At 40.9% G+C, this 72,089-nt stretch overlaps 2 protein-coding genes across 2 annotated transcripts in view; one reads left to right on the top strand and one right to left on the bottom strand.

Moving 5' to 3' along the window:
* The window catches only part of LOC111957078 (desmoglein-2-like protein), a 22,380-nt gene extending 9,427 nt beyond the window's left edge, over positions 1-12,953 (bottom strand). Inside the window, exons 1-12 of the mRNA XM_023977803.2 lie at positions 12,676-12,953; positions 9,806-9,931; positions 8,831-8,986; positions 8,588-8,729; positions 7,854-8,017; positions 7,565-7,699; positions 7,098-7,283; positions 6,596-6,909; positions 6,314-6,456; positions 5,912-6,133; positions 5,439-5,672; positions 2,941-3,068 (exon numbers count right to left, since the gene is read on the bottom strand). Coding sequence (XP_023833571.1) covers positions 2,941-3,068; positions 5,439-5,672; positions 5,912-6,133; positions 6,314-6,456; positions 6,596-6,909; positions 7,098-7,283; positions 7,565-7,699; positions 7,854-8,017; positions 8,588-8,729; positions 8,831-8,986; positions 9,806-9,931; positions 12,676-12,726 — 2,001 coding nt within the window. The 5' untranslated portion in view covers positions 12,727-12,953. The remainder of the gene's footprint in view (positions 1-2,940; positions 3,069-5,438; positions 5,673-5,911; positions 6,134-6,313; positions 6,457-6,595; positions 6,910-7,097; positions 7,284-7,564; positions 7,700-7,853; positions 8,018-8,587; positions 8,730-8,830; positions 8,987-9,805; positions 9,932-12,675) is intronic.
* A 21,466-nt stretch (positions 12,954-34,419) lies between these two features.
* On the top strand, positions 34,420-49,740 carry LOC111956925 (desmocollin 2-like protein). The gene is made up of 16 exons (XM_023977631.2): positions 34,420-34,579; positions 34,910-35,000; positions 35,210-35,409; positions 35,540-35,644; positions 40,620-40,775; positions 40,866-41,010; positions 41,207-41,361; positions 42,033-42,167; positions 42,349-42,534; positions 42,764-43,011; positions 43,308-43,450; positions 46,827-47,051; positions 47,397-47,618; positions 47,873-47,988; positions 48,108-48,440; positions 48,877-49,740. Exons 1-16 carry the CDS (start codon positions 34,517-34,519, stop codon positions 49,072-49,074), a joined length of 2,721 nt encoding a protein of 906 aa, XP_023833399.1. The 5' UTR covers positions 34,420-34,516; the 3' UTR covers positions 49,075-49,740.
* The last annotated feature ends 22,349 nt before the right edge of the window (positions 49,741-72,089 follow it).

Raw genomic sequence — 72,089 nt, 5'->3', positions numbered from 1 at the left:
TACCCTCTGGAGAGCCTTACGGTTGTGGGCGGAGCAGTTGCCGTACCAGGCGGTGATACAGCCCGACAGGATGCTCTCGATTGTGCATCTGTAGAAGTTTGTGAGTGCTTTTGGTGACAAGCCGAATTTCTTCAGCCTCCTGAGGTTGAAGAGGCGTGCTGCGCCTTCTTCACAACGCTGTCTGTGTGGGTGGACCAATTCAGTTTGTCCGTGATGTGTACACCGAGGAACTTAAAACTTTCCACCTTCTCCACTACTGACCCGTCGATGTGGATAGGGGGGTGCTCCCTCTGCTGTTTCTGAAGTCACAATCATCTCCTTTGTTTTGTTGACGTTGAGTATGAGGTTATTTTCCTGACACCACACTCCGAGGGCCCTCACCTCCTCCCTGTAGGCCGTCTCGTCGTTGTTGGTGATCAAGCCTACCACTGTAGTGTCATCCGCAAACTTGATGATCGAGTTGGAGGCGTGCATGGCCACGCAGTCGTGGTGAACAGGGAGTACAGGAGAGGGCTCAGAACGCACCCTTGAGGGGCCCCAGTGTTGAGGATCAGCGGGGTGGAGATGTTGTTACCTACCCTCACCACCTGGGGGCGGCCCGTCAGGAAGTCCAGGACCCAGTTGCACAGGGCGGGGTCGAGACCCAGGGTCTCGAGCTTGATGACGAGTTTGGAGGGTACTATGGTGTTAAATGCTGAGCTGTAATCGATGAACAGCATTCTCACATGGGTATTCCTCATAATTAGTGCTTGTAAAGTTACTGCCATCAGAGGTATTATGACGGTCAAAATTAGAGCTTTCAAAGGTCTGATATTTAGAGTTCAAGAAATAGGTTCTAGCAATATTTGTTTTATTCCCTTGTCTGTTTGCCTGTGAGCCAATACCAAAGATGTTAGAAATGAGACAAGATATTATGTGTGTAGTAAATCTGAGTAGGTTGATGTGTATATTGGATGTGATTTAGTGAGTGTGTACGATGTCTGTTTAAGAGTAAGACTATAATATGTGATGTCCAGATGAATAATAACTCTGCCAATTTGCATGGTTGAGTGTCTATGTGTGTATGGCTTCACTACAGTACAAATGTATTCCGTACAATATGTTATTATTCCCCAGTGCCCCTATTCTGATATCTTCCCCTTGCTTGTTGTAAACATATATAAACTTGTAGACAAATACATAAAAAAGATAGACAAACAATAAACATATTACATTTTAAAACAGTTCTCGACAATAAAGAGAAAAGAGAGAGAGATAGAGCGAGATCAGGTGTGTGTGTGTATGTATAAGTCTATATGTGTAAGCGAGCATGTAATTGAGTATGTGTGTGTTCAAATCCACTTCATATCCACTTCATTTTTACAGTTCCCATACTTTCTTTATTTCGTAACCTGAAGTCCCTGTAGAATTTAGTACAGCCATGTTGTTATGGCGCTGTCTCGGAACAGCTGTCCATCTACAAAGAAAAGGCACGCTTACCCGTCTCCCTTTGTTGCCTTTTTACCGGATACAGTCTCTTACGACGTTCGTTTATCTCCCTTGGTCACTGAGACAGAATTTGGTCCCTTTAAGCTCCCTTCCTCTGCTTTTGATAAGCTCCTTTTGTTGGCAGTGTTCAAATTTTGCGATGATCGGTCGGGGACCCTTGGTCTTGTCGCTCTGAGCTCCAAGTCTGTGTACTCGGTGGAAAGCCAACTTGTTTACAGTCTCTATACGAAGTTTCAAGGCGGATTTCATGAATTCTCTGATCGCGCCCTCTGGATTATTGGATGCGTCCTCAGGAATACCATTAAAAAAATGATTTTCACGCATGCTACGACTTTGTATGTCTAGTAGCGACTCCATCACCCTGTTTCCCCTGAGTAGACAATCCATGTTGGAATCGTGGATTTTTACCTTGGCTGTGAGTGCCTTGTTTTCTCCTTGGAACGTGAGAATTTCACTCTGGCTAAACTCCCCCTCAGCCCTGCTACCTCCTCACACAACTTTTCCAGTGTTGCATGGATTCCAGGCAGAGCACTTGCCTCTACTTCAATGGTAAGTAAATCGTCCGTGTCTGTAGATTAATCTGTTTTACTTTTTTTTGTCGGGTTAAAGTTATTTTGTGAGGTAGTCAGATCTTTCCATGATGGAGTATGTTGTTCCTCCATAGTGTAAAGCTTTTGGTACTCGTCGATTTCCCTCAGGATCTCCTTAGTATCCAGGTTGGCACTTTACTGAAACCAGTTGATTTACGAAAAGATAACAATGAGTCTTTCCCACGATGACGACAGGTGTCTGTAGTACAGCCAACTAGCACTCGCAGAATCAACGCAAAAAATGGAACATAAACTTGCAGTCCCAGCTGTAAAGGCTAACCGCGTCGTGGAATCCTTAGCAACAAAACTTTAGTTCTGATTAAAATGTATTTCATGAAAATGTTTTAATATAAACAACAAACCGAGTGTAGACAGTACAATGTTCTGTTGCGCTCTCTGATGACGTATCTGATGACGTATCTGTATACCAACCCAGCCAACTGATTGGCTGAAACGCATTAAGGAAAGAAATTTCACAAATTAGCTTTTGACAAGGCACACCTGTTAATTGAAATGCATTCCAGGTGATTACCTCATGAAGCTGGTTGAGAGAATGCCAGAGTGTGCAAAGCTGTCATCAAGGCAAAGGGTTGCTACTTTGAAGAATCTCAAATATAAAATATATTTTGATTTGTTTAACACTTTTTGGTTACTACATGATTCCATATGTGTTATTTAATAGTTGTGATGTCTTCACTATTATTCTACAATGTAGAAATTAGTAAAAAATAAGGAAAAACCCTTGAATGAGTAGGTGTGTCCAAACTTTTGACTGATACTCTATGTCCAAAGATCATTCTTATTTACAACCTCTAGAAAAGTTTGATGTCATCCATTGGCAGTGCCATCATGAATAAAATACCTTGTCTTCTCCTTGTCCCTCGGTGTGATATGGAATCAGGTGTTCTTTAGTGTCAAACGGCATGGCCTTAAAGTCACCTATGGATGCCACTCCTCCACACAGACAGAACAGCAGCAGGAGGGGCACCACTGTAAACACACATTCGAAATTTCAACTAATGTTCACAAAACACAAAGCCCAAGACATGCTGTTAGGTGAGAGGTCTGAATGCCTTGGGACAAAGGGTTGTAGACATAACCCATCAATAGCTATGTTTACATTACCTTGTCGAGTGATTTGTTGTCAACATTTCGAAAGTTTGAACAGAACATTGATGCGACAATTGCATGCTATTGTGTGTTTCCATTTAACTATCTTGAGTCAATAAAAACAGCTAAACGTAATGACGTCACACCTAAAAAATATATACTCTTAGAAAAAAAGGTGCTATCTAGAACCTCAAAGGGTTCTTCAGCTGTATTAGGATAACCCTTTGACGAACCCTTTTTGGTTCCAGGTAGAACACTTTGTTCCAGGTAGAACCCTTTTTGATTCCAGGTCAAACCGTTTTGAGTTCCATGTAGAACCCTTTACACAGAGGGTTCTACAAGGAACCCAAAAGAGTTCTACCTGGAACCAAAAAGGGTTATCGTATGGGGACAGCTGAAGAACCTCTTTTGAACCCTTTTTTGTAAGAGTGTAGTGTTGGAAAAAAAAGTGGTGTTTCCATTTTGGCAAATTGCACATTAGGACTAATAAATTGGTGACAGTAGCTTATGCCCTCTATCTGTTTCATGTCTCAGGTAGCCCGCGAAAGCCAAAATGAACAGAATGCAATCATTTACAAAAATTTGCTATATTCAAACAACTATCCTGTGCATGGTTCGGGGCCATGGTGAAACTTTCACTCCTGTAAATCTGAAATAATTGGATGGTGAAACTTTCTAGCCAATCATAAAAACAACGCGAAGCAATTCAGGCATTCTTGAAAGCCAGGACAATCCTTGTCATGCAAAGAAAACTTCATTTTCATAGTTGAAAAAAATTGATTAAGCAAGAAGTATGCTTTTAGAATGAAATGTGGAGTGGAGTTTTATAGAAGCGTGATGACATAACGTGCATCGCGTACCTTCAAAATGATTCAACAATCATAATTTACTCAAAAAACACTGTTTCCATCATCATTTGTCGCAATAAAGAACGTAGGACAAAATAAAAATCCACCCCTGTAGAACGGATAAAAATGTTGTCGATCTTTAGAAAATGTCTCCTACATGTATATCTGCCATTTCCATTACACATGTCAACATATATTTTTTGCGACATTGCTTTTGTCAAATAAACCTGGGTAACCTTTCTGGACTACCCATCCCGGATCCGGGATATTTGTCATCAGAAACACTGACTAGCATAGCGTAGCCTAGCGCGAACGATATATAATAAAATATAATTTCATGAAATCACAAGTGCAATATTGCAAAACACAGCTTAGCCTTTTGTTAATCCATCTGTCGTCTCAGATTTTGAAATTATGCTTTACAGCGCAAGCAATACTTGCATTTGTGTAAATTTATCGATCGCTCGACAAAACAATAAGAAGACTTAGCGTCAGGTAACTTGGTCACGAAAATCAGAAAAGCAATCAAATTAATCGTTTACCTTTGATGATCTTCGGATGGTTTCACTCACGAGACTCCCAGTTAGACAGCAAATGTTCCTTTTGTTCCATAAAGATATTTTTTATATCCAAATACCTCCGTTTGATTGCTGCGTTATGCCCAGGAATCCACCGGGAAAAGCGTTCGCGACAACGCCGGAAAAAATTCCAAATTATATCCATAATGTCCACAGAAACATGTCAAACGTTGTTTATGATCCAACTTCAGGGTGTTTTTCAAATATCTATTCGATAATATATCAACCGGGACAGTTGGCTTTTCACTAGGACCGAGAGAAACAATGGCTGCGTTTCACTTTTGCGCAAAAATCACTCGAAGAGCCCCCACCTATCCACTTACGCAATGTGCCCTTTCACGCTCATTCTTCAAGATAAAAGCCTGAAACTATGTCTAAAGGCTGTTGACACCTTAGGGAAGACATAGAAAAATAAGTCTTATTGATATCCCTTTATATGGGCAATAGGAATGCATGGGAACAGAGAGGTCTCAAAAACAGGGCCACTTCCTGGTTGGATTTTCCTCAGGTTTTCGCCTGCAATATCAGTTCTGTTTAACTCACAGACAAAACATTTACAGTTTTGGAAACTTCAGAGTGTTTTCTATCCTAATCTGACTATTATATGCATATTCTAGTTTCGGGGGCTGAGAAATAGGCAGTTTCAAATGGGTACGCCTTTTTAGCCAAAAGTGACTTGTCTTGCCCAACTTACTAATCACTCAAAACATGTTGAAATATGTTAGTCAGCAGCATTATGAAGCAGTCTCTCCTTCTTAGATCTTTATCAAGTAGGCAGTTTGAGGAAGCCAACAGAGTATGAAGTTAACAGAGGGCTTACTCACGCAACAACAGCAGGAGGCTCAGAAGGAGCAGCAGGATGGCAGATGCTCCTAATGTGACGTCCTTGCCAGTCTCCCGGGCGAAGCAGACCTTATTGACCTGATCACAGGTGCACACAACCACGTTCAGAATCTGGATGTCGGCACAGGCCTTCCCCTGCTGGTCACTGATCTCCACAACAACCTTGTAGTGACCTGGCCACATGTGGGCATGGTCTCGTAAAATGGCAGTGGTAGCTAAAATAAATATGAGAGAGACAAAACAAACATGAATAATACAAATCTAGAAATCAAATCTATCCACCAATTCCATTCAAACACACCACAATATGTAATTTAAGTTCAGTTTACGACTGCTCTTTCTAAAACACCTTCTATCAGGCTCAACAAAATAAAGCCAAAACAGCCCCTTGATGAAGCTTGCCATACTGTCTATCTGCTTCCTAAACCCCAAAGTCCCAGATTAGTTACGTTACCATTGAGGTGCTCCAGTGTCCACTTCTGTTTGCTGTCCCCCTGAATCACTCTGAACTTGAAGGGAGCTCCGTTGGGGAAGGTGTCCCCATCCACAGCCGTGACATACACAGCGGTGTCCCCCAGACACATGGTCGTAGCCGTAGCTGTCAGTATGGGACAGTGGTCGTTAAAGTCCTCCACCTGGATAGCTATTGTCCCTGTGGCCGTTTTGGATGGCAGATCTGGACACCAAAAGAAAATACAGAATTACATACAGACTTGACTTATTCTCTTTTAGCTCCAAGTGGAGCAAAGGTCCTAGAGTGCATCTTCAGTGACCAATGTTCTGGACAGATTTCTTGACTTCTTGATATCTTACAGAATGGCATGAGGACAAATTGATTTTTAGTATGGGTACTTGCCGGTTGTGATGGCTATTATCTTGGCGTAGTATGTTCCATTGACCAAGTATTTGGACTCCCGATCAGGGACTTTGTTCAGCTTGATCTCTGCTGTCTTTCCATCGATGATCAGCCAGTTGTCTACATCGGATTTTTTGGCATACCTGAGTAAATGATAATGACAAGAGCACACAATTAGGATCAACTAAATTATCCTTTAGTAAGATGGAGATTAACATAACATAAAATCACATCAATATTATTTACTCAGATAAAACTATATGAAAACATCTGGGACCTCACCTAACATTGGTAGCAGTCAGTAGTGTGTCACTGTCGACGGCTGCGTAGGTGGTGATGACCTTGTTAATGGTGACTGTGGTGGAGTCCTCAGAGATGGTCACCACTTTAACCATTGGCTGGAATTTGGGGCCCTCTTTCTGGTTGATCACGTTGATCTTGATGGGGTAGGTCTTACCACCGCCCGTCATACCCCCGCCTGCAACCCCTCCACCTCCTATCCCTCCACTCGTAGAGGAGGCGCCAAAGTTGTACACTGCTTTGTTGGAAACACTTATGGCAAGGTTGAGCACTTTCAGCTCCTCGTAGTCCAGTGCCTTTAGATTCAAACAGCAGGGATAAACAGTAGAATGAGTCAAGTGATACAAACAATGTTGGAATATTATGAGAATTGAGAAGACTAGTAGTTGCAAGACACTGAGGCTGGAATTACAATGAAAAGAAAATGTTCTATATGCTTTTGATTAAATTCAAGCCTGAGTCAATCTTCAATCAGAGCCCACACCTTGGTTATCATAATAATGCCTTCGTTGGTCATGGAGTCGGTAGTGATAGTGAAGTAGCCAGCTTCGTTGCCTGAGATGATGGTGAACACAGCCAGCCAGTTCTCAGTGTACATCAGGTCCAGATCAGTGGCTTTGATCCTCAGCACCTCCACATTGACCGTGTTCTCCAACACACTCCCCTCGTACTGCAAATACACATTCACACATCAAAAGTTCATACATCCCAGCAACATATTGCAGTGAATTTCGGGTGTCCAGCAACTGTCAAGCCAACACGTTAGCCATTGCGCCAAGAGATCTGAACTTCTCGACGAGGCTGCTAGGTGTTGGGTTATGGTTGCTACAATATTATAAATATAAAAACACTATTATACTGATTGGGTTATGTTCGCTACAAAATAATAAATATAAAAACACTATTATACTGAATAGAGAATAGAAAAGTAGTGAGATGTTGAGGTCTTACAGATTCTTTCTCCAGGGTGGGGATGTTGTCGTTGATGTCCAGGATTTTAATCACCACCTGTCCTGTTCCTGAGTTTCCACCCATTGCTCCGTTCATGTCTGAACCTTTTACAGTCAGGATGTAGGTGTCTTGGGTCTAGACAACCAAGAAATATAATAGAGCTTATAGTTAGTTACTTATTGTTGTAGATATCAACATTATTGGCTGTGAAAGTGTCAATGCATACAGTGCTGTGGTCACATAGATGCACAGTACACTGTATAATAGTATACCAAGGTATCTCTCTCACCTCTCTGTCCAGCGTAGTCTGGCGAACCATGATCTCCCCAGTCTGGTAGTTGATGGCGAACATGCTATCTGAAGAACTCTTCTGCACTATGCTATAGTAAATCTGAGAGTGTGGCGTGTTCACTTCATCCGCATCTGTGGCTAAAACTTTCATGACAACGGTTTCTGGAATTGACCAAGGGAAGAGTTACTTGTGCAGTACACCAGTACTACTACTGTACTATTACTATTACCACTACTAATATTACCACTACCACCACCACTACCACTACCACAGATGTAGGATCTTTATATGGGCCAGTTTGCTACAGCAGGAAAATAATCCTGCAGCAAAAGGAAATGTGAATTATTATGTGGATTATAATGAATGCACATTTTTGTAGGGGTTTATACATATTTTATTAGGTCATTAGGTCAAATAGAGTCTGACATTTTAAAGTGGAAATTACAAACTTTAGAAGCCTTTTTAAAACTCAAATACACTAAACATTTGAATTTGCTGCTGTGAAGGTAAAATTCTCAGCAACAAATGTGATCAAATTAAGATCGTACATCTGTACTACTATGACACCGATGACTACTACTACTATTACTGTATCACTACTGTGACTATTTCACTGATTACACTGGCAATAACACTACTAATACAACAGATACAGCTTGAACCATTACCACTACTCTGGCTGCTAATTCTCATCAATTTTGATAGAAACATTTAAAATAATTGGAACATGCCTGCAGCACTGGACTCATTAACGGATCCAGATTGGCCAAAAACGAACACTGGTTGGCAGTCATTCTGGTCCTCAACGGAAATACGCAGGTCAATGTCCTTCTCTGCTTTGCTTCCATTGTTGTATGTCGCTACTCCAAGTAACTAAAAGAGAGACCATGTTAGAACATCAGACATTCATTAATCTCTTACATGTTGAACACAAGCATTCCATTCCTTGGATTAGGTTTTACTGGGTAGCTTACGTGGTAGGAAGGTATCTTCTCTCTGTCCAGAATGCCATTGATTCTGACCAGGCCTGTATTTGGGTTGACAGCGAATAGGCTCCTGGGGTTTTGGTCTGCACCGATCCCAGTCAGTGAGTAGGTCACCTTTGAAGTGTACTGCTCATCAGAGCGAATCTGTCACAAACACACATACTAATCAGTCTTGATAGTAAAATACTATTATTATTGTAATAGTATTGATATGATAATAAGCATCGGTGAATAGCTAGGATAATACCACAAAAGCCTTTTTTCTTTTTACAGAACCTATTTTTGGAGTATAGCCTAAATGTCAAATGTACATCTGGAGATGTAGCTGAACACATGCTTTCATATCAAGGTATACTGTAGGTATGAAACTATTGATAGATGAATGGCATGTTTGAGTTGTAGAAAAGAGATACAGGCAGAATGTGTTGTTGAAAGACTTGTTATTTTACGCTGCTACTCTTGGTTTATTATCTATGAATAGTGATTTAATAATAATTTATTTCATTTTATTTTGATTTGTTTTGTTTTTAGACTAAACCGTTGCTCCGTGACTGTAGGTATGACCGCCCATTGGGCTGTATCTCTGAGCAGCTTGTTCCTAACACAGAAATCAAACATAACGATTACACAGGTATTCCTTCACTTTAGAGTACAACATCTGGCTGACACAGATATATTGTATGCAACCAACCTGATCAGTAGAAAGCAAGACAACATTCAGCACTTCTTTGGTTCAAAGTACGGACATGGACAAACTTTCAAAGTGCTAATTTTGACTAAACGCTAAAGCCCTGTATCTTCATGGATCTTATTATGCATGATTCATTCTAGACAGACAACTGACTTATCTGATGTGTAGCCTAAAGAGCTATGCCATGCTCAGACTTTTTCATGTCTCATAGTTGTCAGAAACATCTGAATCACTCCATGAGTTAGAGTAAGACGTATAGGATCAGATCATACCTTTGCGATGTACTCTTGGCTGGTGTAATCTACATTCTCCTTCAACCTCTTAGGAGGAATGATCCATTCTCTCTTCTGTCTTCTCAGCTTCAGCCCACCGCCTTCTGCTGCCACCACACATAAAAACTGCAGAAAATACAAAAGAAAAAACACAGCATTATAATATTGACTCACCACGAAGGCCTAGGGGTTTTATGCTAATGTGATAATAACACAGCATTGCTTCTAAATAACTCACAACTGCAGACTAAAAGTTGTACAATAGCTTATACATTGAGTGTACTAAACATTAGTAACATATTCTTAATATTGAGTTGCACCCCCCTTTCAGCCTTAATTCGTCACAGCATGGACTCTACAGGTTGTTGAAAGCATTCCACAAGGATGCTGGCCCATATTGACTCCAATGCTTCCGACAGACAGTTGTGTCAAGTTGTCCTTTGTGTGGTGGACCATTATTGATACACACGGGAAACTGTTGAGCGTGTAAAACTGCATTGCAGTTCTTGACACACTCAAACCAGAGTGCCTGGCACCTACTACCATACCCTGTTCAAAGGTACTTAAATATTTTGTCTTGCACATTCATCCTCTGAATGGCACACATACACAATCCATGTCTCAAAAAAACTTCTTTAACCTGTCTCCTCCCCTTCATCTACACTGATTGAAGTGCAGCTTTCAGCTGGATTCACCTGGTCAGTCTATGTCATGGAAAGAGCAGGTGTTCCTAATGTTTTGTGCACTCAGTGTAAGTTCTAGCACAATAGTTATAGCTATGTCTAAATATCATGTCATGATTGTTTCCTCAGTGTCTGTACCACTTTGTACAGATTAATGATTTAGTGCCTTCACACATTGTTATGGCAAGACAAAATAAATTCAGGAGTAAAAATAAGCTTAACAAGTCACATAATAAGTTGAATGGTTTCACTGATAGCAATGATAGTGTTTAACATGATTTTTTAATGACTAGCTCATCTCTGTACCCCACACATACAAGTATGTGTAAGGTCCCTCAATCGAGCAGTGAAATTCAAACACAGATTCAACCACAAAGACCAGGGAGGTTTTCCAATGCCTTGCAAAAAAGCAGACATTGAATATCCCTTTGAGTATGGTGAAGCAATGAATTAACCTTTGGATGGTGTATCAATACACCCAGTCACTACAAAGATACAGGCATCCTTTCTAACTCAGTTGCCAGCCAGGAAGGAAACCACTCAGGGATTTCAATGAGTCCAATGGTGACTTTAAAACATTTTGAGTTTAACAGCTTTGATAGGAGAAAACTGAGGATGGATCAACAACACTGTAGTTACTCCAAAATACTATCCCAATGACAGAATGAAAAAAAGGAAGCCTGTACAGAAAAAAATATTCCAAAACATTCATCCTGTTTGCAATGAGGCACTAAGGTAAAACAACAACAAAAAAATGGTAAAACAATTAACTTTATGTCCTGAATACAAAGCGTTATGTTTGGGGCTAATCCAACACATCACTTAGTACCACTCTTCATATTTTCAAGCATGCTGGTGGCTGCATCATGTTATGGGTATGCTTGCCATCAGCAAGGACTAGGGAGCTTTTTTAGGATTAAAATAAATGGAATAGAGCTAAGCACAGGCAAAGTCCTACAGGAAAACCAAGTTCAGTCTGCTTTCCAACAGACACTGGGAGACAAATTCACCTTTCAGCAGGACAATAACCAAAAACACAAGGCCAAATATACACTAGAGTTGCTTACGAAGACGATATTGAATGTTCCTGAGTGGCCTAGTTACAGTTTTGACTTAAAACAGCTTGAAAATATATGGCAAGACTTGAAAATGGCTGTCTAGCAATGATCAACAAACAACTTGACAGAGCTTGAAGAATTTTATAAAGAATAATGTGCAAATATTGTACAATATTACCCAGAAAGACTCACAGCTGTAATCACAGCCAAAAGTGATTTTAACATGTATTGACTCAGGGTGTAAATACTTGTGTAAATGACATTTCAATAAAATTGCAAAAATGTCTAAAAACATGTTTTCACTTTATTATCATGCGTTATTATGTGTTGATGCGTGAGATTTAATAAATTGATTTGATCCATGTTGAATTCAGGCTGTAACACAACAACATGTGGAATAAGTATGAAGACTTTCTGAAGGCCTAACGTGTAGTTTCTTGCCAAGGCAAACTATAATTGCATGTTTATGCCAATTCATAATCAAAGACATATGACAGGCATACTTAGAACTGAAAAGTATATAGCTTTAAGCTATTAATAGTTTTCGTTCACTGTCACAACGACAGGAAGCTGTATGTATTCAATTTATGATAAATTCGTTATCTTCTGTATGCAGAAGACCCAATGAAAATGTTGAACAAATCATTTTCACAACATTTAAACTAGGAGAAAGTTGTGATAGTGACATCAGTGTCGATTGTTGCTGTTGATAGATATCATATTCAGTGACATTCTCTAAAATCGGAGCTAAGTTTTTTACCAGCTGTTCTTTCCCTGACATTGACCAGATGTGTCCAGACTTTCTCTAGGCAAATGACCACTGGGCACCATTACGCAGCTAAACTGTTTTTGTTCTCAATCTCATGTTGTCCGTAGTCGGTGTTGCACGCGAAATATGAACGGGCGAGTAATAAAATAGCGACATATGAAATAAATGTTCTCTTCAGATAAGTGAAGGTTACAATCCTAAAAAGAAAACTGTTTTTTCGACATTGTCATTGAGATGCTCACATCTAGGCTGGCTGAGAAGTGTCGCACCTAAAAAAAAAACAGAGCCGTTATTGCTCGTGTAGCCTATACCTAATTACCAGCACATGCTACAATATGAAAAATAAGATGTTTTACTTACCGTTAGTATGAACGGCAATAATAAAACAGTGGCTGTGGCTACACGGGCCATTGGAATGATTGTTGACTTAGGTAAAATGTTCCCCTCTTGAAGTGTAGCCTAATCCTTTAAATCTGCTGCTCGGTATTTTCTGTTGTAGCCTACATAAACTTCGGCCTATTTGAAATTGTAAACTCTTTATTCTTTTATTATACAGACTGCAACAGGCGCCGTCTCTCAACTAGTTTCACCACAGCACCGCTCATAGGCTGATTACAGAAAGGGCGAGGCAAAAGATGAAGCTTGGTTCATCGCACATAGATGGAATATTTGTGCACAGCTCACATACAGTAGATGGAGTATTTGTGCACAGCTCACATACAGTAGATGGAGTATTTGTGCACAGCTCACATACAGTAGATGGAGTATTTGTGCACAGCTCACATACAGTAGATGGAGTATTTGTGCACAGCTCACATACAGTAGATGGAGTATTTGTGCACAGCTCTGACCGGGAAATATATTATTATTGTGTGACAATATAGAATGGATATCACCTATGAAAACAAATTGGTTTATTTATCACAATTGGTCACCAATATATTTTGCCTTCCAAAATGGTCCAACAAGTGAAAGTATTGCATTTAATCATTCAAAATCTCTAAAATATTTGGACTTGATCTTGAATCCAGTGCTCTCTCACTCGTGTGTCAAACTTCACCTCAGGACTGTCACATTCCCAAACTGCTTTCAGCTGGGAAGGACAAGGACAACACTCAAAGAATAAGGAAAGTGTGTTGGGTCATTGTCCTGTTGAAAAACAAATGATAGTCCCACTAAGCGCAAACCAGATGGGATGGCAAATCAATGCAGAATGCTGTGGTAGCCATGCTGTTTAAGTGTGCCTTCAATTCTAAATAAATAACCAACAGTGTCACCAGCAAAGCACCCCCACTCCATCACACCTCCTCCTCAATGCTTCATGTTGGGAACCACACATGCAGAGATCATACGCTCAACTACTCTGCGTCTTACAAAGACATGGAGGTTGGAACCAAAAATCTCACATTTGGACTCATCAGACCAAAGGACAGATTTCCACTGGTTTAAATTCCATTTCTCGTGTTTCTTGGCCCAAACATGTCTCTTCTTATTATTGGTGTCCTTTAGTAGTGGTTTCTTTGCAACAATTCGACCATGAAGGCCTGATTCATGAAGTCTCCTCTGAACAGAGATGTGTCTGTTACTTGAACTCTGTGAAGCATTTTTTGGGCTGCAATCTGAGGTGCAGTTAACTCTAATGAACTTATCCTCTACAGCAGAGGTAACTCTGGGTCTTCCTTTCCTGTGGTGGTCCTCATGAGAGCCAGTTTCATCACAGCGCTTGATGGTTTTTGTGACTGCACTTGAAGAAACTTTAAAAGTTCTTTACATTTTCTGCATTGACTGACCTTCATGTCCTAAAGTAATTATAGACTGTCGTTTCTCTCTTTTTTTCTTCTAAGGGGGTGGATCAGCTTTAATACTGCGGATAGATTGTTGCTTCCATCAATGTAATTGTCTGCATCATTTCCATTCCCCCATAGATTTTTTGGTAAATATATATACATGTACAGTTGAAGTGGGACGTTTACATACACTTAGGTTGGAGTCATTAAAACTCGTTTTTCAACCACTCCACAAATTTCTTGTTAACAAACTATAGTTTTGGCAAGTCAGTTATGACATCTACTTTGTGCATGACACAAGTAATTTTTCCAACAATTATTTACAGACAGATTATTTCACTTATAATTCACTGTATCACAATTCCAGTAGGTCAGAAGTTGACATACACTAAGTTGACTGTGCCTTTAAGCAGCTTGGAAAATTCCAGAATATGATGTCATGGCTTTAGAAGCTTCTGATAKACTAATTGACATCATTTAAGTCAATTGGAGGAGTACCTGTAGATGTATTTTAAGGCCTACCTTCAAAGTCAGTGCCTCTTTGCTTGACTTAATGGGAAAATCAAAAGAAATCAGCCAAGACCCCAGAAAAAAAACTGGAGACATCCACAAGTCTGGTTCATCCTTGGGAGCAATTTCCAAGCGCCTGAAGGAAGAAGCCACTGCTCCAAAACCGCCATAAAAAAGACAGACTACGGTTTGCAACTGCACAAGAGGACAAAGATCGTACTTTTTGGAGAAATATTCTCTGGTCTGATGAAACAAAAATAGAACTGTTTGGCCATAATGACCATCGTTATGTTTGGAGGAAAAAGGGAGGCTTGCAAGCCAAAGAATACCATCTCAACCGTGAAGCACGGGGTGGCAGCAACATGTTGTGGGGGTGCTTTGCTGCAGGAGGGCCTGGTGCACTTCACAAAATAGATGGAATCATGAGGCAGAAAAATGATGTGGATATATGGAAGCAACATCTCAAGACATCAGTCAAGAAGTTAAAACTTGGTCACAAATGAGTCTTCCAAATGGAGAATGACCCCAAGCATACTTCCAAAGTTGTGGCAAAATGGCTTAAGGACAACAAAGTCAAGGTATTGGAGTACCCATCAGAAAGCCCTGACCTCAATCCTATAGAACATTTGTGGGCAGAACTGAAAAAGCTTGTGCGAGCAAGGAGACCTACAAACCTGACTCAGTTACACCAGCTCTGTCAGGAGGAATGGGCCAAAATTCACTCAATTTATTGTGGGAAGCTTGTGGAAGTCTACCCGAAACATTTGACCCAAGTTAAACAATTTAAAGGCAATGCTACCAAATACTAATTGAGTGTATGTAAACATCTGACCAAATGGGAATGTGATGAAAGAAATAAAAGCTGAAATAAATCATTCTCTCCACTATTATTCTGAGATTTAACATTCTTAAAATAAAGTGGTGATCCTAACTGACCTAACACAGGGAATTTTTACTAGGATTAAATGTCAGGGATTGTGAAAAACTGAGTTTAAATGTATTTGGCTAAGGTGTAGGTAAACTTCCGACTTCAACTGTACATACATACATACATACATAACCCCCCCCCCCCACACACACATATATATATATATATAAACATTCATACATACGTGTAACGGGTTTCGCCCTCGTCTGAAGAGGAGTATGAAATTTCAGACCAATGTGCAGCGTGGTAAGTGTCCATTTGAATTATTATAGAACTGAACACTAAACAATACAAAATAACAAAGTGCAAAATACAGAAAAAACCCGAAACAGCCCCGTATGGTGAAAACACTAACACAGGAAACAACCACCCACAAAACAAAAAAGTAAAACAGGCTACCTTAATTAATATGGCTCCCAATCAGAGACAACGACTGACACCTGCCTCTGATTGAGAGCCATACTAGGCCAAACACATAGAAACAGACAACCTAGACATACAACATAGAATGCCCACCCACATCACACCCTGACCAAACAAAACATAGAAACATACAAAACAATCTATGGTCAGGGCGTGACATACTGTATATACACATACACTAGTGTAGTGTAGTGATTAGTGTAGTGTTAGCTAGCTACATAGTTGTCTTTGCTGTCTTTGTATCTAAGATAACTGTGGAGTCTAGAGTAATTTCGGTTAGCTAGCCAGCTATTTTCGTCCGCCGCGCTGCCGTTCTCCTACCTAGTCAACACTGCTAGTCAACACTGCTAACACTGCTAGCTAGCCAACTTCTACCGAATAGCAGCACTGTAGAAACTATTACATTACAACGGAACGATTTGATTAGTGTAGTGTTAGCTAGCTACATAGTTGTCTTTGCTGTCCTTGTTCTAAGACAATTGTGTAGTTTAGACTAATTATCTAGCCAGTTACCTGGCCAGCTACACTTTCAAACAAAGTCAACAACGCAGCCACTGCTAGTTAGCCTACTTCAGCAGTACTGTATCATTTTAATCATTTTAGTCAATAAGATTTTTGCAACATAAGCTTAACTTTCCGAACATTCGAGACGTGTAGTCCACTTGTCATTCCAATCTCCTTTGCATTAGCGAAGGACTCTTCTGTAGTCTGTCAACTATTTGTCTGTCTATCCCTGTTCTCTCCTCTCTGCACAGACCATACAAACGCTTCACACCGCGTGGCCGCGGCCACCCTAACCTGGTGGTCCCAGCGCGCACGACCCACGTGGAGTTCCAGGTCTCCGGTAGCCTCTGGAACTGCCGATCTGCGGCCAACAAGGCAGAGTTCATCTCAGCCTATGCTTCCCTCCAGTCCCTCGACTTCTTGGCACTGACGGAAACATGGATCACCACAGATAACACTGCTACTCCTACTGCTCTCTCTTCGTCCACCCACGTGTTCTCGCACACCCCGAGAGCTTCTGGTCAGCGGGGTGGTGGCACCGGGATCCTCATCTCTCCCAAGTGGTCATTCTCTCTTTCTCCCCTTACCCATCTGTCTATCGCCTCCTTTGAATTCCATGCTGTCACAGTTACCAGCCCTTTCAAGCTTAACATCCTTATCATTTATCGCCCTCCAGGTTCCCTYGGAGAGTTCATCAATGAGCTTGATGCCTTGATAAGCTCCTTTCCTGAGGACGGCTCACCTCTCACAGTTCTGGGCGACTTTAACCTCCCCACTTCTACCTTTGACTCATTCCTCTCTGCCTCCTTCTTTCCACTCCTCTCCTCTTTTGACCTCACCCTCTAACCTTCCCCCCCTACTCACAAGGCAGGCAATACGCTTGACCTCATCTTTACTAGATGCTGTTCTTCCACTAACCTCATTGCAACTCCCCTCCAAGTCTCCGACCACTACCTTGTATCCTTTTCCCTCTCGCTCTCATCCAACACTTCCCACCTGCCCTACTCGGATGGTATCGCGCCGTCCCAACCTTCGCTCTCTCTCCCCCGCTACTCTCTCCTCTTCCATCCTATCATCTCTTCCCTCTGCTCAAACCTTCTCCAACCTATCTCCTGATTCTGCCTCCTCAACCCTCCTCTCCTCCCTTTCTGCATCCTTTGACTCTCTATGTCCCCTATCCTCCAGGCCGGCTCGGTCCTCCCCTCCGCTCCGTGGCTCGACGACTCATTGCGAGCTCACAAAACAGGGCTCCGGGCAGCCGAGCGGAAATGGAGGAAAACTCGCCTCCCTGCGGACCTGGCATCCTTCACTCCCTCCTCTCTACATTTTCCTCTTCTGTCTCTGCTGCTAAAGCCACTTTCTACCACTCTAAATTCCAAGCATCTGCCTCTAACCCTAGGAAGCTCTTTGCCACCTTCTCCTCCCTCCTGAATCCTCCTCCCCCCCCCCCTCCTCCCTCTCTGCAGATGACTTCGTCAACCATTTTGAAAAGAGGTCGACGACATCCGATCCTCGTTTGCTAAGTCAAACGACACCGCTGGTTCTGCTCACACTGCCCTACCCTGTGCTCTGACCTCTTTCTTTCCAGATGAAACTCGCGTCTTGTGACGGCCGGCCGCCCAACAACCTGCCCGCTTGACCCTATCCCCTCCTCTCTTCTCCAGACCATTTCCGGAGACCTTCTCCCTTACCTCACCTCGCTCATCAACTCATCCCTGACCGCTGGCTACGTCCCTTCCGTCTTCAAGAGAGCGAGAGTTGCACCCCTTCTGAAAAAACTACACTCGATCCTCCGATGTCAACAACTACAGACCAGTATCCCTTTTCTTTTCTCTCCAAAACTCTTGAACGTGCCGTCCTTGGCCAGCTCTCCTGCTATCTCTCTCAGAATGACCTTCTTGATCCAAATCAGTCAGGTTTCAAGACTAGTCATTCAACTGAGACTGCTCTTCTCTGTATCACGGAGGCGCTCCGCACTGCTAAAGCAACTCTCTCTCCTCTGCTCTCATCCTTCTAGACCTATCGGCTGCCTTCGATACTGTGAACCATCAGATCCTCCTCTCCACCCTCTCCGAGTTGGCATCTCCGGCGCGGCCCACGCTTGGATTGCGTCCTACCTGACAGTCGCTCCTACCAGGTGGCGTGGCGAGAATCTGTCTCCTCACCACGTGCTCTCACCACTGGTTCCCCAGGGCTCTGTTCTAGGCCCTCTCCTATTCTCGCTATACACCAAGTCACTTGGCTCTGTCATAACCTCACATGGTCTCTCCTATCATTGCTAGCAGACGACACACAAATTAATCTTCTCCTTTCCCCCTTCTGATGACCAGGTGGCGAATCGCATCTCTGCATGTCTGGCAGACATATCAGTGTGGATGACGGATCACCACCTCAAGCTGAACCTCGGCAAGACGGAGCTGCTCTTCCTCCCGGGAAGGACTGCCCGTTCCATGATCTCGCCATCACGGTTGACAACTCCATTGTGTCCTCCTCCCAGAGGCTAAGAACCTGGCGTGATCCTGGACAACACCCTGTCGTTCTCAACTAACATCAAGGCGGTGGCCCGTTCCTGTAGGTTCATGCTCTACAACATCCGCAGAGTACGACCCTGCCTCACACAGGAAGCGGCGCAGGCCTAATCCAGGCACTTGTCATCTCCCGTCTGGATTACTGCAACTCGCTGTTGGCTGGGCTCCCTGCCTGTGCATTAACCCCTACAACTCATCCAGAACGCCGCAGCCCGTCTGGTGTTCAACCTTCCCAAGTTCTCTCACGTCACCCGCTCCTCCGCTCTCTCCACTGGCTTCCAGTTGAAGCTCGCATCCGCTACAAAGCCATGGTGCTTGCCTACGGAGCTGTGAGGGAACGGCACCTCAGTACCTTCAGGCTCTGATCAGGCCCTACACCCAAACAAGGGCACTGCGTTCATCCACCTCTGGCCTGCTCGCCTCCCTACCHCTGAGGAAGTACAGTTCCCGCTCAGCCTAGTCAAAACTGTTCGCTGCTCTGGCCCCCCAATGGTGGAACAAACTCCCTCACGACGCCAGGWCAGCGGAGTCAATCACCACCTTCCGGAGACACCCCCCCCCCTTAAAAGATTTAGATGCACTATTGTAAAGTGGCTGTTCCACTGGATGTCATAAGGTGAATGCACCAATTTGTAAGTCGCTCTGGATAAGAGCGTCTGCTAAATGACTTAAATGTAAATGTAAATGTACACACTTTTTTTAGAATATACCTTCCTTTATTATTCCCCGCAGACCCTATCACCCCTCCCCCAATTGGAGTAAACGAATAAACAGTAACACTTAGGCTTCTACTTCCAGTTTATACATAGTATACACATTTTACAAACACAATCTATTTAACAATAGTTATATATTTTTTGTTTTTAGTACTGGCCTTCCTCTATTTCTGATGTCCATCCAGTTTGCAACAGTGCTGTTTCACAAAGGTTCGGAACCTATATATATTTTACAGACCCTGTATGTTTTACATTTGTTATCTTGTTGTTATTAGTCCTACCCTTCAGCTCCATTCAACCCCTCCCATCTATCTCTTAAAACACCATCCATTTTCAATTTTTATTTGCCATATATTTTTCATCTGTGCTGTGATGCTTCACAAAAGTACTGAACCTTTCTATTCTCAGAGTTTCTACTGATTGTAAATTAAATATAAAAAAATGTTGGTAAAAAAATTATTATATTATTGATAGATTGGCTATGACAGCACCAAAATAAATGATCTGATGACTCTGTCTTGAGTGTGACCTGGAAGAGGGGATGCATCTGGTTTTGCACTAGGGGAGGTGAATGTAAAGGGTATGAGAGGGACTGTTGAAGTAACAGAAATACTAGAAGTTTGAACAGTCAGGATAAATAAAAAATATATGAACATTATATGAACATTATAGTCCATCTACGTAACATTGCAAAAATCAGAAACTTTCTGTCCAAAAATTATGCAGAAAAATTTATCCATGCTTTTGTTACTTCTACGTTAGACTACTGCAATGCTCTACTTTCCGGCTACCCGGATAAAGCACTAAAAAAACTTCATTTAGTGTAAAGTACGGCTGCTAGAATCCTGACTAGAACCAAAAAATGTGATCATATTACTACTCCAGTGCTAGCCTCCCTACACTGGCTTCCTGTTAAGGCAAGGGCTGATTTCAAGGTTTTACTGCTAACCTACAAAGCACTACATGGGCTTGCTCCTACCTATCTTTCCGATTTGGTCCTGCTGTACATACCTACACATACGCTACGGTCACAAGACGCAGGCTTCCTAAATGTCCCTAGAATTTCTAAGCAAACAGCTGGAGGCAGGGCTTTCTCCTATAGATCTCAATTTTTATGGAATGGTCTGCCTACCCATGTGAGAGACGCAGACTCGGTCTCAACTTTTAAGTCTTTACTGAAGACTCATCTCTTCAGTGGGTCATATAATTGAGTGTAGTCTGGTCCAGGAGTGTGAAGGTGAATAGAAAGGCTCTGGAGCAACGAACCGCCCTTGCTGTCTCTGCCTGGCCGGTTCCCCTCTCTCCACTGGGATTCTCTGCCTCTAACCCTATTACAGGGGCTGAGTCACTGGCTTACTGGTGCTCTTTCATGCCGTCCCTAGGAGGGGTGCATCMCTTGAGTGGGTTGAGTCACTGACGTGATCTTCCTGTCTGGGTTGGCGCCCCCCCCTTGGTTTGTGCTGTGGTGGAGACCTTTGTGGGCTATACTCGGCCTTGTCTCAGGATGGTAAGTTGGTGGTTGAAGATATCCCTCTAGTGGTGTGGGGGCTGTGCTTTGGGAAAGTGGGTGGGGTTATATCCTTCCTGTTTGGCCCTGTCCGGGGGCTGTCTCTTATACACATCTAGATGTGTATAAGAGACAGGTTTTACTCTGTCCGGGGGTATCATCGGATGGGGCCACAGTGTCTCCTGACCCCTCCTGTCTCAGCCTCCAGTATTTATGCTGCAGTAGTTTGTGTCGGGGGGCTAGGGTCAGTTTGTTATATCTGGAGTACTTCTCCTGTCTTATCCGGTGTCCTGTGTGAATTTAAGTATGCTCTCTCTAATTCTCTCTTTCTCTCTTTCTTTCTCTCTCTCGGAGGACCTGAGCCCTAGGACCATGCCTCAGGACCACCTGGCATGATGACTCCTTGCTGTCCCCAGTCCACCTGGCCGTGCTGCTGCTCCAGTTTCAACTGTTCTGCCTGCGGTTATGGAACCCCTACCTGTCCCAGACCTGCTGTTTTCAACTCTTAATGATCGGCTATGAAAAGCCAATGAACATTTCTGTGTTTTTTTTTTTTTGACCATGCTGGTCATTTATGAACATTTGAACATCTTGGCCATGTTCTGTTATAATCTCCACCCGGCACAGCCAGAAGAGGACTGGCCACCCCTCATAGCCTGGTTCCTCTCTAGGTTTCTTCCTAGGTTTTGGCCTTTCTAGGGAGTTTTTCCTAGCCACCGTGCTTCTACACCTGCATTGCTTGCTGTTTGGGGTTTTAGGCTGGTTTTCTGTACAGCACTTTGAGACATCAGCTGATGTAAGAAGGGCTATATAAATAAATTTGTTTTGATTTGATTTGAGATTATAATAAATGTCAAGACAACATCAGCGATTTCCCGGTGAGGCCATTAATCTTCCGCGTAGGTCATCTATTTTATTGTCCAAAGATTGCACGTTTGCTAGCAGAATGGAAGGAAGTGGGGGTTTATTCGATTGCCTACGAAGTCTCAGAAGGCAGCCCACCCTCTAGCCCCTTTTTCCCTGCGTCCTCTTCGCGCAAGTCGCTGGGATCTGTGCCTGTTCTGAGAAAGCAATATATCGTCCGTGGTGAGTAATCACAGTCCTGATGTCCAGAAGTTATTTTCGGTCATAAGAGACGGTAGTGGCAACATTATGTACAAAATAAGTTTTAAAGAAAAGTTACAAACAACGAGTACTTATGTAAATAACGTATTTCTGTTTATATTATTAATATATTTCTTAAAACCTTTTTTTGCTTTCTCATTATGGGGTGTTGTGTGTAGATTGACGCCCAACATTTTTTACATACATGTTTTAATAATARTGCACTGTACATGGTAAAATCTCCACTGTGCGTGATACCTATCGATGAGTGTTCGAACTGTGCCAACTGCTTGAAGCTACTCGAATCTGGCTTATTGTGAGATCAATAACTCTGATAAATACATCATCGGCAAGAAACATATTGTTCTGAATCAAATCTATTATAGGAGTAGCAAGCTATCAAAGTTGACCTTCGGGTCTTCCTTCTCATCTTTGCGCTCTTCTTCTCGAATAGAACAGCATATAGGCTATAGGCTAATCCGCACACAAGATAGTGGCCTAATCAAAAAGTATTAGGCCTAATCAAAAAACTAGGCTTAATTGAAAAATATTTTCAGAAGAAACCTGAAACTCTCCTCCTGAACTGAAACCATAGCCCTACACAGCACAACCATTGGTTAAGCAGCACGAAAAAAAGTGTTTTATCAGCAAGAGCAGAGCAGGCCGTGGCTCAGGGTTGGAATATCCATTGCAGTGTGTATTGCAGCCTAGTTTTATTTACACCATCCCAGCAGCTATCTTAGAAATATAACTTTGCTATGTGCTTCTCTGAGAATGCACTTCGAAACCTATAGCCTATAGGCTATGGATCATTTGTTTGAGACCACACTAAATAACGCATAGACGCAATTTATATTGCGCGGCCAGCGGAGAATCAGAGATGAGGGGCGGCATCGGGCGCACATCGATATATAGCCTAATAAGCAACTAATTCTGAAAGACTGAGAAATAAAGACATTTTATGACCCTCCCCTGGACTAGATTTATAAACACTAAACCCTCCCCTTGACTGAAATTGAAAAAGCATGACCCTCCCCCATTCCCTCCAGGTAACCATTCTGTACATTTTGATCCATCCCTAATACTGAAAATATAAATAAAATATATATATATTAACCCTGTAACAATGGTAAATGTCAATTTGGGTGAGGGCAGGGTAAATGGGTGGGAGAGGACAGGGGGAGCAAGTAGCTAACTAGTGGTAGCTATTCAGCAGCTTGAAGAAGCTCTCGGCCAGTCTTCCAGTTTTTGCCATGACGCTCCTGTACTGCCCGTGTCGGAGTGATGGAAGAGGGGAGAACAGGCCATGGCTCAGGTGGCTGGAGTCCCTGATTGTCTTCTTCTTCAACACCTGGTGTTGTAGGTGTTCTGGAAGGCAGGCAGTGTGCACCGAATGGTGTGTTCGGCTGAGCGTACCTGGAGGCGAAAGAAACACACACCTGTTTAGGCGAGGTTCTGGCCAACGGAGTAGAACACTTGAAAAAAAAAAATGAGTCTGTGTAATTAAGGGAACAGTTTTATGTGAATGAGAGAGTTAGAGAGGTAACATCAGAGCATCTCATCAAATTSTTCTGGAAAGTCTCCAGAATTGTCCAGTATGAAGGATAACCCTACCTTAACTTTCTCACGCTATGTTCTTCATGCACATGTTCATCTTCCAGATCTGGTTAAGGATGGGTGTTTTCTACTTAAAAAGAACACTCCCACAGGAAATTATTATCACAGGTAAAACATATTAATTTTGAATTTTGGCTGGGCCTACATGTGTGTTGACAATAACTGACATCACTATAACCCCTTTTGAATTTCAAAGTAAAATGATTCACCATCACTACAGGCCTGTGCAGTCCCAGAGGGCGGTGTATTGATGCTGTGTTAACTCTTGCAGGTGTCAACTAGCATGTACAGTACCAGTCAAAAGTTTGGACACACCTACTCCTTCAAGGGTTTTTCTTTATTTTTTACTATTTTCTACACTGTAGAATAATAGTGAAGACATCAAAACTATGAAATAACACATATGGAATCATGTAGTAACCAAAAAAGTGTTAAACAAATCAAAATATATTTTATATTTGAGATTCTTCAAAGAAGCCACCCTTTTCCTTGATGACAACTTTACACACTCTTGGCATTCTCCCAATCAGCTTCAGCTGGAATGCTTTTCCAACAGTCTTGAAAGAGTTCCTGTAATGTGGTGTGGTTGGATYCAGGTGCAGAGAATAGACCAGACGAGAAATCAGTGGTTAAGGATAAAGTTAATACTTTACTACGAAACGGTAGCCACAGGATCACAGTAACACTTGAAAAAACAGCAAACACTAAGTCTCGAAAACTCACTCAGGAAACGACCGCACACGGTAAACAATTAATTCAAGCTTCTGCAAAGGACAACAAAAAACACACCTCTTTGAACAGGGAAATCCCAATGAATAAATAGGACACACCTGAGTGTCGTTAATGTCTCTAGGACGGTCTCTGCCACCCTCTGGTGACAGCTGGAACCATGACAGTACCCCCCCTTCTAGGAGCGGCTCCAGCCCACGGAGCCAGGGCGACCACCACGGAGTTGATTGAAGTCCCGAACAAGTCTCAGATCCAGGATGTCCCGGGCAGGGACCCACGCCTTCTCCTCAGGGACGTAGCCCTCCTAGTCCACCAGGTACTGCAGGGTGCAGTAACTTGAAGTTTTTGACCATCTCCACGTCGGCCCCGTTGATGAGGATGGGGGCGTTCCCAGCCTGGTCCCTCCTGAAGTCCACAATCAGCTCTTTTGTTTTGCTGATGATGATGGAGAGGTTGTTTACCTGGCACAACGCCGTCAAGGTGCCTACCTCCTCCCTGTAGACTGTCGCATTGTTGTTTTGCTCAGAGGGCACAATGGTATTGAAGGCTGAGCTGTAGTCGATGAACAGTATCCTCACATACGCATTTCATTTGTCCAGATGGGTGAGGGCAGTGTGCAGTACAAATGTGATTGTGTCCTTAGTGGATCTGTCAGGGCGGTAGGCGATTTGGAGAGGGTCGAGTGTGTCTGGGAGGGAGGAGGTGATGTGGTTTTTGACTAGCCTCTCGAAGCACTTCATGATGAAGGAGGTGAGTGCTACGGGACGGTAGTCATAAAGTTCAGTTACTTTCCCTTTCTTGGGCACGGGGATGATAGTGGCGTCTGAGCTGGCAGCCTTGCAAGAGTTAACATGTTTGAATGACTCCGTGGAGACCATATGGGCCTCTCCTCTCCAGCTTAGAGTTTTCGTTGTGCTCGATTATATGAAAAAGGTGTTTAACTCATCCGGTAGGGCGGCGTTGGTGTCCGCAATGTGGCTGGCTTTCTTTTTGTAATCTGTGATCATTAGGAGCCCCTTGCTTCTCCACTTTGTTCCTATACTTGTGTTTTGCCATCTTGATCGATCTGCGTAGGTCATATTTGTACTGTTTAACCACACTATTTTCCCCATTCACCTTGCCATGTTTAGAAACAGCATCTCTCACCTTCAGTGTCCCTAGAAGGCTGCCATCAATCCGTGGTTTTTGATTCAGGTACATTTTGAAAGACACTATTGGTATTACATCATCTATGAATTTTCTGAAGAATCGAGTGACAGAGTCGACGTATTTATTGATGTTATCCCCAGAGGCGACTCGGAACATATTCCAGTCCACGTGATCAAAACAGTCTTGGAGCATGGACTCTGATTGAATCTGTACAGCGTTGGTCCGACCGATGTTCAGAAATGACGATTCAATGTTTTTCCTTAATGTGCCCCTGGTAGAGTTCTGAGCTGTCAGTCAAATAGCTTCTCCGAGAGCCTTTGTATTAGTTCCACGGCTCTCCGACACCAATGGGTGCTAACAATGTTTCATGTTCAAAGTGCTTCTGTAGCCAGTTGGTTAGTTGTGGTGTCTGCCCTGCTGTGTATGATAAAGGAGGTACTGTGTGTTAAGGGTATTCGGGCAGATTGTAGGTAACCATTAACTAGCTAGTAGCTCTGTATCAGAGGACAAGAGTTATACAACATGGCTCGGCCTAAAATACACAATACAATCAGACACATCTTTGCAATTTAATTTGTAAAATTTCTAAATGACTAAAATGATTGGGCTCTATTTTTTAAAATTAATAATGTCATGACTGTGGGATCGGTTTGTGGTAAGGGGGGGCGAGGAGGGAAATAAGGCGCTTAGAAGACAGTAATCCAATGGAAAAACTGGTTAAACCTAGGAGACCAGAAAAGAGTAAAACACCCTTCGAAAAAAAGAAGAGTTTCTTTATAGAGAGGCGGAGAGTTTATTCCTTCTGCACGTGTTGTAGTAGTTTGTAAGTGGCGAAAGGGAGTTTTCATGCCTTGGGGTTAGGGGGAGGGTTGTTTTTTTTGCCGTTTGTGTTGGGATTTAATTCTAAAGGGGTTGTTCGGCTATATCTGTTGATAAGCGGGTATTCTTGAGTTGTGAAATCGTCCGTGTATGTGGTATCTCACCGTTTCCAAGAAGGTTGACCTGGAACATGTTTAAGCGTCAGTTATAGGAATGGTCTTGACGTTTTTTTATCTTATTTTCTGATCGTCGAACCGTGTGCGGGCAGGGAGGTTAGTGAAAGATAATACGAAATTTATCGATGCTTCCGTGTAACTGATATATGAGTGAAAGAAAAATTGCGGGCGAGAGGTAGTGCGCGTGAGCGGCGGATTGCGGGTATTAGGGAGCGTGAGTCCAAAAAATTAATTAATGAAGCAGGATGAGGTTTTCAGGTTTGTGTGTGTGCGCGCATGTGGTGGGTTGTGTGTGTGTGCGCGTTGTGTGTGTGTGTGTGTGTGTGTGTGTGTGTGTGTGTGTGTGTGTGGTGTGTGTGTGTGTGTGTGTGTGTGTGTGTGTGTGTGTGTGTGTGTGTGCTGTGTGTGTGTGTGTGTGTGTGTGACACACCAGGTGTGTCCAGTGATATGGTTCTCACTTGCTCTCTCTCTCTAACTTAATAAACCCCCTGGACTGCCTCACCACACCTTGTTTGGCACAGAACAGGTTTCAGCAGCATTTCTCTCTGGAGAGAGAAGAGCAGATAACATCACTATGGAAACGGCCATAAGTGAGACATGTAATGACTGCAATTAGCCAATCAGATAGCACTGGGGGAGATTGTGTTTTGTTTGTTGATGTGTCTAAGGACTAGAATTAATGCCTTTATGTGACAAAGTCAACTATGTAGTGATATTGCACATAACCTGGGGGTTTGTCAAAATTAAAGTGTAATTGATTGTACAACAATACAGACTGAGATGAGTTGTAGATAGGCCTCAGACCAAATCCCAATACTGACAGTGCAGTAGTTTGTTAGCTCTCCTGTCAAAGACGTAATCATCATTATGAATAGTGTCTACGTTGACAATAACTGACATCACTATAATCCCTTATGAACTTTAAAGTAAAATGATTCACTAGCTACAGGCCTGTGCAGTGCTAGAGGGTGGTGTATTGTGGTTGTATTAACTCATGCAGGTGTCAACAAGCATGTAGTGGACACACCTATGTACAGTAAGCTCTAAATTACGTTATCAGTAAATGGATGACTAGTATGGGAGAAAGAAGAGATAGTGTTTGTGTAGCAACACAGAAATTCAACAACAGACTTAATTGTTCACCACTAGGGCCGAGCTCCCTGCCATCCAGGACCTCTATATCAGGCTTTAATTTATTGTACAACAATAAAGACTGAAATGAGTTGTATATAGGCCACAGACCAAAGTCCTTCGACTTAAAAATCCTGATGCTGACAGTGTAGTAGTTTGTTAGCTCTTCTGTCTAAGACGTAATCATCATTATGAATAGTCTCTATGTTTTCTAGGCTTCTAATGCAACTTCTCTCACCCAGACAATGAATCATCCTCACACATAATGGCAGTGCCCCTCCCTCTCACTCACTGGCTTCAACCCAGCTTGGGCTGGGAAGGGGAGAGGGTGGTTGGGTGGGTGAGGGAGGGAGCGCGGTGAGTGGGTGAGGTGAGGGATAATGGTGGTTTAGGAAAGGAGTGGGAGAGGTGGGGGGGGGGGGGGGGGTAGAAGGGGGGGGGGATGTGGGTGGCTGAGGGAGGCAACGGGTGAAGGGTGCAGTGTTGTGGTGAAGAAAATTTATTTCTCTTGGATTCACAGAGCCACACCCTCATCTGTCAACAACAGTTCTACTGAAGTTGCAAAGACCTGAGGTATTGTTTTGTGTTTACATTCAACTCAGAGCATCAATAGACAGTAGAAAGAATTCCCAACAGGTGATAAGATATACAGGTACATAGAAATTATGTGGCTTGATGTTGTAAGAACACATAAATCATAAATCTAGGCGATACACAACTAAATATTTGAAATATTCAGGGCAAATAAAACTAAGACTTGTAAATCATTAGGAGAAAAAGTATGCCCCAATTTGTGATTTGTCCATGCCCATAAATGTAACTGCTTTAAATGATAAGACCTGTTCTTCTATTGAGTCATGTGTGTAAAATTGACTGTGTAATTAAGGGAACAGTTTTATGTGATGAGAGAGTTAGAGAGGTAACATCAGAGCATCTCATCAAATTCTTCTGGAAGTCTCCAGAATTGTCCAGTATGAAAGGATAACCCTACCTTAACTTTCTCACGCTATGTTCTTCATGCACATGTTCGTCTTCCAGATCTGGTTAAGGATGGGTGTTTTCTACTTAAAAAGAACACTCCCACAGGAAATTATTTATCACAGGTAAGGATTTATTATATATATTGTGATATATTGTGTTGGACAATAACTGACATCACTATAACCCTTTGTGAATTTCAAGGTAAAATGATTCACCATCACTACAGGCCTGTGCAGTCCTAGAGGGCGGTGTATTGATGCTGTGTTAACTCTTGCAGGTGTCAACTAGCATGTACAGTACCAGTCAAAAGTTTGGACACACCTACTCATTCAAGATTTTTCTTAATTTTTTACTATTTTCTACATTGTAGAATAATAGTCCAAGACCTCAAAAACTATGAAATATCACATATGGAATCATGTAGTAACCAAAAAAGTGTTAAACAAATCAAAATATATTTTATATTTGAGATTCTTCAAAGAAGCCACCCTTTTCCTTGATGACAACTTTACACACTCTTGGCATTCTCCCAATCAGCTTCAGCTGGAATACATTTCCAACAGTCTTGAAGGAGTTCCTGTGATGTGGTGTGGTTGGACCCAGGTACAGAGAATAGACCAGATGAGGAATCAGTGCTTAAGGATAAACATAATACTTTACTAAGAAACGGTGGCCACAGGATCACAGTAACACTTGAAAAAAAACAGTAAGCTGTAAATGACTTCATCAGTAAATAGTTGACTAGTGTGGGAGAATGAAGAGATTGCTATTGTTAATCACTGGGGCCAAGCTCCCTGCCATCCAGGACCTCTATATAAGGCGGTATCAGAGGAAGGCCTGAAAAACTGCCAAAGACTCCAGCCACCCAAGTCATAGACTGTTCACTCTGCTACCGTCCAGCAAACGGTACCATCGGCTCTTGGACAAACAGGCTCTGAGAAAGCTTCTACCCCCAAGCCATAGGACTGCTAAATAGTTCATTCAGGAGCATTTCATTTTATGCTCTTTACTTGTCAGTGTTCCAAACATAACATTATTTGTCTTTTTACCTTATCATGCAAACGCCATCCGATATAATTCATAGCAAGCAGTGCTTTGGGTTAGTCAGATGTTATTAAATATAACAGAATAGATGAACTGGAATGATATTCCATCTCACAAGATGGTTGGCCAATAAGAAATAACTGAAAGCCACACCCCCAATAAGCCAACAATATGACTGCATTGAAGCATAATGTCACTGTGCTTCTATGGCTATATGCACCATGCCACTGCCTATTTTATTTGTTCATTTAGCGAACAAGACAGCTCATAATCTAGTGCCCTTATCACAGTCAACACACTTATATTTAGCTAAATTGTCTGTCAGCCTCATGGCAAAATGTGTATAATAGCATGAGATTCGCTACAAAACTGCACATTTTTCTCTTTGCCCCATGGCACATTTCTGCAGGCCCACCCACCAACAAAATTCTGGCTATGCCACTGAGCTAATTATTGGTTACCTGGACTATAAACAGTACATGTATATATATATCCACTGTTTATTTCCGTTTGCGGAATATTTAGATAAAGCCTGGAATAAAAGACTACCTATAATTAAATTGTAAAAATATTTAGCTTCTATGTGGTAAATGGCACGTGTGTATATAGATTGTGTATAGGCTTGTCTCCCATATGAAATCTTCTCTTCGTGACAGACTGGGTTCAAATGCCTTTGGTTTCTTTTTTTCTGTATTTATTTATCTGTATATGTTATGTTATGTTATATTATGTATGTATACAGTCTGTACGTTTGTTTGTATGTATATTATTTTACTGCTCTAGGGATATAATTATTGTTTGGATAACCTTAAATACTATTATGTATTGATTTTTACCTTATATATATATGAATGATTTTTTTAAAAATTGTGTCAAATCGCCAATTGGCAACCCATCACTTATGGGATTAATTGACACATAAACAAACATTACAATAATTCACTATGGTAATTATATGTTAATTCTTCTTCCGGTGTTCTCTGCATTGCACATTGCATAAAGAGTGAGAAAATATAAGGTAAAAATCAATACATAATAGTAATTAAGGTTATCCAAACAATAATTACATCCCTAGAGCAGTAAAATAATATACATACAAACAAACATACAGACTGTATACATATATACATAATATACTACATACTACACTGACACTGACACTGACACTCTCACACAAAACCCCCACACATTCACATACACTATCTACACATACCGACAACACAAACACACACGCATACTGACACAACACAAACACACAATTTTACACTCATCATATGCTGCTGCTATTCTGTTCTTTATTTTACTCTTGTTATTATCTATCCTGATGCCTAGTCACTTTACCCTGCCTTCATGTACATATCTACCTCAAATACCTCGTACCCCTGCACATTGATCTGGTACTGGTACGCCCTGTATATAGCTCCACATTGATCTGGTACTGGTACGCCCTGTATATAGCTCCACATTGATCTGGTACTGGTATGCCCTGTATATAGCTCCACATTGATCTGGTACTGGTATGCCCTGTATATAGCTCCCACATTGATCTGGTATGGTTGCCCTGTATAATAGCCTTCTCAATTATTGATCTGGTACTGGTATGCCCTGTATATAGCTCCACATTGATCTGGTACTGGTATGCCCTGTATATAGCTCCACATTGATCTGGTACTGGTACTCCCTGTATAGCTCCATTCTTGTGTACTTTATTCCTCTTGTGTTACTATTTTTATTTTTATGCACATTTTTTAATTGCATCGTTGGGAAGGGCTCATAAGCAACCATTTCACGGTTAAGTGTACACCAGTTGTGACAAATAAAATTTGATTTGATTTGTGAGGATGAGGTTGCTTTGTTTTTGTCTTTACTGATATTAACGTCTGCACATAGTGAATAATCCTTTATGCTTTGCACAAACAGCATTGCTGGACTAGCCCCTATAAAAGTGCATCACTTTCACTTGGAGACTGACAGAAGAGAGAGAGTGGAGATGACATTGTTTTAGGGGCATTTGCAGTGTGTGTGTGTGTATCTGGTTTGCATTATGGTGTTATATTCTCCCTGAAGGCCTCTTATTATGTCTACACCCATGTCCCGGACCCACAGAGAAAATAAATATTTCACTGCAAGTGTGCTCGTTGTCTGTTCTTCTCCTGTTCTGATTCTTTGTGTGGATTCTGAATGCAGTCTAATTTTAAACAAACCAAGAACAACAATGCTCAATGGAGTGTGATAGTCTAATGTTGGCCCATCACTGGGAAATTCAAACATCTGATATCTGCTCTAAAATGTTAGTGAAAATGTAATAGAGGCAATTAGGTTTACCATAATCTCTCTCTCGCTCTCTGTACTGAACTCACTCCTTACTCAGAATGCTCCAGTCTTATCAGCAGTTTATAGTGATAGCATGAGCTCAACGGTCTGAACACAGAACCCAGCCTCCCCCACTGCAGGCCCTATCCAAGACACATTCCTGTGGGGTTAGGGAGGAGCCCATAATGCTCTCTTAATCACCATGCTTGAATAAACTGCATGCAGAAAGAGGGGCAGAGAAACTTGATGTACTTTCCAGTACATGATCAGGAAAAGTTTTAAATGGGCCTAACAGAATATTTGAAAGGCCTTGCCGGTCCGTCCGAGTGCACTCAAATTTCCTACTATTCATAATAATGACACAGAATACAGTGCATTCGGAAAGTATTCAGACTCCTTGACTTTTTCCACATTTTGTTACGTTACAGACTTATTCTAAAATTGATCAAATCTTTTTTCCCCCCTCATCAATCTACACACATAGCAACAAAGCAAAAACGTTTTTTTTTTTGAAAATGTTTCAAATTTATTCAAAAGATTGCTTCATCATAAGGATGGTGCCAGGTTTCCTCCAGATGTGACGCTTGGCATTCAGGCTTGGTTTCATCAGACCAGATAATCTTGTTTCTCATGGTCTGAGAGTCTTTAGGTGCCTTTTGGCAAACTCCAAGCGGGCTGTTATGTGCCTTTTACTGAGGAGTGGCTTCCGTCTGGCAGCTCTACCATAAAGGCCTGCAGAAATGTTTTGGTACCCTTCCCCAGATCTGTGACTTGACACAATCCTGTTTCAGAGCTCTATGGCCAATTCCTTAGACCTCATGGCTTGGTTTTTGCTCTGACATGCACTGTCAACTGTGGGACCTTATATAGACTGTGTGTGTGTCACGTATACTCCCTCTCCGGCCTCTAGGTTATCAGGATGCTGATTATCCTGCACACCTGTCACCATCGTCAAGCGCACCAGCGCCTCATGACACTCACCTGCTCCATCACCTTCTTGATTATCTTCCCATATCTGTCACTCCCCTTGGTTYTTTCCTCAGGTGTTATTGACTCTGTTTTCATGTCAGTGTGTTGTTTGTTTGTTGTTTGGTTTATTTATTAATTAAAACACTCACTCCCTGTACTTGCTTCCCGACTCTCAGTGCACTCATTACACTGTGCCTTTCCAAATCAGGTCCAATCAATTGAATTTACCACAGGTGGACTCCAATCAAGTTGCAGAAGCATCTCAAGGATGATCAATGAAAACAGGAAGCACCTGAGCTCAATTTCGAGTCTCATAGCAAAGGGTCTGAATAATTACGTAAATAAAATATTTCTGTTTTATATTTTTTAAATGTGTAAAAAATTCAAAAAACCTGTTTTCGCTTTGTCATTATTGGGTATTGTGTGTAGATTGCTGAGGATTATTTTATTTAATACATAACGTCAAAGGGCCTGAATATTTGCCAAAGGCACTGTATTCCCTGAACACGGATCAAGTTTATTTATTGTGGCTTTCAGCAGTTCAATTCATCATCATTGAGATTATGCAATGATAGAAAGAGAGAGTTTACTCTTGAAATACATGACATGTTCCTATCTTAATTTCCCTGGAACAGAATGGAGTTATAAAATACTTCCATTGATAACTGCACTAACGATTAAAATATCATTACAAATTACTGTCTACTTGCTTACATTTTTTTAGATATAGAAAAAGCAGAAAAAAATCATTTCAATTTTAAATCCATTGCATGGGACAGTTGATAGTTGAGAAAAAAAATCCAAGGGGAATTCCATTGTTTTCAGACAACAACCCATTACCGATACAATGTTTCCCCCTATTGGTAACATTTGTTCACTGTGCTTTCTTTCGAAGTAACCCATTTGCTTAGCGTGCATGCCTCACACCAAACCACAAGCTCTGATCACATGATCACATCACGCAGCTGATCACATGTTAATAAAGCATAAATCACAAGTCTGTACTGTTATTTTCACAGACGACTAGACGAGGAATGCGTCCCGGCGTCGAGGTAGACAATTGAGTAATCGCGGGCGGGGTACTTACTATGGGCATAGCTCATAAATGAAACCGTCATTCCGATACCTGCAATGGAAGACGCATACGGACACAATTAGGTTACTGTATTTTGATTGGTGTAAGGATATTCCACCCTCTATTCCGCGCCCTTGACTGAAACACTTATACTTCTTGTTCCTGGGTGTGGTGTCGTCACTATAGTCTTGATGTTTGGAATGGTAGTAACAAAAATGGCACGGTACTTAAATGTCAATTTATGCATCTTTTTGGTAAGTACATATGAAATGAAAGTTTTTCTGTAATTGTCACATTTGATTTCGATATGTCAACTACCTTCGAGTCTATGAATGTAATTGAATTGGCAAACGTAACTTTTATTTTGTGCAGTTTTGTAATATTAGACTGTATATCACTGGCAAGGTGCGGCTTGTTGATACATCTACCTATGCAGACTATGTTCTTGAAAATGTAAATGTCTCATTATTTTGGTTCCAATAATAGACAATACAAATAATTACATTACGATATTTGTAACACAGCTATTGTATGATATGCACGTTGTTAGAATGAACAATATCACTCTCATGTGTTAACTCCAGATTATCTCATGTGTGGACTCCTGCTTTATCCCCGGCTCCATACGAGCAGCAGTACCTCAGACAGTACCAGTTGGGCATGTTATTTCAAAAGGTAGCTACACATTCACAAATACTCCAGTCCTGTCAAACGTTGTATGTAATTGATACTGAATGAAACAATCAATATAGTCATAAACTTTTTATAACCAGTTGACATCCTTTATCATTCTTAATCATAATCACGTTATCTTGCTTTGGATAAATCATGTTGTTTTTAGTAATTTTATAGTTCATAACATTTCTTTCTCTCTCATTGTTCAGTTGATGTCGACAACTGTGACACCAAGACCTTGCACTTTACCTCTTGTGACCCGGACTTCACAGTACAGGCAGATGGAACTATAGTAACAGTCCACATCACTATGGTACCAGCCAACGGCAGGACATTCTCAGTGCAGTTTCAGGACCCCAATGGTCAGAAGAAAAACATGGATGTTTACCTTGTCCAGAACTCTAGAAAAGTAAGGTGGATTCCACATTGGCTTAGAGTAAAATATGTTGAAGATGCTAGTCCCATACTTTTTAAATAGGTACTGTATTATGTTTGTAGTGTCATGACTTTTTTTGTGATTTTCCCCCTGCATGTTTCAGGTATTGAAAGATGGTCTACTAAAGCGCTCCAAAAGACGTTGGAGCCCTCTGCCCTTCAACATCATAGAAAACGACGTCCCTCCATTTCCAAAGGAAGTTGATCTGGTAATGTCCTTAAAATAAGTTACAACTTGCATCACATTCTGTCTATTTGAATATGGACAATTAACCTAAGCCTTGTCCATATTTCATGTAATGTAGTCATAACACACTCCTACATGGGCAACAGCCAAATTATCCTCTACCTGTGCTTTCAATTCTCCTTACCCATGTTCCACTTTATTTCAACAATCTTTCTCACTTGTGGCTAAGGCACATTCTGTACCTGTATGCTCCACGCCCTCACCAGATGGTACACACCCATACACACCCAACCACATACATGTATACACAGGATTAGTGGGCACGGTTAATCTATTAATCTAATATCCCAATGGATTTTGGTATTGGATTAATTGTGTGAGTATTCACTTTTTAGAAGAAAATAATATAGGCCTTTTAAAACAATAAAAAGTATGAATTAATTAAAATGAGCCATGTGACATTGCTACACACAAGTATATAACATGACATTTGATATTCTTCATTAAATAAAACAACACACTTTTGAATGTAGTTTTTATGACTTGCGCCCCATAACAAAGACATACCGGTAGTCTACACACGCTTCACACATGTAGCTTGCTGTTATTGTCCCGCAATTAAAGGGGCAGAGGCTCCATGTAAGCCTAGCAGGTGAAGTGGGATATTTCTAATCAATGCAAAATGGAATTAAAATGTCTGAATGAAGTAACCTTAATGAGAAGAAGTAGACTACAATGAGCAACCAACAGCTAGACAGTTTAATCAGAAGGGAGTTGTTGTAGACAAGAAACTGTGCAGAAGGGAGTTGTGCTTCAAATATAGCAGTTCTGAAACATCTTTAATTGAGCCTCTCATTCTACTTAATTGCCGGCCTCAACACGTTACGGAGATAGATTCAATTACTGTATAGGATGCTCTGGGACAGGTTGTCTGGATACTGGAAAGACAATACATAGGCAGATGCAAACAGATTATCACCATTAGCAGACAACAGTTCTTGAGGGCTTGAACAAAAAAATCTGTTTGTGATTTCGTTCATACTGGTGAACTGGCGATTGAATTATGTGGTTGCAATATCAAAATATATTATGACACCAGGGGAGTCTCTCAAGTTGCATTTATTTTTATTTAGTTTAATTTGTTAATTGCAGCCCATTTGTGTAGGCTGTTAGCCAGACAAACCCACTAAATTCAACATTAAATAGTGGCTGAATTTATCCTCAAGTCGACTACTTTTTTCCTCATTGTTTGGCTATTTGATGTGTATTTTTTTAAAGTTCTAAATAGCAGCTAAATACAGTATATAGCTATAGATAGTACACTGCATAATGAAAATATAGTAAGCTAGTGTTCTGAGGGTGGAATGACTGTATGTAAGCCTATTATTTGGCATTAATAGACGCACAACTTCCTATCAAAGCTGGGATTGAGGGTGGCTCATGTCATGCAGGTTCAGGTAGCCTATACAGGACAGTTGTATATTCTAAAAATCCATTGGTATCTGATTAGTACTGTAAGGGAATTCTGCACTATGTTATACAAGAGACCACAGGAAACTTCTTTGATCAGAGGTTAGTTTGTTTAATAAGGATTGCAAGCCGGATTGCAACCCGGAGTATAATCACAGGTAGAATTGTAATGTATAGATATAATAACATTTCTTACAGTATGCTGTTACATCAAACATTTATTAAGTCCGACCTTGCGGGGTTCCAGAGAAACTGTTACACTAGTCCAAGGACAAAGCGCACAGCAAAATTATAGCCTCAATTAGCCTTGCTAGTTGGCTAACTCATGGGTACCGTTGCTAGCGACTAGCTTCTTTACATCGCTTTGATGCAGTCAAGACGGGCACTACCAGATGGTATAATCGATAACCTTTGTCAACCCAGTATCACAGGTTATTGTGAAATAGACACAAATTGTTTATTGGAAATTCGTGACAGACACTTTTCGTGTGCCTGTTATGAATTTCAAATAAGTAATTTGTGTCTATTTCACAATAAGATGTGATAGTGTGTTGAGTTAGTTTAACTAGCACAAATATGTCTACTTTCTCTCAATTCAATTTAAGTGCTTTATTGGCATGGGAAACATATGTTAACATTTCCAAAGCAAGTGAAGAAGATAATAAACAAAAGTGAAATAAACAATAAAAATGAACAGTTAACATTACACTCACAGAAGTTCCAAAATAATAAAGACATTTCAAATGTCAAATTATGTCTATATACAGTTTTGTAACAATGTGCAAATAGTTAAATTACAAAATGGAAAATAAATAAACATAAATATGGGTTGTATTTTCAATGGTGTTTGTTCTTCACTGGTTGCCCTTTTCTTGTGGCAACAGGTCACAAATATTGCTGCTGTGATGAGTCACTGTGGTATTTCACCCAGTAGATATGGGAGTGCATCAATATTGGGTTTGTTTTCAAATTCTGTGTGGATCTGTGTAATCTGAGGGAAACATGGGTCTCTAATATTGTCATACATTTGGCAGGTGCTTAGGAAGTGCAGCTCAGTTTCCACCTCATTTTGTGGGCAGTGTGCAAATAGCCTGTCTTCTCTTGAGAGCCAGGTCTGCCTATGGCGGCCTTTCTCAATAGCAAGGCTATGCTCACTGAGTCTGTACATAATCAAAGCTTTCCTTAAATTTGGGTCAGTCACAGTGGTCAAGTATTCTGCCACTATGTACTCTCTGTTTAGGGCCAAATAGAATTCTAGTTTGCTTAGTTTTTTGTTAATTCTTTCCAATGTGTCAAGTAATTATCTTTTTGTTTTCTCATGATATGGTTGGATGAAAATGTGTTGCTGTCCTGGGGCTCTGTGGGGTCTGTTTGTGTTTGTGAAAATAGCCCCAGGACCAGCTTGCTTAAGGGACTCCTCTCCAGGTTCATCTCTCTGTAGGTGATGGATTATTTATGGAAGGTTTGGGAATCGCTTCCTTTTAGGTGGTTGTAGAATTTAACGTCTCTTTTCTGGATTTTGATAATTAGCGGGTATCGGCCTAATTCTGCTCTGCATGCATTATTTGGTGTTTTATGTTGTACACAGAGGATATTTTTGCAGAATTCTGCATGCAGAGTCTCAATTTAGTGTTTATCTCATTTTGTGAATTCTTGGTTGGTGAGCGGACCCCAGACCTCACAACCATAAAGGGCAATGTGTTCTATAACTGGATTCAAGTATTTTTAACCAGATCCTAATTGGTATGTCGAATTTTATGTTAGTTTTGATGGCAAGGCCCTTCTTGCCTTGTCCCTCAGCTCGTTCACAGCTTTGTTGAAGTTACCTGTGGCGCTGATGTTTAGGCCAAGGTATGTCTTTTTTTTGTGTGCTCTAGGGCAACGGTGTCTAGATGGAATCAGACCCTTATGCCAAATTGACATTTTTTAAATCAACAAAGCATGAGAAGACTTTGCCTTTGTTTTGGTTTGTTTGTTTGTCAATTAACGTGTCTGTCGTACAGTCATTTGGTAAAAAGCCAATTTGACATTTGCTCAGTACATTGTTTTCACTGAGGAAATGTACGAGTCTGCCATTAATGATAATGCAGAGGATTTTGCTCAGTACATTGTTTTCACTGAGGAAATGTACGAGTCTGCCATTAATGATAATGCAGAGGATTTTCCCAAAGTTCCCGTTGACGCATATCCCACGGTGGTTATTGGGGTCAAATTTGTCTCCACTTTTGTGGATTGGGGTGATCAGTCCTTGGTTCCAAATATTGGGGAAGATGCCAAAGCTAAAAATGATGTTAAAGAGTTTAAGTATAGCCAATTAGGCTGTCATTGTAAGTAAGAATTTGTTTTTAACTGACTTGCCTAGTTAAATAAAATAAAACATTTGTTGTCTGGATATTTTATCATTTCATTGAGGATATCATCAACACCACAGGCCTTTTGGATTGGAGGGTTTGTATTTAGTCCTGTAGTTAATTTAATGTAATTGGAGAATTCAATGGGTTCTGGTAGTCTTTAATAGTTGATTCTAAGATTTGTATTTATCATGTAAATATTTTTGCTGTTATTTGTTATAGGGACAAAAAGATTGGAGATGTGGTTTACCCATACATCTCCGTTTTGGATAGATAACTCTTCGTGTTGTTGTTTGTTTAGTGTTTTCCTTTTTTTCCAGAAGTGGTTAGAGTCTATGGATTCTTCAATTACATTGAGCTGATTTCTGACGTGCTGTTCCTTCTTTTCCTGTAGTGTATTTCTGTATTGTTTTAGTGATTCACCATAGTGAAGGTGTAGAATCAGGTTTTCTCTACATTTTGCAAAACAGAAATGGTCATACACGCCTAGCAAGTAAAAGGTCTAAAGCATTATAATTGTTGACTAAGTGTTACTAAGGCTGTGTCAAAAGACCAATTACTGGCAAAATATCAGAATTGGGCTGCCTGTGTAAACACTAGGGATGGGTATTAGAAATATTTTCACTATTCAAATAATATCATGATTTTTGGAGAGGATATCGAAATACATGTGTGCTTTCTGTGAAACCTTTGAGTAAAGTTATTCTAAACAGCACTTGTTTGCTGCGCGATTCGGGAGAGCTGCAGCAGGGCGTGGGAAGGGCTTCGGTCAATGTGTGTGAGATGGGAGGTAGGAAGATCAGACCTATGCCCCTCCTGCCCACCCCATACCCCCCACTCCCGCCAAAAGGGCCTCAACATGGAAGTCACACATATGCCCAGGCTGTGATCAGGCAAACAGGCCCAACCCCCCACTCTTACACTAGCCCAAGCCAATGACATGTACCAGATGCTCAGCAGGCTCTGCTCACACTTACTGGTCTGAGGCCAAACAATACGACTAACAATAATGGCAAATGGTTTGATAAAGATTGCAAAAACCAAAGAAAGAAATTGGGAAACATATCCAACCAAGAACATATCATTACTGTACAATTTTCTAACCCGAATGATATGATTATCCCACTGGTTGTTGAAGCTTGACCCCAGATAATATTTGATTGTTTTCTGGTCTAGGTTGCATCTGATTCTTCTGCCGCATACAATGTGTACTACACCCTCAGTGGGCCTGGTGTGACAGAGAACCCTGTGGGTGTGTTTAGTGTGGTAAGGGAAACTGGGATGCTGAAGGTCCACAAAGCTGTCGACCGTGAGATTACCCCTCAGTTTATAGTGAGTAGTAGACAACAATTATTGCTTTATTATTTAATAATTGATGAATTGATTATCTATGATGATAAAACATGACATCTCTTTTTTCAGTTTCAAGCCAGAGTGTTTGACAGATACACCAACCAGGAGACAGACTTACCATTACCCATCACAGTGAATGTAGAAGATGTGAATGACAATGCACCAACTTTCACTGGCCAACTGCAGTTTACTGTGCTTGAACACAGCAGCAGAGGTGAGAAACATACAGCTGAAGTAATACATACCAGAGTGCCTTTAGCCTCTGTAATACAGTACATAGAAAAAGTGCCATATGTTTCACAAATTAGTACATTTACAGATACATTTGTCACACATCCAGACATTCATTTGAAACAGGAACTTGTGGATATGAACTAATAGCCTGTGTGTTGTGACGTATTCCATTGCAGGTACCATTGTGGGGAAGGTGAATGCCACAGACAAAGACGAGCCTGGTACAGACCACACTAAGATCAGGTACTCCCTCCTCTCTGGGACCAACCTGTTCTTCATCAACCCAGAGACAGGAGTCATCAGCACCAAAACAGACACTCTTGACAGAGAGGTGAGAGTTAGTCACCTCTTCGAACTTTCAAATTATCTCACTTAGTTTTCCAGGGTTCCACACTGCTATCATTGTTTGAATTATTCATGTTTTAATATACACTGAGTGCACAGAACATTAGGAACATTTGCTCTTTCCCTGACATAGACTGACCAGGTGAATCCAGGTGAAAGCTACGATCCCTTGTTGATGTCACCTGTTAAATCTACTTCAATCAGTGTAGATGAAGGGGAAGAGACAGGTTAAAGAATAATTGTTAAGCCTTGAGACAATTGAGACATGGATTGCGTGTGTGTGCCATTCAAAGGGTGAATGAGCAAGACAAAAGATTTCAGTGCCTTTGAACAGGGTATGGTAGTAGGTGCCAGGTGCACCCGTTTGAGTGTGTCAAGAACAGCAACGAGGTTGGATTTTTCAACAGTTTCCCGTGTGTATCAAGAATGTTCCACCACCAAAGGACATCCAGCCGACTTGACACAAATGTGGGAAGCTTTGGAGTCAACATGGGCCAGAATCCCTGTGGAACGCTTTCAACACCTTGTAGAGTCCATGCCCCAACAAATTGAGGCTGTTCTGAAGGCAAAATAGGTGCAACTCAATATTGGGAAGGTGTGTTGTGCACTCAATGTAATATTTGAACTAAATGTATATTTTGGTATTTTGTTTTTCAGGTGAAAGACAAGCATTTAGTGACAGTGGAGATCAGAGACATGAATGGCGCCATGAATGGTCTATCCAACACGGCTACAGCCACAATAGTGTTGGGAGATATCAACGACAACCCTCCCACTTTTACAAAGACATCTGTAAGTAAAAAATTATAATCTTGAACATTTTTTTTCTTCAGTAATGACATTTTTGTATCACAGTTTATTTGGCAGCAAAACAATAGTAATGGTGAAAATGTGCTATATTTTGTTTGCTATAGAGTATGGATATTCAATATACCTCAGTCAGATAATTGAACATGCTGCTTTCCTCTTGCAGTATAATGTGAGTGTTATGGAGAACCAAGAGAAAGGCCTCATCCTCAGAATCCCTATTGAAGACAAGGACTTAATAAACACACCAAACTGGAACTCTGAGTTCATCATCACCAAGGGGAACGAAAATGGGAACTTCAGGATTGAAAGAGACCCCAAAACAAATGAAGGACTAATTTACCTAACAAAGGTGAGTTGGTACTCACAATGAAACTATATTTTTGATCTGATCTTGACTTTCATATTTATTTTTAAAATAAGGCAAACATAATTTCGGCAAACTATCCCATAACATAAAGACAGTCAAAATATTGAACCAAAATACTTATTTACTCTTGTACAATGACATCGTCATTGATGGCAGATAGTACAATAATAATGCAATAAAATGACACTCCTTCTCTTCGCTGTGTCACCAGCCTCTAGACTACGAGAAGACCAAGAACCTAAAGCTGGAGGTGTTGGCCCGTAACCAGGCTGAGCTGAGTGGGACCAATGCCAAGTGGGTGTCCATCCCTGTGGATGTCACAGTGGGGGACGTGGACGAGGGACCAGAGTTCACTGCCCCCACCGTACGATTTACTGTCCAGGAAAATACTCCAAACGACACCCTGATCGGAACATACACTGCCGTAGACCCAGAGACCAAGAGCAGCGCTGGCATCAAGTAAGATCTTAGTTTACCTCAATGTCATACTTTATTAGCCTGGTCCCAGATCTGTTTGTGCAGTCTTGCCATATGACCATAGGAGATGGCATATTGTCTGACCATATTGATAATGGTCATAGTAATAATATGATGTTATAGCAAGTAAGGTCAGAATGTGTTTCAATAGAAAATAGAGGTACTGTGAAATATGGTATGCCATGTTTTTTTTCTCTCTCCAGCACTTGATGGCAGAATTGCACCATGCTGCTCATGAATGCTTTAATGCCGTCTTCTCTCTCTCTGTTCCCTCTCAGGTATTACAAGGTCTCAGACCCGGCTTCATGGATCAATGTCGATGAAAGCACTGGACAGCTGAAGATCGCCAACACAATCGACAGGGAATCCCACTTTGTAGTGGATGGTGTTTACAACGTCACTATGAAAGCTGTGGATGCCAGTAAGTAGATGTTGTTACACATTGTCTCGCATGTGTCTTTATTACATTTCTGTGTAGTCAGATATGCACCACTATTTGGATAATCTTAACTCATCTATTGCTTTGAAAAACTTTGGGCCTGGTAGCATAAAACATCTTAAGTGTTTCCTTTAAGGATTTACCCTTACCTGAGGGAATTGTTTAAAGGCGTTGCATAGAGCCCCTCAAATGTTTTCCTTTAGTAAGGGCATACTTAAGGGATTTTACCCCAGAGTTTCTAAACCCAGAGGCGCAACATCACGAGACTTCCGGGAACGCTTGCAAAACAGACTAAACAGACCAGGCTGGAGATTGGGCTTTGAGATGTCAATGAGTGAAATGAAAAATTCTTCCTTAGTTGTTAGTTTTCTCTATCTAAAGGCACAATCTAGATTTGAGCCAATGTCGTAAGTAGTTGAACATGTTATTACTCCAACCTCATGAGGGGAAAACTGACACGCTTTCATTTGAGTCAAAAACAACTTTATATCGAAGGAGTGCCTTTGCTTTGACTGCCTGCACATGCGCAGTTCGGTGCGGGACGACCGTTAGACCCGAAGATTTGTTTCTGGGCATGAGGTAAAATAGCCAACATCACCATTACATCGCCTACATGTGTGATCGGGGATTTCTAGTTTTACAGTAGTTTGAAAGCATGTATGGCAGAATAAGTATATGGTTACCATGGAGACGACCATCACTGGCTGACTGTCTTGTCAAAGAGATCACGTTTATTTTACGAGATCGCAAAATAGAACTACATTCAAGACAGGAGAAACAAATTGATTCAGAAGATAATAAAACATGTTTCTTGTAGATTTTTTCTCAAGTTGTTTCTATTACTTTCTAGCATGTCAAGCTAACTTACAGAGTACGTAGCTGGCTACAGTGCCTTCAGAAATTATTCATACCCCTTGACTTATTCCACATTTTGTTGTGTTAGACTGATTTAAAAAATGTATTTAAAAAAAATGCTCACCCATCTACACACAATACCGCATAATGACAAAGTGAAAACATGTTTTGGAAATATTTGCTAATTTATAGAAAATGAAATCTCTAATTTACATCATAAGTATTCACACCCATGAGTCAATACAGGTTAGAATCACCTTTGGCAGCGATTACAGCTGTGAGTCTTTCTGGGTAAGTCTCTAAGAGCTTTGCACACCTGGATTGTACAATATTTGCACATTATTATTTTTTTAATTCTTCAAGTTCTGTCAAGTTGGTTATTGTTAGACAGACATGTTCAAGTCTTGCCATAGATTTTCATGCTGATTTAAGTCAGGATGTAAGTTTGGAATATTTTTTTATTCTGTACAGGCTGTCTTTTCACTCTGCAATTTAGGTTAGTATTGTGGAGTAAATACATTGTTGTTGATCCATCCTAAGTTTTCTCCTATCACAGCCATTAAACTCTGTAACAGTTTTAAAGTCACCATTGGCCTCGTTGTGAAATCCCTGAGCGGTTTCCTTCCTCTTCGGCAACTGAGTTAGGAAGGACACCTGTATCTTTGTAGTGACTGGGTGTATTGATACACCATCCAAAGTGTAATTAATAACTTCGCCATGCTCAAAGGGATATTCAATGTCTGCTTGTTTCATGTTTACCCATCTATCAATCGGTGCCCTTCTTTGCAAGGCAGCTTTGTGGTTGAATCTGTGTTTAAAATGCACTGCTCGACTGAGGGACCTTACAGATAATTGTATGTGTGGGGTACAGAGATGAGGTAATCATTTAAAAAATCATGTTAAACACTCTTATTGCACGCAGAGTAAGTCCATGCAACTTATTATGACTTGTTAAGCAAATGTTTACTCCTGAATTTATGTAGGCTTGCCATAACAAAGGGGTTGAATACTAACTGACTCAGGACATTTCAGCTTCTCATTTTTAATTAATTTGTACAAATTTCTAAAAACATAATTCCACTTTGACCTTATGGGGTATTGTGTGTAGGCCAGTAACACACAATCTCAATTTCAGGCTGTAACACAACAACATCTGGAAAAAGTCAAGGGGTGTGAATACTTTCTGAAGGCAATGTAATTAGCTAGCTAGATGTATACCTAGCTAGCTGGTTGATGTTTTTTCTGCTTCCAGGGCAGAGGAAAGCAGGAGTTGGAACTGAAATTATTTTCCAATAGTATTGTTCTGGTTCTAACCCCCCAAAAAGTAATGGTTTATATCGTTCCTTTTAAAACCACTGAAATATATATATTTTTTTACATTTAGCTCAACATTAAATTACTTAACCAATCAAATTTTATTGGTCACATACACATGGTTAGCAGATGTTAATGGGAGTTTAGCGAAATGCTTGTGCTTCTAGTTCCGATTATGCAGTAATATCTAACAAATTCACAACAACTACCTTATACACAAATGTAAAGGAATTAATATGTACATACAAATATATGGATGAGCGATGGCGTGCGGCATAGGCAAGATGCAGTAGATGGTGTAGAATACAGTATGTACATATGAGATGAGTAATGTAGGATATGTAGACATTATTAAAGTGGCGTTATTTAAAGTGACTAGTGATACCTTTTAAGTCCATTTATTTAAGTGGCCAGAGATTTGAGTATGTATGTTGACAGCAGCCTCTCTATGTTAGTGATGGCTGTTTAACAGTCTGATGGCCTTGAGATAGAATAGTGCATGCAGAGCAGCTAGCTGACAAGCTGTAGCCTAGTTGTTTACATACATTGGACAGACACGTGTAGGGTGTGAGATGTGACTGAAGATCGAGAGAGGGTGGAGGAGGCTTGGCTTGAAGCGCTGGGCATCTTATGACATGCATTATCTGAATTAGGCCCACAGAATGGAACTTTGAATGTCTTTCATCTTCCGAGAGTTGGCTTTACGTTGGTCAAAGCGTGTGTGTGTGTGGAGAGCAGCACCAGAATTCAAATTAAAACACGTCTTACCTTTTTGTAGTTAATAAATTCAATGTTAAACGTGATCACTATAGTATCCTCAACTAGCATTGAAAAAGTTAATCCATTCTTCTCTAATTAAACATCTCTCCCTAATTTCTGAAAAACGCTTGTAACGTCAGTAGCCTATGGTTCGGAGGGAAAGGGGAGATAGAATGCAACTGAATGCATTCAACTGAAATATGTCTTCTGCATTTAACACAACCCCTCTGAATCAGAGGTGTGGGGAGCTGCCTTAATCCACATCATCAGCGCCCGGGGAACAGTGGAGTTAACTGCCTTGCTCAGGGGCAGAACGACAGAGTTTTACCTTGTCGGCTCGGGGATTTGATCCAGAAACCTTTCTCACAATAAAAATCAGCAAGAAGGCATTGTGTTATCTTGTTTCTTACATATGTCTCCTTTCTCCTAGGTCGGAAGACAGGAACAGGGACGGTGATTATTCAAGTGGAAGACATGAACGACCACGTCCCAGACATCCTCTCTAAAGACCTGGTGTTGTGTGAGAAGGATAGGGGAGAGATGGGCTCTGTGCTGGTGGTAGCAGAAGACAAGGACCAAGCTCCCTTCTCCGCCCCCTTCAGCTTCAAACTGGGAGAGAAGCATGATGACAATTGGGCTGTGAAGCCACTTAACAGTATGAAAATGATTCCTACCTCCTGACTCCATTGCATCTCTATATTAATTGATGTCTTGCAAATGTGATTGAAAAAGGGATGCAGTTATTTAATGGGAAGAAGTCCATAAATGTACAACTTGTATCTTATAATTATAAGTGTCATACATTCTTGAATACAACTTTAAAGCCGAAATGCTCTCTAGAGATGCAACCTCAACAGAGCCAACTTGCACAGCACCTGTTAACTGACATTCTTTAGTGACATTTTTTTAGAGCCAGGAGTTTTAGTCCTTATAGTGTCATCTCACCTGGAAATCTAGTACAAAAACTCCTGTTCCTAACAACAGTGTATTTCCTCCACAGGCACTGCAGTGATGTTGGAGCAAACTAAGGAGCTCCCTACCGGCCTATATACTGTCCCCCTGATGGTGGAGGACCTGCAGGGCTTTGGAAGTACCCAGACTGTGACGGTCCGGATCTGCAGCTGCAGGAACGGAGCGTGTCTGGCCCAACAGAACTCCACATCTTTGGGGGTGTGGGCCATCCTGGCCATGTTGCTCGGTCTGGCTTTGCTACTTCTACTCTGTGAGTCTCCACTGGGCTATTATGGACATTCATATTACTTATGTAGGCCTGACAGGTTGGTGTCAAAGCAAATAATAAGATAGGACAACATATAAAACTGATGAGATATTAGAAATTGAATGGTGAAGTCTTAAATAGCTGACATCAGCTAGTATAGCTGTATTCCTTAACAAATTACTTGTGCGTCTTGTCCATCTGACAGCCTTGTTGTTGCAGTGCCACTCACACACTTTCTTGTTGGTTCTTTATCGCAGGTATCCTTTGTGCACTCGTGTGTGTGACGAAGAATGAGAAAATGGAGCTGGAGGATGTGGGAGACAGTGGTGGTATCCTGCTGACGTCTAACATTGAGGCCTTAGGGGATGCAGTGGTAAGGCTGTCATAATGAAAGTATTACGAACACATTTCTCATGGTCATGAAATCAGAGCAGATTTCAGTGTTACATCCTCATTTGTATTCATCTGTTTTTTTATATGTCTCCTCTTTAGGATTCAAATCTCATCATTGTTCCAAAGTCTGGGATTGACCGTTCCGTGAAGGGATCAATGATTGACATGGGGTGGGCTGGAGCAAAGAACTTGGGTAAGATGGGAGGAGGCCTGGGCACTCAACAGCAGTCCGGCAGCAGCGTCATTGTGACCGATATGCAGAATGGCTTCTCCGACCAATACAACGGCAGTCAATACGGTGCACAAAATGGCGGTGGACAATATGGTGTAGATCAATATGGTGGCGGACAATATGCCAGTGGCAATATGACTTTTGACAACACACGTTTCATGAAGTTCAACTGGCAAACCAACGGGCTGTTTCTACAAAAGGTAAAACAACTCAAACCATGTCAATGTGTTTTACTTTAGTCTGAGTAAACACCGTAAATGGATAATATTGTCAGGATCACATTTTCTGCCTTTTCTCTAAGGTTTAATATAATTCTTACTATTGGTGAAAGCCTAGACAATTCCGATGTGTAATGTTGGCTTACTTATTGGCTAAACCCTTGGCTAAACCCTTTGTCAGCTTTCATGTATGGTCTGGTTGGTGAAAGGTTTGTCTGTTCTCAGTGTAATATCCTGTGGAAGGATGTAATATCACCTACTGTAATATCTTCCTCCCCCCTTCGGGCTAGTCCTTGTCTGCTCCCTATGGACTAATAACAACATGCATTCTCCTCTCTCCACCTCGTCTTTTACCTTGTCTGCTACCATGTCCATCCTGTCTCGTATCATGTTTACCTGGTCTACCTTTTCTTTGCAGAAGTTGGCTTACCTAGGGACGGAAGAGGAGGGACGGTACGCCGATGACATCATCCACGCGTACGGCTTCGAGGGGGTGGGGTCTCCAGCTGGCTCGGTGGGCTGCTGCAGTGACCAAGTCAACCAGGAAGACCTGGACTTCCTGAACACACTGGGGCCAAAGTTCAAGGTGTTAGCTGAGGTCTGCAATAACAAATGAACCAGGAAGATCTATTGCAATATTGTTTTTACTACAGAAAGTGTTCTCTCATGTATGTTTTTTGTTAATTATTATGAATTATCAGAGGGTTGGCATGCTTTTATTATCAAGGGTGATACAAAACATTGAGTCAGTCATCACACTGAATTGCTCAAACTGTTTGTTGGTTGGAGCCTTTTTGCACTGGAAAGTACTATGTTTTGTAAATAGTGTACATTTAGTGATTTAAGTGCCAAAGATAAGATTTTTTCAAATTTGTAAATTGTGGTAAAAGTTTCAGTGTTGTAGAATCAAATGTTTTTTTTATGAGATGCTGTAAAAACAGTACTTGAATGTTAGATTAGATGAGATTTTTCTAATTACCTATGAACTGAATGGGGTACAAACATGACTAAATAAATTCAATATTTGTCTTTCAATGTTGGATGACCTGAATAATTACGCCTTGCACTTATTGTCCTAGCTATATTTTGTACCATTGTACATTATGTACAAATCAACACATGATAATGAAATAAGTAGAGTGAATGTGACCATCTAAAGCAGACTGTATGTAATCCAATCATTTTTTAAAGACTGTTTGTGTGAGATTCTAAATGGCATTTCTCATCACTTTTTAGCCATCAGAGTAAAACTGCCTTGTCGATTAGGCTACATTGGGGCTTCCACGTTGAATTTGTCACACAATTCTATTGTCTGTCCAATTCATTTTATTCTTATGGTTGATTGGTGGCAGAAAAAGCCTTGTGTTTAGACTAGAATAGAATGTTCTGGGTACTTCTGTTTACAATAGAAGGTGCTTCTGTTTAGAATAGACAGTTCTGGGTGCTTCCATTTAGAATAGGAGGTTATTGGTGCTTCTGTTTAGAATAGAAGGTTAAAATATAATTATTTTTAGGATACATGTGAAATATTTAAAATTGGCCAAATATAACAGTACCAGTCAAAAGTTTGGACACACCTACTCATTCAAGGTAATTTTTTTTCTTTATTTTTACTATTTTCTACATTGTAGATTAATAGTGAAGACATCAAAACTATGAAATATCACATATGTAATCATGTAGTAACCAATAAAGTGTTAAACAAATTCTTCAAAGTAGCCACCCTTTTGCCTTGACAGCTTTGCACACTCTTAGCATTCTCTCAACCAGCTTCATGAGGATTGCTTTTCCAACAGTTTTGATTGAGTTCCCACATATGCTGAGCACTTGTTGACTGCTTTTCCTTCACTCTGCGGTCCAACTCATCCCAAACCATCTCAATTGGTCTGAGGTCAGGTGATTGTGGAGGCCAAGTCAACTGATGCAGCACTCCATCACTCTCCTTGGTCAAATAGCCCTTAAACAGCCTGGAGGTGTGTTTTGGGTCATTTTCCTGTTGAAAAACAAATGATAGTCCCACTAAGCGCAAACCAGATGGGATGCCGTATTACTGCAGAATGCTGTGGTAGCCATGCAAGACAATGACCCAAAACTGTGCCTTGAATTCTAAATAGATTACTGACAGTGTCACCAGAAAAGCACCCCCACACCATCACACCTCCTCCTCCATGCCCTCACAGTGGGAATCACACATGTGGAGATCATCCGTTCAGCTACTCTGTGTCTCACAAAGAAAAGATATTCCCCAAATTAACTTTTAACAAGGCACACCTGTTAATTGAAATGCATTCCAGGTGACTACCTCATGAAGCTGAAGGCAAAGGGTGGTTATTTTTAAGAATCTCAAATATGAAATATTTTTGGATTTGAGATTTGTTTAACATATTTTTGGTTACTACATGATTCCATATGTGTTACTTCATAGTTTTGATGTTCTTATACAATGTAAGAAATAGTAAAAATAAAGAAAAACCCTTGAATCAGTAGGTGTGTCCAAATTTTTGACTGGTATATATATATTTTCTTAACTTCTCTGGGATATGTGGGACGGTAGCGTCCCACTTGGCCAAAAGCTAGAAGAAATGTAGCGCGCCAAATTCAAATATATTACTATAAAAATCTATCTTTCATGAAATCACACATGAAAGACACCAAATTAAAGCTACACATGTTGTGAATCCAGCCAACATGTTTGATTTAAAAAATGATTTACGGCGAAAGCACACCAAACGATTATGTTAGCTTAGTACATAGCCACAGAAAAACACAGCCATTTTCCCAGCGAAAGATAGTAGTCACAAAAAGCAGAAATAGAGATAAAATGAATCACTAACCTTTGATGATCTTCATCAGATGACACTCTCTCCCAATATTCCCTTACCTTTGCATTCTGATGAAGATCATCTCTCCCAGTAATCCTAGTTGCACAATAAATCGTTGTTTTGTTCGATAATGTCCATTACTTATGTCTAAGTAGCTACTTTTGCTAGCATGTTTAGTGCACATGTCCAAACGCTCGCGCAAATGCAGGCGAACTCGGACGAAAACTTCAAAAAGTTATATAACAGAATAAACTGGTCAAACTAAGTAGAGAATCAATCTTCAGGATGTTGTTATCATATATATCCAATAACGTTCCAACCGGAGCATTCCTTCATGTCTGTAGAAGTTATGGAACGCAAGGCGATATCATGAGGAAAGCGCCTGACCAGGAACTGGCAATCTGCCAGACCACTGACTCATTCCCCTCCCATCCGGCCCCACAACACAGCATAAGCTTCATTCCACGTTCTACAGACTGTTGACATCTAGTGGAAGGCGTAGGAAGTACAAACAGATCCATATTACAGGGATTTGAATCGGCGATGAGTTGAACATTGACTAGTCTCAGAATTGTCACTTCCTGTTTGGATTTTCTCTCAGGTTTTTGCCTGCCATATGAGTTATGTTATACTCACAGGCATCATTCAAACAGTTTTAGAAACTTCAGAGTGTTTTGTATCCAATAGTAATAATAATATGCATACATTAGCATCTGGGACAGAGTAGGAGGCAGTTCACTATGGGCACGCAATTCATCCAAAAGTGAAAATGCTGCCCCCTATCACAAAGAAGTTGTTAAATACGTTTCAACATATATTACGGAATGTATTTAAAATGTACACTGGGTGTACAAAACATTAGGAACGTCTGCTATTTCTATGACATACTGTAGACTGACCAGGTGATCCTTTATTGGTGTCACTTATTAAATCCACTTCAATCAGTGTAGACAAACGGGAGGAGACAGGATGAACCAGACTTGTGGAGGTCTACACATTTTTTCTGAGCTCTTGGCTGATTTCTTTTGATTTTCCCATGATGTCAGGCAAAGAGGTACTGAGTTTGAAGGTAGGCCTTGAAATACATCCAAAGGTACTCCTCCAATAGGCTAATTTACATCATTTGAGTCAATCAGAAGCTTCTAAAGCCATGACGTCATTTTCGGGAATTTTCCAGTCTGTTAAAGGCACAGTCAACTTAGTGTATGTAAACTTCTAACCCACTGGAATTGTGATACAGTGAATTATAAGTGAAATAATCTGTACGTAAACAACTGTTGGGAAAATTACTTGTGTCATGCACAAAGTAGATGTCCTAACCGACTTGCCAAAACTCTAGTTTGTTAACAAGAAATTTGTGGAGTGGTTGAAAAATGAGTTTTAATGACTCCAACCTAAGTGTATGTAAATTTCCGACTTCAACTGTATGTATCAAGAATGGTCATCCAGTCAACTTGAAACAGCTGTGGGAACATTGGAGTCAACATGGGCCAGCATCCCTGTGGAATGCTTTTGACACCTTGTAGAGTCCATGCCTCGACAAATTGAGGCTATTCTGATTGTAAAAAGGGTTGCAATAAATGTACTGTAGTGACTCCTTGTATAATACCACCCATATTGAATTTAAAAGCGTTATATGAAATGAAGTGCCCTTTATGTCACGATCGTCGTAAGGAATGGACCATGGTGCAGAGTGGTAGGCGTACATTATTCTTTAATAAATGAATGCCGAACAAAAACAACAAAACGAACAACCAAACGAAACGTGAAGCTATACAACTAGCGCTGACAGACAAGATCCCACAAACACAAATGAGTAAATGGCTACCTAAATATGATCCCCAATCAGAGACAACGATAAACAGCGGCCTCTGATTGGGAACCATATCAGGCCACCATAGAAATACAAAATCACCTAGATGACCCACCCAAGTCACTATCACGCCCCAACCAACACAGAGAAAAAACAGCTTACTATGGTCAGGGCGTGACACTTTAATATGTCTATTAATTCTCGATTTAATATGGTGAAACTATTCCTTTTTAAATTTACATGTTACAACATTTAATGGGTTAAGAATAAAACGTCAACCCTGTTACCCATAGGCAGACATGCTAGACATGTTTTAACAATTTAAAACATTTTGTGAATCTTGCATTCAATTGCCCCTCCTTGTTGCACACAACAAACTTCCATCCCCCTGTCACAAGGGGATTGATGACGCATTCACATTTTAGTCGGAACAAGGAAACTCTGACATTTCCGGCTTGCTAATTGGTTGTAGCTATACACTCGTCACTTTCAACCAGTTAGAGTTTTCTGGTTTCGACTAGCACGTGAACATGGTATAGTTCATGGCTGATTTAACTAGTAATTACCAGTTGGAAGACCGTTCAAGTGGATTTTTCCCAGATGTGATAAATTCCCACTTCCCACTTGGTTGTGAACACACCATAACACCTTTAACCATCCGCTGTAGAGCTGTGTAATACCACTCATTGGAATTGGAAGCACAAGAACAAGACCTACAATTGACATATTTTGGAGTGTTGTATGATGTATAGTTTTTGTTTAAATCGATAAAAACGAGAGTTAAAAATAATAAAAATAGCCTAGTGCCACCCGATCATTATTATTTTTCATTATTTAATTAAGCTGAAGAGAGGCACTTACAATAGTCTTTTTTTCCCTCTTGAGATGGGAAACGTGTTTTGTATGAAGTTGAACATGTGCTCTTTACCACAGAATGGTAAAATGAGGTGAAATCAAAAGGTTTTCTTTTACTCACAATCACAATTTCAATGATATCACTGCCAAGTTTTGGCTTGATGGCCCCCCCCCCCCAAAAATATCTCCATTGATCAATATGTAAAGAGTACTTTAAGAAGCCAAATTAGGAACCATTTTGGCCACCCTGTAGAATGTCATAGCCATGCATTTCTGGAATATTGTCAGGCATTACATGCATTTGAGCAAAGATGCAACAGGGAGGGGTTGGAACTTAGAAACATACATGATACATCTCTGTATGTTCCTAGGTTAACCCCTCCCTGTTCATACACTCAGCCTCAGGCTTAATTCCACAGTATGACTGACTCACTGTCAGACACATATCATCAACAACCTCTATAATTCCATGTCTATCAGCATCTGTCTCATCAGAAACATATATTCTAAACAGAAGCACCCAGAACCTTATCTTCCTAGGATAGAACCAGACGGACAGCCTGTGAGTGTATGTGTAGTCATAACGACGTGTGATTGATTGATTCAACAGAAGTGTCATAATAAACTTTGATCTTATTTTAAATATAGTGTGTTTACCAGAGACAATGTGAAGAACAACCCGTTAGGATATATGCCAAGGACTAGATAAAGTGCATTTTTACCTGGAGGTTTTCCTTATTGTAGGCTACTTCTTTCACTACCTGTCTACTACACTACCTTAAATCACTCATTAAATCATTCTTTCACTCAGGCACATGGCCTCATATGACTACTTAAGTAGATGGGTGGGGCTTAGGCTTAAGAGGGTGTGAACAATGCTGAATGGGCACAGAAAAAAAAGAGCTCTTGAGCAAGTGTGAAATACTTTCATGGGGATTTTCTGGTACTTGTCTACAAGGTGGAATAACACGTTTATCATGTTTCAAATAAGCATAACTTTCCCATGTTTCCCACAACTGCAGTGTATGAAATACAATTTTAAAGTTATGAGTCTGTACTTTTATATAATGTACTAAAAAACAATTTTGGAATAGGTACATGAGACTCAAATGGGAAATGTATGCACATGTGTTCTTATTAATTTGGAATTGGGTTTCCAAACTGACCCATTTTTTAACTAATCGTGTTGCCTATTTTGTCAATTTTTGCTAATATGACTTTTAACGTAAATAATATAAAATACACCTGTTGTGTCATGCACTTTGGTCATGCTGTTTTACTGTAAACCCTTCATTTTTTGTAGAGAGAGAAAGATGATTAGCTTGTAACTATTGTTTATCATGCCTGGATACGCCTAGTAAATTATTAAAAGGGTTTGGTACATTGTACAGTAGAGTACAAATAAGCCAAGTCTTGCACAATAACTGTGACATCATGAGGTAACTAAGGATTCTTTATTCACCCTTGAACAAATATTGAGCTCCACCATCTGGCAACAGAGTGATATTGCATATCTGACAATGATTAGTATGTGTCTGTCAAAGGTTACCGTCTCAATCATTGACGACTGCATTCTTTCTATTCTATTTCTATTCTGGTTCGAATCAGTTTGCGTGCGCTGTTCAGTGAAGGGAGTAGTACACAGCGTTGTACAAGCTTTGTTAGAAGAAAGTATTTTGTTTCTGGCCATTTTAAGCCTGTAATCGAACCCACAAACGCTGATGCTCCAGATACTCAACTAGTTTAAAGAAGGACAGTTTTATTGCTTCTTTAATCAGAACAACAGTTTTCAGCTATGCTAACATAATTGCAAAGGGGTTTTCTAATGATCAATTAGCCTTTTAAAATTATAAACTTGGATTAGCTAACACAACGTGCCATTGGAACACAGGAATGATGGCTGCTGATAATGGGCCTCTGTATGCCTATGTAGATATTCCATAAAAAATCAGCCGTTTCCAGCTGCAATAGTCATTTACAACATTAACAATATCTACACTGTATTTCTGATCAATTTTATGTTATTTTAATGTACAAAAATGTGCTTTTCTTTCAAAAACAAGGACATTTCTCAGTGACCCCAAACTTTTGAACGATAGTGTACATAAGATGATCTGAAAGTGTAACACAAATATAGTCAACCCTACTAATAGAAAGTGGTTCCCTTACCATAACTGTTTTGACAAAGGCCCATTTTTAATGGGAAGTTTCAATTTAACAGTGATTCAAATCATTATACAACCTAGGCATATTTGAAGAAAGTAGTACTATGTTTGAATGATGTGTTTCAGCATAGGAAATATTAAGTTATCAATTCTCAATTTGATTCGAATTACTCTGAGGATGTCTTTGAGATATATAATTAGAAGGTCCAGATTGGAACATCTGTCAAGTCATATTGGGGGATGAATATCAAAGATGGCAGTGGACAGTAAAAAGGGAATGGAAATTAATGGAAAAACTATGAACAAGTTCCTTACAATGATCAAACAGTGAAATGTGTTAAAAATACAACTGTGTTATCTGGTAAGATTACAATTACTGTCATAATTATGAGAGGATTATGAAATAAAAAGGAGTCTTTCTTTCATGTGAAAGAGCCTTGCTAGAGAGTTGTGAGAAGAGCAGTCACATCAATGATTTCTGCTTAAATTCCCACAGGAGCCAATTAGTTGTATCTTGAAAAGTTACTTGACTCTTTTTCTTTTTTTTATCCACAAAAATGACTTCACAAGTTCTTCTGCGTTTAGAAATAATATAAATGAGCAGTTGACCCAAATGTAATAAGAAAGCATTCTAAGTACAGACTTACAAATAACTTGAAGCCAAATATCCACAGCAGAATGTTTTTATGCTCCCTAGTTATATTAAAACTGTGCTTAGATAAGACAATGATTGACCTAAAACATTTTATTATTAAATACCATAATCAATTCTTATTGTATTTATTTTAAATACGTGTTTTCTTCTTCAAATTACGTGCTTGGCAAGCATTGTCCAAGTAAGCATTCCCTTCCTATTTGTACACAGAACCACTTCGTACACCACTTTGTTGCTCACTGAAACTGAGGGGACAAATTGAAGGGCCATTGCACACTGAAACTGAGGGGCCAAACTGAAGGGCCACTGCACACTGAAACTGAGGGGCCAAACTGAAGGGCCATTGCACACTGAAACGGAGGGGCCATATGTGCCTCCTCAAAACTTTTTTTGTGCATGACAACTGTCAAAATGTGCGTTGTTTTTGTTTTTGTCCGCTTTGCATAACTGACACCAGTGACTGAAGTGGATACATTAATTTCCAATGACCCCAACATCATGTGTACCTCTGGAAGCCTTATTGTCAGGGTTACCTGGTAACAACAGTTATATACACCCGGCTTGTGTAAAATGTACCACCTCAGGTCAAAATGGCTGCCTCATAGGTGAGAGGTTGAAGCGAGGCAAGCAGACTCTGTCAGGATGATTAAGAGATGCTTCAGTTGATCTTTCCCTGCAGCGTTTTATTAGACTACAACCTTTAGAACACAGTGGGTGGCAAACTTTCCTTATGGCTGAGGCAATCTAAACATTTAAGAACACATATGGCTATTTATAGGCTATAGAGAGGCCACATAAGATGTATGACTGAAATACTTAAGCAGCAATTAAAATAGGTTTAGGGCGTTCCTTTAAGGAGCATGAAGTGCAACCTTCAGCGAAGGCAATGCCATTGATGCATAAATTAATATAACACGTTGTCCACTCTTATCACTGCATGAACCATCGCTTCCAGTCAGTTCTTTAAAGACGCAATTAACTCTAAAGTGACAGCGTGAAATTAATTTATTGCTTGTAATTAGTTTTCTGCATACTCTGAAAACAATCTAGGGTGTTCGTTGTCGTCCTCCAAGAGAGACTCTGAGGGCACTTGGCTGCTGCATCTCAGCAGCAGTGGTGCGTGGGTAAAATCACTGGGGAAGCCAGGAAAAAAAGCCATATTACAACCTATGTGTTGTGATAATTGCGTTGTTTGCTTTATAACCTGTTAGTTCATATGCCTTGCAACCGTGATATATAGGCCTAAGGCCGAGACAATAAGAAGACAATGTGGCAGAATAAATTCAACCTCACCTTTGTTTCATCACAAAATAGGAGAGCAACCTCTATCCGGTGAAGTCCACAAAGCATATTGCATGTATCAAACAGTTACATGACCTACAGCATGGTCAAGCAAGTCAATGTTTCTGTCATTTTTGAACTACTAAGCAACTATTGATTTAGAACCACGGAGAGTTACCGCAAGTCGCAAAGAAAACAGTAGCTGCCTCCACTATTCCAGCACTATTTCAAATCATCTATGGTTAGTCTAACACAGTGACAACTAAAATATACCTAAAACAATTTATTACAGTCAACGTGAGATAAATAGGATGTGGCTGACAATGGTTGCGATTTGTGTTGGTGTGTGTGTGTGTGTGTGTGTGTGTGTGTGTGTGTGTGTGTGTGTGTGTGTGTGTGTGTGTGTGTGTGTGTGTGTGTTTGTTCAAGTAGAAAAAACATGACTCATCCTACTTGTAGAGAAATGCCAATGCCATCCTCCTCTCTTTCATGTTGACGAAACGGTCTATGAGTCTGTCATATAGTACACACTTATATTTTTTGTTGTCCTAGGCTACCTGGCTAAAATGCTTGCTCTCTAGCCTAATTTCCTTTCATGGGCAACGTTAGCAAGTTAACATTAGCCTTCCACATCTAGCTACATATTGAACTTCCATCCTTTCAGTCTAGGGGCACAATGTATAAATGTATGATTGGATCAGAATCACCGTTATAATCATTGGCCAGTATGGAGAATGAAGTTAAACCAAATCCCTATCTCCATCCATGGCTAATTTAGGAAAGGGACAATTTTAGCCCGTTAACTAGCCACCAAAGGACAACAACACAACGAGATGCAACAATTCAAGTTGTTTCTGTCAATTACGTATTTCTCTTTATGCGATGTGATGGTAGTGAAGCCAAATCCAAACTGGCTTGACATGTGCCAGGACCATTCACAGTTGAGCTCACTCAGTTTAGCTGATTGGATATACCATATTTTTTTTTATTATCAAGGGAGGCCAAATTCTCACTGGCTTCCCTTGCATTCAATGCTATGGGCGGCAACAATGTCATACTCTTTATGACCTTTATGACCAGACAGTAGATACAGTAGATGGCCTACACAGACAGAGACAGAGAGGCGCTGTTTTGTTCTCTCGGATGCTTTCTCCGGTGAGATACAATCAGCCTCTTGCGAATTGAAGGAATATTATGAAAACACAGAGAAGAAAGATGTATTTTTTATGTTTTGGTCAATTGTTTGTGGAGCCTGGCTTCCCTTGGCATCCATGAATACACGCCACTGCATCTCAGTCCACCATGGAGTGACTGCTTTCAACTTACAGGAGGAGAATCTCAATTGCATTCCTTCTCAAAAAACATTAGATGAGAAAGCCAGAGGCCTCTCCCCTTTGACCTTCTCCTCCCATGAATTTTGAAAAGGAGGCGAGGAACGAGGAGTATGCAATTGAGAATCTCCCACAATGCACTGCAGGAGCTCTCTCTGTGACCTCTTAAACATCTGGTGGCTTTGACCTAGCCTGACGACTCACACTAAATTATTCCGCTGCTCTGTCGTTCCCTACCAGAGAGGGAGAGGTGAGAGGTTTCACTCTGGCCAAAATCTGTCCAAAATAAACCCAATGCGTTTCTATGGGCTTATTTTGGACCTAAACCTGTGGCCTGCCTTCCCACCTTTGGGACAATAACTCCCATTGTTAGGGTGGAGACATTTCGTCATTGTGTACAGATCTCTGTTGCTACGTACTTTAGTCTGAGACTACCATCATTGAAGTGATTTGTGGTGAAGTCAAAATGAGGTGTGTTGTATAAAACAAAGTCATCAGCGATTGGATCGTCTCTAACCAATCAGAGTGTCAAAGCCAATGACACATTTTCAAACCGCCGCATTACTCATGTGTGTTCTTGCTCTGGCCCAACTCATCGGTTTCTGAACTAATCAGACGGCCCTGAATGTATTGAAAGATAGGCCTACAGTACCATACGCTTCAGTATTGCTGTTTTTGTTGTCTGTGAAGTAGGGTTTTTTGAAATACAGCATTACTTGTACAAGTTGTGGCCAAATCAATGTATCAAATCTAAAGTATCCAAATATCAAAGTGAATTAGACACTATTGACATTTTATTCATGATTCATGAGCATAACTTTTTACTCAGTATCCACATTAGTATATGCTTTGACTTGAGAGGATTTCAGAAGAAAAGTCCCATGTTGCAACTTGCCTGACCTGAATGATGCACTTAAAAATTATTTTTTGTTCACCGTAAGGACATAATATGAAGGACCTGGGGCCTCATTTATAATCTTTGTGTACATTTTACACTAAATATCTACATGCACTATTTCTGAAAAGACTGTACACAAAGAAATATTGGGATTCATAAACTTGGCGCACGCCATACATTTGCATGTTTCCCGTTATGAATCAGACCTGTTGTACATGTTTCCCGTTATAAATCAGACCTGTTGTACATGTTTCCCGTTATAAATCAGACCTGTTGTACATGTTTCCCGTTATAAATCAGACCTGTTGTGCATGTTTCCCGTTATAAATCAGACCTGTTGTGCATGTTTCCCGTTATAAATCAGACCTGTCGTGCACACGTGAACGAGCATTATAACTCCGCCTGAAAAACGCCCATCATTCACCTTTTATGGTGACAATATTTGCTGAATACTTTAAAGGTATTGTAATTAGGTCAAGACATTATACACTGCTCAAAAAAATAAAGGGAACACTAAAATAACACATCCTAGATCTGAATGAATGAAATATTCTTATTAAATACTTTTTTCTTTACATAGTTGAATGTGCTGACAACAAAATCACACAAAAATTATCAATGGAAATCAAATTTATCAACCCATGGAGGTCTGGATTTGGAGTCACACTCAAAATTAAAGTGGAAAACCACACTACAGGCTGATCCAACTTTGATGTAATTCCTTAAAACAAGTCAAAATGAGGCTCAGTAGTGTGTGTGGCCTCCACGTGCCTGTATGACCTCCCTACAACGCCTGGGCATGCTCCTGATGAGGTGGTGGATGGTCTCCTGAGGGATCTCTCTCCCAGGCCAACTCCTGGACAGTCTGTGGTGCAACGTGGCGTTGGTGGATGGAGCGAGACATGATGTCCCAGATGTCTCATTGGATTCAGGTCTGGGGAAAGGGCGGGCCAGTCCATAGCATCAATGCCTTCCTCTTGCAGGAACTGCTGACACACTCCAGCCACATGAGGTCTAGCATTGTCTTGCATTAGGAGGAACCCAGGGCCAACCGCACCAGCAATGGTCTCACAAGGGTCTGAGGATCTCATCTCGGTACCTAATGGCAGTCAGGCTACCTCTGGCGAGCACATGGAGGCTGTGCGGCCCCCAAAGAAATGCCACCCACACCATGACTGTCCCACCGCCAACCGGTCATGCTGGAGGATGTTGCAGCAGCAGAACGTTCTCCACGGCGTCTCCAGACTCTGTCACGTCTGTCACATGTGCTCATGTGCTCAGTGAACCTGCTTTCATCTGTGAAGAGCACAGAGGCAGTGGCGAATTTGCCAATCTTGGTGTTCTCTGGCAAATGCCAAACGTCCTGCACAGTGTTGGCTGTAAGCACAACCCCACCTGTGGACGTCGGGCCCTCATACCACCCTCATGGAGTCTGTTTCTGACCGTTTGAGCAGACACATGCACATTTGTGGCCTGCTGGAGGTCATTTTGCAGGGCTCTGGTAGTGCCCTCCTTGCACAAAGGCGGAGGTAGCGGTCCTGCTGCTGGGTTGTTGCCCTCCTACGGCTTCTCCACGTCTCCTGATGTACTGGCCTGTCTCTGGACACTACGCTGAGACACAGCAAACCTTCTTGCCACAGCTCGCATTGATGTGCCATCCTGGATGAGCTGCACTACCTGAGCCACTTGTGTGGGTTGTAGACTCCGGCTCATGCTACCACTAGAGTGAAAGCACCGCCAGCATTCAAAAGTGACCAAAACATCAGCCAGGAAGCATAGGAACTGAGAAGTGGTCTGTGGTCACCACCTGCAAAACCACTCCTTTATTGGGGGTGTCTTGCTAATTGCCTATAATTTCCACCTGTTGTCTATTCCATTTGCACAACAGCATGTGAAGTTTATTGTCAATCAGTGTTGCTTCCTAAGTGGACAGTTTGATTTCACAGAAGTGTGATTGACTTGGAGTTACATTGTGTTGTTTAAGTGTTCCCTTTATTTTTTTGAGCAGTGTATATTTATTTTACTGAACAAAAATGACTGGGACAGGAGCAGGCCTGTGATGGATTTCCAAACATCCGCTACAGTTCTTTGCCATGTTTTCTATCTGTTGATCCAAACCAGGCTACCAAAAGTGTCTCCTTGCGAGCAGCTTCATTTTGACAATTCCAACATGACCTTCATGAAGTTCCTGCAAAACTTGATGTTGGAATTTCTGGGGTATCATGACTCTCATTCCCCACATCAAACATCCTTGGTACGTTGTAATTTTGTTTCTCCGCTGGAAATACGGAGTCAGCTCCTTTCTGCCAGTAGCTGGCCATCCTGATATGGTGTAGGTACTTTTGACAAGGTCACATCTTTCCTTGTCTCCTGTTTGATAACTGTGCTTGTGACCGGTAGTGCCTCGAGCTGAGAGGTATGGAAAATGTCCACTGCATCCACACTCCTTTGTCTTTCTCTTGTACAGGGCAGTATGGATAATTCATCTGCATTTGTGTGGAGGGACAATGGCTTAAACTCAATGTCATACATATGACTGACAAGGAACAAGGCGTATCACTGTAACCTGGCCGATGTCATTGCCGKAATGCCTTTCTTTGGACAGAAAATGGAAAGCAATGGCTGGTGATCCGTAACCAGTGTGAAACGCTTGCCATATAGGTATGCGTGGAATTTCTTGACGCTCCACACAAGTACCAGTGCTTCTTTGTCGATTTGTGAGTAGTTATTCTCTGCATCATTCAATGTTCGTGACACAAATGCCACTGGCCTCTCTGACCCATCTTTCAGTGTATGTGAAAGGATAGCCCCTAAGCCATAAGGGGACGCATAACAAGCCAACTTCACTGRCAGTTCGGGGTCGTAATGCATCAGGACCTGTTCAGATGTGATGAGCCGTTTTGCCTCAAGAAACGCATTTTCACATTATTCTGTCCACTGCCATGTCTTATTCTTTTCCAGGAGATGATTGAGAGGCTGGAGAAATACTGAATGGTTTGGGAGGAGTCTTCTGCAGTAATTGATCAGTCCTTTGAAAGATCTCACTTCTGTGATATTTTGCCACGTGGTGCCTGTACAACTGCATCGATTTTGTTCTGTCTTTTGTGCAATCCATTGCGGTCCACTTTCTCACTCTGACCTGCAACGCACCCATTGGGCTCAATCTCTCTCCTGAGTAGGTCTTCAGCAACACATTTGCATTCTTCAGCTTGATAGCCTTGAAGTTCTCATTGTAAACAGTCGTGGAAATTATAGACACTGCAGATCCTGTGTCCAGCTCCACTTTGAGGGGTTTGCCTTCGTTTTCTGCTGTCACCCATATTATGCTACTGCTGGGAGATGTCACTGTGTTTACCTCCATTGTACTAATTAATTGTTCATCTGAATCACTTCCACTGTTCTCTGCTAGTGCATTCAGAGACCCTTTCATTTTCTCAGTTTTCCTATTGTGACTGAATTTTGCTCTCATGCTCTTTGAAACGACAGTCCTCTGCTCTGTGACCATCTCTGTCACGCCTGTTGCATTCTTCGGCCACACGGGAGCGCTGTCGGCTGCGTGAAAACTTGTGCAGGGTAGTTTGTGATAGGTCACTATTTATTTTACTTTGCAACTCAATTGCATATTTGGTCGAGATTTCAACAGCCTAGGAGCAAACGTTTTTGAATGTGTTCATGTTTCAGTCCACAAACAAATCTAGAATGGTGAACTTACTAAATGACTGAGAGTTTGACTGTGTGATATTAGGTTGCTTCTTGTGTAAATATTTTCCGTCTGGATTTTAATGATTTGTATAATGTGTCATTTAGGTTCTCTCCAAACGGGCAATGCTCAGAAAGTTTCTTCAACTCGGCTACATATGTACTAACACCACCCCCCTCATTCTGATCTCTCTTGTGGAGACGAAAACGTTCCGCGATGAGGAGTGGTTTAGGTGATTTTGCAATATCTCCACAATCTCTGTGAATGTTTTATTGGAGGGCTTCAGAGGAGCAGTCATATCTTAGCAAACTGTACGTTTTTGGGCCAATTAAACACAGCAATGCTGGTTCTCTCTTGTTATCAGCAATGTTGTTTTCAATGAAGTACTGTTCCAGTCGTTCAATGTAAGTTGCCCAGTTTTCTTGCGTGTCATCAAACACATCTATTTTCCCGATGCTAGCCATTCTCTTTACCTCCGGCTCCACGGGTCTTTGATCTGCCGCCTCGGTCTCGTCAGCTCTCCCCTCGTCGTCACTGCTTGCTAGCTGTTGTGATACAGGGTCAAAATCGTCCTCTCTTCCTACGAGCTCCATCTGCATTCGTGCTGCAAACTGCAGGTAATCATCCCCATCGCCATTGCAGTGTCTTAGCTCTTATTACTTATTTATATCATCAGAAAGACTCCGAATACAAGGAAGTGAACTGGAGCTTCACATTTACTAAACAGAGTTAGTACAAGAATAACATAGAACACTGCCATGACCAAGGGTGCTCCATTCTTAAAGAGGGCATCAGTAATCAACAGAATAGAACACAAGTGTAAGTAAAAACGAATGCAAACAAGTTAGAAATTGTGCTACTAATGCACATGACGGCACAAACGTCTCGTAAAAAGTAAATATGTTTTTGTTTGATTCTTTTGAAAATTGTAGAAATAAAATATTTTCCTTCTTCAGATGTTCCAACTAGGCAGCCTAACGTTAGTTAGCTAATCCATTTGCTAGCTGTCATACAGTAGGCGTATATTCATAATTATATATTTAATATAAGTAGACATGCACTCATAATTGACTGTAGCGCATATAAAGCACCCACAAGCGACAGGTGGCTGAAAACACAATCATCGCGGGATGAACGAGTGGCGCATTTCCGGCCAAGGATGGTCCATTTAAAATCATTCCTTCCTCCCTCACCCATTGCTCCTTGCCCTGCAAATGTATACTTATCAGACGTCATGTTACGTCATCAGAAGTGTCCACTTAATTTGAGGGCTGAGGGGATAGGGTGTGTCTTTTAAGTGTTTAGACTGCAGCATGATCTAAAGTTTGCAGGAGGATAAGCACATTCTCAGGTCAAGTTCAGTCTTTATAAATGGCAACCTTTGCTTGAAAAATTATGCACGCATGTTTTGGGGGAATATTTTGAGCATATGCAACGTTTAAAACATGCCTGCGCCTGTACGAGTAGACAATATTGTTTCAGAATTCGTGGGCAGTGCAGCATATTTAGGTTCGGAAAAAGTAAATGCAAAACATTTGAATTCAAACTATCTGTTTACAGGCCCACAACAATTTGCAATTGTTTTTGACATTCAAAGACGTCAGACACAGCAGGTCACAAGGAGACATTCTGCCAACACATCCAAATACATTTGATCAAGTTTAAAATGGCTATTTCCTTTAGCTAGCCTACTGTCTTGGCCTAATTCTAATACTTTTTTTTAAAATTGTAGGCATAAAAGGTAAATGATGGGCGTTATTCAGGCGGAGTTATAATGCTCGTTCACATGCGCAGTTTTATGTCAGGTCTGATTTATAAGGGAAACATGCGTATGTATGGCGTGTGCCAAGTTTATAAATCTCAATGTTTTTGTGTGTGTTAAGTCTTTTTAGAAATGCCACACGCAGATATTTAATTAAACATTTGCGCAATGCTTATAAATGACGCACCTGACCATGAGGCCATTGGAAATGTCTCATTACGTTGCAATTTCACATTTAATTTTCACAACCACTAGGTGGCACTCTTACCTTTTATGTGTTGTTCATTCTGCTCTATGTGGATGGTTAGAGGCCTATCTGGAAGGTAGCTGATGATTCCAGTCAACAGTCTTGCTGGTACTTGCTGTCAGAATGGAAGCTAACAGAACACCTGGAATCCATTCAATTAGGCTGATGCCAGAATCACAACAGTGTGATGTCATATAATTAATACAATCTGACACAACTAGTTATGACAGGTGTCACATTATATTTATGACATGCCAGTGTAGACCTAACAGTATGTAGGCTTCATGTGTTCCTCGCTGTTTGTTGTTCAGTGTCACTGCCATACCACTGATAGGCTGATTGGTTACATCCACCTACATAGTCATAATGTACACTGAGCAAAAATATAAACGCAACATGTACTGTAGTGTTGGTCCCATGTTTCGTGATCTGAAACAAAAAATCCCAGACATTTTCCAGATGCACAAAAAGCTTATTTCGCTCAAATTTGTTTACATCTCTGTTAGTGAGCATTTCTCCTTTGCCAAGACAATCCATCGACCTGACGGGTGTGGCATATCAAGAAGCTCATTAAACAGCATGATCATTACACAGGTGCACCATGTGCTGGGGACAGTAAAAGGCCACTCTAAAATGTGAAGTTTTGTCACCTAACACAATGGTACAGATGTCTCAAGTTTTTAGGGAGTGTGCAATTGGCATGCTGACTGCAGGAATGTCCACCAGACCTGTTGCCAGATAATAAAATGTTAATTTCTCTACCATAAGCCGTGTCGTTTTAGAAAATTTGGCAGTACATCGACTTGGCCTCACAACCGCAGACAACGTGTATGGCATCGGGTGGGCGAGCGGTTTGCTGATGTCAACATTGTGAACAGAGTTCCCCATGATGGCGGTAGGGTTATGGTATGGGTAGTCATAAGCCTCGGAGAAAGAACACAATAGCATTTTATCAATGGCCATTTGAATGCACAGAGATACCGTGACGAAATCCTGCAGCCCATTGTCGTGCCATTCATCTGACGCCATCACCTCATGTTTCAGCATGATAATGCACAGCCCCATGTCGCAAGGATCTGTACACAATTCCTGGAAGCTGAAAATGTCCCAGTTCTTCAATGGCCTGTGTAGTCACCAGACATGTCACCCGTTGAGCATGTTTTGGATGCTCTACATTGACATGTACAACAGCGTGTTCCAGTTCCCACCAATATACAGCCACTCCACACATGCAAAACTAGACAGATAGCTAACAACTAAGTCTTCAATAAAACTCCCAAGGCGTGACTTTTCTTGAATGAATATATTGAAAACGTTTATGTTGTAAAACTGCAAAATACAGAAAAGAATATACTTTAGTATTCAATTCACACCGACATACTGTAGCTGTACATTATACATTTGAAGTTGCATGAATACAAAGCACGTGCTAAGGTACCATGCATCTGGCATGATGCCAAACCATATAGCTACTTGTTACTCATATGGTAATTGACTAACTCCTTTCATTACTCTAATAATGTACAACCATCTATGTAGAATAACAAAGCATATTACACTAGAAACAGTAACAAAACTACAGTATTGTAAATATTACAATTCGTTTGCATGACGCACGAGCAAAGTAATACAGCTAACGGCATACATGAAAGGCATTGCAATTTGTGTGAGTAAATGCAACCAATCAACATTGATATGTAAGCAACTCTATCAATAACAAGATTATCATCATTAGCTAAATGCTTGAATCGAACTTACAAACAAATATTTTCCAAGGCTGAAGCGTGACAAGAAATAACTACACTGAAAGACCTGCACCGTAGCGTTGTTTTTAGCTGCTTCTATGCGTGCAGAACGAATTCTCTACTTCCTGTTTGCGTACAGTCTAAGTACCAGAAAGCTCCACTAGGGGGCAAATAACACCATGGAACACAATGAAAATCCATCTTAACCATTGCAATAAAATAATCTGTTACCTTCTAACAGGATGGCAGCACAGCCACTGAAGAGGAATAAGTTACAATCAACAGCCTGATCAATTCTTATGTGAAGAAGCTGTGTCGCACTGCATGAAGTAAATGGTGGTCACACAAGATACTGACTGGTTTTCTGATCCACGCCTCTAACAGTATAGCTTCCGTCCCTCTCCTCGTCCCAACCTGGGCTCGAACCAGGGACCCTCTGCACACATCAACAACAGTCACCCACGAAGCATCGTTACCCATCGCGCCACAAAAGCCGTGGCCATTGCAGAGCAAGGGGATCAACTACTTCAGGTCTCAGAGTGAGTGACGTCACCTGATTGAAACGCTATTAGCGCGCGCCACCGCTAACTAGCTAGCCATTTCACATCAGTTACATCTCTACCTTTTTTTTAAGGTTTCCGTGACCAACAGATGCATATCTGTATTCCCAGTCATGTGAAATCCATAGATTAGGGCCTAATGCATTTATTTCAATTGACTGATTTCCTTATATAAACTGTAACTCAGTAAAATGTTTGAAATTGTTGCATTTTGCGTTTATATTTATGTTCAGTATATATCCTTTCGTTAGAGAGAGGTGTTGGAGAAGAAAAATGCATAGGTCTTATTCCTATGGCGATGCTGAGCTGTTAATGTACATGGGAGAGTAATAGGGATGATTTATGAGCATTTAACCCTGGCAATAATTAATGAAGCAACGCAATGGAAGGTAGAGGGAACAAAGAAATCACAACAATAGTCCTTTTTCATCTTCTTTCTCTTATTTCTCCAGAGATTAATGAATAGGTGAAGGAGGAAGGAGCATACTGTATGTTTTCGTCTTTTTCCCACAGCAGTCGTGATTGTAGTGCCTATGTAGCAGAAATATGTACTGTATGTACAGTATGGTTTGCTTCTGGAAGTCAGTGTAATGGAATGGCATTTCTTAAAAATAAATAAGGACACTAGATATGTCATATAGTCATGATTGAAGAATGACATTGTTTTGAGGAGAATTGTAGGGTAGAAAGAGAAAAAACATACTAGGTACTCACCACTCATTATCTTATTAAGACATTTTTCTCAGCCATTGTATATGATGTAGCTAATCAATTTGTATGGGAGATTTAATATGATAGAGCAAGAGTATGACTAATGTGATATGCCTAAGCATAATACAATAATCTCATCATCGGATCTATCCTCACCATTTTGGAAAATATAACCTTAATTATTTGTACATTAATTATGCAAGAGTATAATTTCCCTGTTTAATGATTTGTTTGGGCCATTGTGTTTCTTCCAGGGTTACAGTCACTATCAACCACAATCATTTTATACATGCAGCTGACAAGTTAATTAGATAAATCAATTTAGCAGCTAAAAGCCCCAGAGAGGAATCTGTGTCTTAATTAGTCAACATGATACAGGAAATACAGTGAACACATTAAAACATGTAGGCCTACTGTATTAACTCTCAACAACAACAAACACGATTCAGGAAATACAGTCAAAACATTACCACACGAAGGCCTACTGTATTCACTATAATGGTAAGATACTAGCACGACTTGCAAAGTCTCCACCCCCGTAAACAGAAATTCTCTGCAAGTTTCAGGCAAGTCTGTGGTCCAAATGTCCTCTCCCCTTCTGTAATTCAAAAGATGCAAGCTCCTGCGAAATCTTGATTTGTTCAAATGATCAGTAACCAAAAATCTGTATTCCAGATTTTGACAGATGCTACTACCATTTACAATTGAAGTCGGGAAGTTTACATACACTTAGGTTGGAGTCATTAAAACTCATTTTTCAACCACTCCACAAATTTCTTGTTAATAAACTAGAGTTTTGGCAAGTCGGTTAGGACATCTACTTTGTGCATGACACAAGTAATTTTTCCAACAATTGTTTACAGACAGATTAATTCACTTATAATTCACTGTATCACAATTCCAGTGGGTCAGAAGTTAGCATACACTAAGTTGACTGTGCCTTTAAACAGCTTGGAAAATTCCAGAAAATGACGTCATGGCTTTAGAAGCTTCTGATAGGCTAATTGACATCATTTGAGTCAATTGGAGGTGTACCTGTGGATGTATTTCAAGGCCTACCTTCAAACGCAGTGCCTCTTTGCTTGACATCATGGGAAAATCTAAATAAATCAGCCAAGACCTCAGAATGTTTTTTTGTTGACCTCCACAAGTCTGGTTCATCCTTGGGAGCAATTTCCAAGTGCCTGAAAGTACCACGTTCATCTGTACAAACAATAGTACGCAAGTATAAACACCATGGGACCACGCATCCGTGATACCCCTCAGGAAGGAAACGCGTTCTGTCTCCTAGAGATGAACGTACTTTGGTGCGAAAAGTGCAAATCAATCCCAGAACAACAGCAAAGTGAAGATCCTGGAGGAAACAGGTACAAAAGTATCTATAACCACAGTAAAATTAGTCCTATATCGACATAACCTGAAAGGCCGCTCAGCAAGGAAGAAGCCACCGCTCCAAAACCGCCATAAAAAAGCCAGACTACGGTTTGCAACTGCACATGGGGACAAAGATCGTACTTTTTGGAGAAATGTCCTCTGGTCTGATGAATCAAAAATGGAACTGTTTGGCCATAATTACCATCATTATGTTTGGAGGAAAAAGGTGGAAGCTTCCAAGCTGAAGAACACCATCCCAACTGTGAAGCACGAGAGTGGCATGCATCATGTTGTGGGGGTGCTTTGCTGCAGGAGGGTCTGGTGCACTTCGCAAAATAGATGGCATCATGAGGCAGGAAAATTATGTGGATATATTGAAGCAAAACCTCAAGACATCAGTCAGGAAGTTAAAGCTTGGTCTTCCAAATGGAGAATGACCCCAAGCATACTTCCAAAGTTGTGGCAAAAAGGCTTAAGGACAACAAAGTCAAGGTATTGGAGTGGGCATCACTACACCCTGACCTCAATCCCATTGAAAATGTGTGGGCAGAACTGAAAATGTGTGTCCGAGCAAGGAGGCCTACAAACCTGACTCAGTTACACCAGCTCTGTCAGGAGGAATGGGCCAAAATTCACCCAACTTATTGTAGGAAGCTTGTGGAAGGCTACCCGAAACGTTTGACCCAAGTTAAACTATTTAAGGGCAATGCTACCAAATACTATTTGAGTGTATGTAAACTTCTGACCCACTGGGAATGTGATGAAATAAAAAGAAGCTGAAATAAATCATTCTCTCTACTATTATTCTGACATTCCACATTCTTAAAATGAAGTGGTGTTCCTAACTGACCTGATTAAATGTCAGGAATTGTGAGATTTTTTTTAAAAATGTATTTGGCTAAGGTGTATGTAAACTTTTGACTTCAACTGTACATGTTTGTTACTTGCTTCTGTCCACGAGAGATTCATATCTCATAGAACATTTCTAGCATATTACTTCCATTTTTTTCTAATTGGAACATAATTCCAATTGTGCCTTACTTTCTACCAGAAAGGAAAAGGTGAAGCAAAAGGGTTTACACCGCACCGCCCACAATCTGTCCATGAAAATAAGACCACGAAGTGAGACATTTTTGTATAGAGATCAATTAGAGTGTTGAGTTTGGTCAACAAAAAATGTATTTGCTAATTTGTTACATGATGCTTATTTGACCGAATAGAAGTGTCATAATGGTTAGGTTCTTACAAATGCACTGATATAAATGTAAATTTGAAAAACAACAACTTTATATCGTAGTTATGCCTGTTGTTCACACGTGTATCTGCCCTCTCATTGCAGGTAGCCTAGTGGTTAGAGCGTTGGGTCAGTAACCGAAAGGTTGCTGGATCGAAACCCTGAGCTGACAAGGTAAAAAATCTGTCGTTGTAACGATCGTCGTATCGAGGAGAAGGAGAAGACCAAGGTGCAGCGTGGTAAGTACTCATCATTACTTTTAATGAATACTAACAAAACAACAAAAACGATAAACGAACAGTTCTGCCAGGTGAACATACACTAAACAGAAAACCATCACCCACAAACAAAAGTGGGAAAACAGGCTACCTAAATATGGATCCCAATCAGAGACAACGATAGACAGCTGCCTCTGATTGGGAATCACACCAGGCCAAACACACAGAAACAGAAAACCTAGACCTACAACATAGAATAC

Source organism: Salvelinus sp. IW2-2015, linkage group LG32 (assembly GCF_002910315.2).
Source record: "Salvelinus sp. IW2-2015 linkage group LG32, ASM291031v2, whole genome shotgun sequence".
NCBI classification, from domain to species: Eukaryota; Metazoa; Chordata; class Actinopteri; order Salmoniformes; family Salmonidae; genus Salvelinus; species Salvelinus sp. IW2-2015.
Note: the sequence above shows the minus strand (reverse complement) of the source record. Positions and strands in the feature narration are given on the sequence as shown.

What these genes read in the sequence shown, in the direction of transcription:
- LOC111956925 (XM_023977631.2), top strand. Translation starts at nt 34,517, where the DNA reads ATGTTTGGAATGGTAGTAACAAAAATGGCACGGTACTTAAATGTCAAT. An exon ending in GGCTGTGAAGCCACTTAACA is followed by an intron (nt 47,052 to 47,396) that starts GTATGAAAATGA and finishes TTTCCTCCACAG; the next exon opens with GCACTGCAGTGATGTTGGAG. An exon ending in AGGCCTTAGGGGATGCAGTG is followed by an intron (nt 47,989 to 48,107) that starts GTAAGGCTGTCA and finishes TCTCCTCTTTAG; the next exon opens with GATTCAAATCTCATCATTGT.